The sequence below is a fragment of the Somniosus microcephalus genome, chromosome 33 (genome assembly GCF_052327205.1).
Source record: "Somniosus microcephalus isolate GS21.2 chromosome 33, FLI_Smic_1.0, whole genome shotgun sequence".
NCBI classification, from domain to species: domain Eukaryota; kingdom Metazoa; phylum Chordata; class Chondrichthyes; order Squaliformes; family Somniosidae; genus Somniosus; species Somniosus microcephalus.
In genome coordinates, this window is record NC_141019.1 from 26,004,121 (window position 1) to 26,076,061 (window position 71,941).

Below are 71,941 nucleotides of genomic sequence, written 5' to 3' on the forward strand. Positions count from 1 at the left end.
ACTCTTGCTGGAGGAGCTGACTCTTGCTGGAGGAGCTGACTCTTGCTGGAGGAGCTGACTCTTGCTGGAGGAGTCGACTCTTGCTGGAGGAGCTGAGTCTTGCTGGAGGTGCTGGTTCTTGCTGGAGGAGCTGACTCTTGCTGGAGGAGCTGACTCTTGCTGGAGGAGCTGACTCTTGCTGGAGGAGCTGGCTCCTGCTGGAGGAGTCGACTCTTGCTGGAGGTGGTGACTCTTGCTGGAGGAGCTGGCTCCTGCTGGAGGAGTCGACTCTTGCTGGAGGTGGTGACTCCTGCTGGAGGAGCTGACTCTTGCTGGAGGAGCTGGTTCTTGCTGGAGGAACTGGTTCTTGCTGGAGGAGCTGACTTGCTGGAGGTGGTGACTCTTGCTGGAGGAGCTGGTTCTTGCTGGAGGAGCTGGTTCTTGCTGGAGGAGCTGACTCTTGCTGGAGGAGCTGACTCTTGCTGGAGGTGGTGACTCTTGCTGGAGGAGCTGACTCTTGCTGGAGGAGCTGGCTCCTGCTGGAGGAGCTGACTCTTGCTGGAGGAGCTGGCTCCTGCTGGAGGAGCTGACTCTTGCTGGAGGAGCTGACTTGCTGGAGGAGCTGGTTCTTGCTGGAGGAACTGACTCTTGCTGGAGGTGCCGACTCTTGCTGGAGGAGCTGATTGCTGGAGGAGCTGGTTCTTGCTGGAGGAGCTGACTCTTGCTGGAGGAGCTGGTTCTTGCTGGAGGAGCTGGTTCTTGCTGGAGGAGCTGGTTCTTGCTGGAGGAGCTGGTTCTTGCTGGAGGAGCTGACTCTTGCTGGAGGAGCTGACTCTTGCTGGAGGTGCTGACTCTTGCTGGAGGTGCTGACTCTTGCTGGAGGTGCTGACTCTTGCTGGAGGTGGTGACTCTTGCTGGAGGAGCTGACTCTTGCTGGAGGAGCTGGTTCTTGCTGGAGGAGCTGGTTCTTGCTGGAGGAGCTGGTTCTTGCTGGAGGAGCTGGTTCTTGCTGGAGGAGCTGACTCTTGCTGGAGGAGCTGACTCTCGCTGGAGGAGCTGACTCTCGCTGGAAGAGCTGACTCTCGCTGGAGTAGCTGGTTCTTGCTGGAGGAGCTGACTCCTGCTGTGGATGGTGACTCTTGCTGGAGTACAGTTGCATGTATACTGGAAGCCCTTTGGTGCCTCACCCAAGTGGCCAATCTTGTCCTGAGCTGACGTGCAGTGGGGAGTCTCTGGATGGTGATCAGGAGTGGGAACCAGCAAGGTCTCTTGTAGCCCCCCGACTTTGACCCCATCCAGACTCGAGTCGTCGTTGGCTTGTTCTCTCTACACAGATGCGGCCGGACCTGCTGTGATTTCCAGCAAAAAAAATGTTTTTTGTCTTTTTTTGTTTTTCACACAGACCCCAGCACCTGCAACATTTGACCCCTTGTGACCCCACCTCATTGTTCTTTGATGTAATGTTTTCCTGACTAACCTGTTTGGACACCATTCACACCTTTGATTGCTGTGATTATCTCTCTGCCGAGGTGTGATAAATGGCAGTTAGAAAGATTACCTGTAAACATCTGACATTATTCTCTGACTATATAATCTGTGTCTTTATGCATCTCTCCACTTCACCTGACGAAGGAGCAGCGCTCCGAAAGCTTGTGATTTCAAATAAAGCTGTTGGACTATAACTTGGTGTTGTGTGACTTCTTACATTTGTCCACCCCAGTCCAACACCGGCATCTCCACACCACAACTAACTCAGCACAGAGCAGGAATCGAAGCTCGGACCTTACTGGTCCATATGCCTCAGTACCACACCACACAGTGCGTTCACCCACTGCCACTGAAACTATATAGAGATTAGAAAATAGAACACAGCGAATGAAACAAAAAGAGGAATTGTGAAAGAGTTCGTCCTCAATTGCACAAGGAATGTGCAAATGAGCCATCCTGATAGCTGCAGTATTATGGGATGCCCAGCTGTGATCCTGCTGCATGTCACCAAGTATTAATGTGCTGAGTCACTTCCCAAAGTAATAGTTTGATTTCCTTTTACTGCTTCTACAAAAACCCGTAGCTGCAGAAATTGAGTGAGTCAAATCCATGCTCATTCAGCATGGTAAAGTACTGGAAGAGCGCAGCAGTTTGTCACAGGTACGGAAGCCAATATACATAGAAACATAGAAGATAGGAGCAGGAGTAGGCCATTCGGCCCCTCGAGCCTGCTCCGCCATTTAATGAGATCATGGCTGATCATCCAAATTCAGTACCCGGTCCCTGCTTTCTCCCCATATCCCTTGATCCCTTTAGCCTTAAGAAATATATCTAACTCCTTCTTGAATATATTTAATGAATTGGCCTCAACTGCCTTCTGTGGTAGAGAATTCCACAGGTTCACCACTCTCTGGGTGAAGAAATTCCTCCTCATCTCTGTCCTAAATGGCCTACCCCTTATCTTTAGACTGTGACCCCTGGTTCTGGACTCCCCGACCATCGGGAACATCCTTCCTGCATCTAGTCTGTCTGGTCCTGTTAGAATTTTATAAGTTTCAATGAGATCCCCTCTCATTCTTCTAAACTCCAGCGAGTATAAGCCCAATCGACCCAATCTCTCCTCATACGTCATTTCTGCCATCCCAGGTATCAGCCTGGTGAATCTTCGCTGCACTCCCTCCATGGCAAGAACATCCTTCCTCAGATAAGGCGACCAAAACTGCACACAATACTCAAGATGTGGTCTCACCAAGGCCCTGTACAACTGCAGCAAGACATCCTTGTCCCTGTACTCAAACCCTCTCGCTACGAAGGCCAACATACCATTTGCCTTCTTAACCGCCTGCTGCACCTGCATGCTTACCTTCAGCGACTGGTGCACAAGGACACCCAGGTCTCGTTGCCCCTTCTCCCAATCTATTGCCATTCAGATAATAATCGACCTTCTTGTTTTTGACACCAAAGTGGATAACCTCGCATTTATCCACGTTATCATCACACTGCTGACAGTCTGTATGAGATTGATGTTCTGTACTCCTTCCACTCGCAGTGTTGATGGACTAAAATCAATGCAGATTTTATTGCTGATTGACAGTGGCGCTTGCTGTAAAATGGCTGCTGAAAAGATGTAACTTCACTCGGTATTTTACCACTCCTTCATTCCAATGTCCCAACAACCCAGTGCTGCTAAATTCCCAAAACTCACCTCACTGCCGACAGAGGATTTCCAACATGAAAGTTAAGCGGGTTATAATATATGCCCTCTTAACATGTTCATCGCAGTGTTGGTTGTGTATGGAATTCCTGTTCATTCAGCAGGTTAAGGATTACACACAAGGGGCGATTTTAACCCTACCCACCTCCGGAAATAGGGCAAGCGGGCTGTTAAACTTACCCACAGATACCTCGCTCTGTTCCCACTGTATTTTAACCGGCTCTTCTGAACATGCCTGATGCCGGGGTGGGTGAGGGATGGAATTCTTCTTTAAAGAAAGACTGACTTGCATTTCTATAGTGCCTTTCATGACCACCGCACGTCCCGAAGCGCTTCACAGCCAATGAAGTGTAGTCACTGTTGTAATGTAGGAAACGCAGCAGACATTGTGCCGACATCAAGCTCCCACAAACAGCAATGTGATTATGACCAGATAATCTGTTTTTAGTGATGTTGATTGAGGGATAAATATTGGCCAGGACACCGGGGAGAACTCCCCTGCTCTTTTTCGAAATAGTGCCATGGGGATCTTTCACATCCACCTGAGAGAACAGACGGGGCCTCAGTTTAACGTCTCATCCGAAAGACAACACCTCCGACAGTGCAGCACTCCCTCAGCACTGCCCTGGAGTGTCAGCCTAGATTTTTGTGCTCAAGTCTCTGGAGTGGGACTTGAACCCACAACCTTCGGACTCGGAGGCAAGGGTGCTGCCCACTGAGCCACAGCTGACACTTAAAGATGCAGATCGGGGTCCGATGATATCATGGGGCCCGATTGTAACTGGTGACCTGAGCCGGGAAGCTCTTGTGGCTTTTCTGCCAGGTGAAGATGCTGCGAAGAGAACCCAGGCCCAGAAGAGGCCCAAATAACTAAGGGGGAGAAGTTCGGTATTGCTCCATTTGGGGTGCAATTATCGGCCGACTGCAAACTTGGCTTCTATCGCCCCTAGAGGTGGTTGGAGCACTAAATCAGGCGCTACACACCTATCTTAAGGCGCTAACGCTGAGGAGCGAGGCGTTACCTCAGAGCGCCGGCGAAGCTCATGTGATGTCAGTCAGCAATGGAACACAGACACACTGGTGCTGGCCAGTTCTTAAAGGGGAGGGTCGATCTTGCTCTCCATCCACACCTTGCTCATTGCAGCCTTGAATCTCGGCCTGGAGAGACCTGTACATCAAATCTGCTGGAAAGAACAATGGAGAGACCCAGGGAAAGAGCTCAGAGTGCAGCCCCCATAGTCTCTTCTAAATCGATGCAAGGAAGGTCAAATCAAAATGAGCTTGCAAAGTGCTGCTCAGTACCCAAAACTCCTTCACACAGCGTTGAATCTCTCCAGAAGTCTCTCTCTCTCTCTCTCTCTCTCTCAGAATGCATGGTGCAAAAATGTTGCCGGCAAAAAAAGGCAGGAAGCGGCTGAATTTAAATAGCGCTCCCCCAGTCCCTTCCCGACTGCAAAGCACTCCCCTCTACCTGTCGTTACTAGCGGCAGGCGGAAAGGCAGGGGGCGCCACTGAATATCTGGTCTGGGGCGTTGCGCACTCGACTGACGTCACGATCTGCCGGCGCAGGAGATCGTGGTGGTAGTGTTTAGCGCCGCCGCAATATGTCTGGTCAATTTCGCGAGTGCCGCAAACATCGCTGCGCCCGGGCGCTAGTTGCTTTGCGCCCCATTAGCGCCCTCTTAGGGTTAGGGTTAGGCGCTAATCAACCGAATTTTCCCCCCTAATTGTTTGAAACTTTTTGTTTCACTTTCCTTGGCGGTGCTTCTCCGGGCTCCACACGGAAAGTTTAGTTTCCTCCCTACTGTCCTGGGATCGTCTCCCCCACCCCCAACCTCCCATCTTCTGGAACTCGAGACCCCCTCCCTGCGATTAACCCGAGTGCCGGCGCACGTTCCTTGGGTCCTGGCCAGCGGCTTCTTCTCACCCCACATTGCGCTCACGCCCGCCGTCCACCTGCCCGTTTTAAGCGGGCAACTGACCGGGGCAGGGGGAGGGGGGCATGTAGGCAAGGCCAAGGCATTAAAATTGCCAGAGGTCAGGGGGGGTTTGGCTCTCCCCTCGGCCCCCTCCCCCTCTCCTGAAAGTCCCGACTTGTGACCTCCAGTTATACAGCTGCTGGCAGCCCTCTTATACCGCACTCTTCACGGGGCAAACCTCAACAGTGAGTGTCAGCAGGGTATTCACCCACAGGAGGCCGGCAACTGCCCAGTCCAAATCCGTCCTCACCCAACATCCACATTCCCCAGCAGGATGCACCGGATAGCCAGGTGGCTGGGGACCCTGGCTAACCGTTTGCCCCCTCCCTAACACGGGGCTCTGAGTCCCATTGGTGTCGTCTCAGCACAGCCCCAAGCGGTGGCCTGCGTGGCTCAGCACCCCACCACAAGGTACAGTTACCCGCGGAACCAGCAGCGAACTCCACCTGTCTGCTTTGATGTAACCCAGATGCTGGCGCTAACGCCCGTAAAATTTCGCGGAATATTACGCAAGCGCAGGACAGTTCATCATTCCTAGTAAGTGTCTGAATAAAATAAAACATCTGAGCAGTTTTTATATTGGCGCGTGAAGTGACCAGCCCGTTAAAAGGGCTCCAAGTAAGACCTGTAGGATTACAGAAATGATAGCGTCCCTTTAATTGGGTGCAAGACTGTGTGGGGTACGAGAAGCTGAGTCAGACATACTCGTGCTCAGCGTCACTGACAGGCTGCTCACTGAGTGTTTATAAGGGAGGAGAACAGAAGTAGCTGAGAGCCTCCTGAAAGTTTGCTGAACTGCGGTAAAGCTTTGTGTCTGCAGCTCCTCGTGATGTTCGGTGTGAGAGCCTCTGTGCACCTCGGGATGCTCTCAGCTCTGCTGTTGCACTCTCTGTCTGCTGCCGTACTCCAGGACTCGAAGGAGCAAGAGGCGACGGTATAAGTTTGGTTGATTTTCCTGTTATTGAGATAGCTCCTCTGCAGTTTTTCCTCCTTTCCCCTCCTCACTCAGGGCCGTTTGCCCACTCGTGTCCCTTCCTTCCCCCTCCCTTCCCCGCTCTTGATTATCTTCGAGTTTGCTCTGTTCAGGTTCACCTACTGTGCGATGAGACAGCAATGAGTGAGATTCTGAAAGATCCAGCAGGAATAACTCCGATCGGAATTCTAGCCATTGAGAATGATCATTTCCCAGGAAGGTCCCAAGTTCCATCCACAGTCTGTGCTGGGGCAGCAGGTATCATAGAATCATAGAAATTTACGGCACAGAAGGAGGCCATTCGGCCCATCGTGTCTGTGCCGGAAAGGGGCTCCACAATTGGCCTTTGGACTAGAAAGAGGAAGAATTAGCCAGGACTCTGGCTCCTGCTGCAATGTATTGCACGTGTGATTGAGGACAGGACCAGGCTTACCTGGAATGCCCCCTGTGCTTGAATAGTTTGCCAACACTCACTGCCCATTCTCGCACATGAAGGATGGTCACCGGGGATGCTGCCAAAGGACAGCTGGCACCTATAGGACTGTACTCCGCCTGAGATAGGCATGAAATCTTTTCTTACAGACAAAGATGATCCAATCGTTTCCTCCTAACAGGTTTTCCACAAGAGAAACTTATAATTTATAATTTATGAAACTTATAAAATTCTGACAGGACTAGGCAGACTTGATGCAGGAAGGATGTTCCCGATGGCGGGGGAGTCCAGAATCAGGGGTCACAGTCTAAGGATAAGGGGTAAGCCATTTAGGACAGAGATGAGGAGGAATTTCTTCACCCAGAGAGTGGTGAACCTGTGGAATTCTCTACCACAGAAGGCAGTGGAGGCCAATTCATTAAATATATTCAAGAAGGAGTTAGATATATTTCTTAAGGCTAAAGGGATCAAGGGATATGGGGAGAAGGCAGGGACAGGGTACTGAATTTGGATGATCAGCCATGATCTCATTGAATGGCGGAGCAGGCTCGAGGGGCCGAATGGCCTACTCCTGCTCCTATCTTCTATGTTTCTACGTTTCTAAGAGGTAAATGTGTCTTTTGGCAATTAAATTGCAAACCATGTCGAGCGACAAAACCTCTCCAACGTTTTGTGTGTAACTTTACTTGCTTTAAATCATGGTCCAAAGCCTAAGTGGTTACAAACACTTAACAGCATGAGGTGCCATTGTGACCCGTGGCTCCGACTTCTGCTGGGCTGGGCCCTGAATCGCTCAGGTAATGGCCATTCTCAAACCCTTTTTATGTGTAGCGCAGTGGTCCAGAGGCTTGAGTGGCAGTGGGAGGACACAGTGGCAATGACCCATGTTACTGGGTTCCTTATCTTGGGCGTGCAGCTCTGGGCGGACACCAAAGAGGAAAGAATCAGAGGGAGAGTCATTCCTGGGCTAACTTTTCACATCTCCTCATGGTTCAGAGGGGCTTTGGCGGAAGACTGGTGCAGGCTGCCCACACTGTAACCAAGGGAGACTTTGGGAATGGGGAGAGAATTTGAAGGAGTGTACTTTAAGGTCCCCCCACCCCCAATTTGTATCCCTCCTCTCCTGACTCTTTCTGAGGTACAGTTGCACGGGTGCCTTCAAAGGAGGAGGTGGGAAAAAGACGGGCGGGGGAGATGGGGAGGAAAGAAAAGATTGACAGAGCAGAGCGGCTTTGAAATCAGCCTATCTCAGCTCCTGATGGTGTTACCAGAGAAATACAGGTGAAGCGTAAAATTCATTTCATTTGGCGACTGAACTATTGAACTTTTTCGCTGCAGAATTACCTGGTGACATACGGCTATATGGATAAACCAGTCGAGAAGTCAGACAAGCCAATGGAGCAGCGGGAAGAGTTCATCGAAGCACTCAGGTAATGGGCTGGTTTTCATTCTGATCGCTGTTTCACCTTCCTCTTGACTTGGTTTGGAATTCTTTCTCAGTGCCCTCTGCCGTTTGTTTTCTGTACAGACTCCCATATTTGGCTCCACAACCCGCTGGCCCTGTGAACCTGGAACCAAGCCAGCTCCGTGTGGATCAAATGGTACAGAAAACAAAAAGCAATGATAAAAGTATTTAGAGGAGTTTTTTTTTGCGCTTAGAGGTCACGGAGGCACCCTCTGCAGGGTCAGACCGACTGACCCTCAGAGAGAGGCCTCTTCACCTCGAGGAGTTCCCACTGTCTGGAATACTCTTCCCATTGAGTTCCCGCTGTCTGGAATCCTCTTCCCATTGAGTTCCCACTGTCTGGAATACTCTTCCCATTGAGTTCCCGCTGTCTGGAATCCTCTTCTCCAAGTCTGACGGCAGGGGGGCAGCACAGCCGAGTCAATTCCAGCCTCGTGTACAGTTTTGGTCTGGTTTATGATCAGATCTGGAACTCTGACCCTTGGATTTATATTTTGTTTGGGATGTTAACTCCTGCCTGTTTTACACAAACACGAATGCTTTCTTTTAGCTGTATGCTTTGTACCATGTCATTTGAGGTATGTAAATGATCTGACTGGTATATGGGCCTGTCCAATTTGCTGTGTGTTTGCTCAGTGTAATTTAGATTTTCTGTATGTAAGTAATCTAATCTGCAGCAAATTGAAATGTTCAGAATCGGTGGGTAGTACGGTAAATGTCAGATATATTTAATTAAAAAAAAATCCTGTCCTCACCCAAAGACCACACCTCCAACAGGTCACGGGACAGCGATCACGGGGCAGGAACCCTGGCTGCTTCCCCCCATTCTAGTCCAGGAGCACTGCGGTCAATGGTAGGCTGTCTGATCACAGGGAGCATCACAGTTCCTGAGACGCAGAAGTCCCTGAAAAATGGCCCAGCAGTTCTGCGACTAGTGGTGCTGTTTTATTACTATCAGAAATGACTGAGTTTTGTTGCGTATTGGAAATTCTTGTTAATTGCTGAGATTATTGCAGTTTTTGGACCAGTCATTAAAAATAATGACTGGAATTTTCTTGTCACAACTTTACTCAACAAAAACCACGTGCCCTAGGTAACGCTGAAGACATCCGTGCTGGTCATCCAGTAGTATATTTGAACTTCATGCCCTTTTACCATACCAGAGTGCCATAGACTGCAGATGCCTGGCTCTTGTGCTGTCAGTGGAGCTCCTGAACATAAAGGACTGGACCTGTGTTGAGCCGACAGCAGAGGCCACCCACTTTTGGAGTCACTCTTCCAGGAACCAAACGGTGACATTCAAAGGTCCTGAACGCCTTCAGCGTCAGATAAAATGTTGTTTTTGTGGCTTTTTAGTTGTGAAAGGTTAGCCACCCCGGACTGGAGGCTAGTGTTGAGAGTGTGATCACCTTATCACCTTATCACCTTATCAGACCACCAACCTTTCATCGTCCAGGAAGTCAACAACAACAACAACTTGTATTTATATAGCGCCTTTAATGTAGTAAAATGTCTCAAGGCGCTGCACAGGAGTACTGTAAGACAAAAAATTTGACACCGAGCCATATAAGGAGAAATTAGGGCAGGTGACCAAAAGCTTGGTCAAAGAGATTGGTTTTAAGGAGCGTCTTAAAGGAGGAAAGAGAGGTAGAGGGGCGGAGAGGTTTAGGGAGGGAATTCCAGAGCTCAGGGCCGAGGCAACAGAAGGCACGGCCACCAATGGTGGAGCGATTATAATCAGGAATGCACAGGAGGGCAGAATTAGAGGAGCGCAGATATCTCGGGGGGTTGTAGGGCTGAAGGAGATTACAGAGATAGGGAGGGGCGAGGCCATGGAGGGATTTGAAAAGAAGGATGAGAATTTTGAAATCGAGGCGTTGCTTAACCGGGAGCCAATGTAGGTCAGTGAGCACAGGGGTGATGGGTGAACGGGACTTGGTGCGAGTTAGGACACGGGCAGCCGAGTTTTGGATGACCTCAAGTTTACGTAGGGTAGAATGTGGGAGGCCAGCCAGGAGTGCGTTGGAATAGTCAAGTCTAGAGGTAACAAAGGCATGGATGAGGGTTTCAGCAGCGGATGAGCTGAGGCAAGGGCGGAGACGGGCGATGTTACGGAGGTGGAAATTGGCGGTTTTAGTTATGCTGCGGATATGTGGTCGGAAGCTCATTTCAGGGTCAAATATGACACCAAGGTTGCGGACAGCGAGGTTCAGCCTCAGACAGATGTTAGGGAGAGGGACGGAGTCAGTGGCTAGGGAACAGAGTTTGTGGCGGGGACTGAAAACAATGGCTTCGGTCTTCCCAATATTTAATGGGAGAAAATTTCTGCTCATCCAGAACTGGATGTCGGACAAGCAGTCTGACAATTTAGAGACGTGGAGGGGTCGAGAGAAGAGGTAGTGAGGTAGAGCTGGGTGTCGTCAGCGTACAGGTGGAAACTGACGCTGTGTTTTCGGATGATGTCACCAAGGGGCAGCATGTAGATGAGAAATAGGAGGGGGGCCAAGGATAGATCCTTGGGGGACACCAGAGGTAACGATTCGGGAGCGGGAAGAGAAGCCGTTGCAGGTGATTCTCTGGTTACGATTAGATAGATAAGAATGGAACCAGGCGAGTGCAGTCGCACCCAGCTGGACGGCGGTGGAGAGGCACTGGAGAAGGATGGAGTGGTCAACCGTGTCAAAGGCTGCAGACAAGTCGAGAAGGACGAGGAGGGATAGTTTACCTTCGCCACAGTCACAAAGGATGTCATTTGTGACTTTGATGAGAGCTGTTTCGATACTGCGGCAGGGGCGGAAACCTGATTGGAGGGATTCAAACATGGAATTGCGGGAAAGATGGGCACGGATTTGGGAGGCGACAACACGTTCAAGGACTTTGGAGAGGAAAGGGGGGTTGGAGATGGGGCGGTAGTTTGCAAGGACGGAGGGATCAAGGGTTGTTTTTTGAGGAGAGGGCTGATGATGGCAGATTTGAGGGAAAGGGGGACAGTACCCGAGGAGAGAGAACCGTTAACAATGTCAGCTAAAATGGGAGCCAGGCCAAAGTTTCTTCTCCAACCAGTGCATCCAAGAAACAGATTAACTGCTCATCAACCTGTTTGTGGGAAGTTGCTGGTGCAGACTGGATACAGCAGCCGCCTATGTAACAATGGTCACTCCACTTCAGAAGGATTTATGTGAAGGCCTGGTGGAGAGAAAATTATGGGGTGTGCCCGCGCGGTACTCCCAGGTGTGCTCCCAGAGGGCAAGAAACTGTCAGGAGCACAGAAGCGGAAAATGTACCCTTCTGCAAAAGCAAGTGCTGTTGCATTGTTAGCATTGTTACAGGAGAGCGAGACAGGTGTTAAAAGATATGGAAGCTATATTCAAGACTCAATGAAACTGCTATCTGCAGATCACTCCAGCATTGTGTCATTTTCTTAACGGTCACATTTTGAACAGATTCTAAAGTGCAATCTCTTGCCTATTTTTATTGAAAATAAATCTTGCTTTGAACATTCTTTTTAGCTATGTGTGATGGTCCTTAGTCCAATATCCCTGAGGCTCTACCAGCTCCTGAATTCTTAAGGAGGAAGTCCTCAATCACCCTCTCACGAGGCTGCACGAAGAGGCTGATAGCTCTCGTCTTCATTGTTGAAGCTCCAGCTGTAACACATGCAAACGATTACTGGGCTTCAGACTGTTCTTATTTCTGTTTCCCCGGGTATTGAGTAACTGTCGGACACTTCGTTTGGCAAGTATCGCAAAATATTGTTCACATTCCCAAGAGTCAACCTGACCTGTTTTGGCAAATTACAGGAAACTCTTTTTTTATCCGGGACCGGCGTGGTGCCGGTTGATCATAAAGTCCGGATTACAGAGAGGTATACTTACCAAGGTACGAGAGCCCCGGTTACACGGCACTTGTGCAGGAGTCCCGGTTACACGGCCACAGATGCAGGAACCCCGGTTACACGGCCACAGATCCAGGAACCCCGGTTACACGGCCACTAATACATAGTAAAACTTACCTGAACCTACTCCTGAATTTTGCCGGTTAAAAGAGAGTTTCCTGTATATGGAATTCCTGTTTCTTCAGGAGCGTAACGATGAAAGGGCCGGGCACGGCTTTCAGCCTGTTTGTTCAGCCAGGAGAGCTGAGGAGCTGGTCCCAGTCATTGTTCTCACTACCGTATAGGGACGTCCTGTACATTCAGCAGGGCAAGGATTAACCTTTAAACAGCATAACATGCATGTGTAAGACTTGACCACATGGGTAAAAGTAGCGTGGTGACAGGTGATAGCCAATCAGCAGCCCATTTCACACCGTGCCCGAATTTCTTTCCCCTTGGCTTTAATGCGAAACAAAATTAGGCACGTTATAAATTGAGCTGCCAGTTGGCCATGGCCCATTTCCTTCACCACTGGCAAAGACCAATTTCACCCCCATTGTCAAATATGCAAATATTTATGCACGTATGTAGGCATGCAACGAGATGTCTAAGGGAGCAGAAAAATCAGCCAGGCATCCTACTCCTGATCGCTTTCTAATAAACCCTGCTGAAAGTGCGCCTGTGTGTGGATGTCAGGACAGGATTGGATTTGAATATGATGCCTGCTGTAGTCGAATAGCCTGCTGGCGATCACTGCTTTGGCTCACACATGAAGAAGGGGGAAACAGTGCCTGTAGAACCGTAACTCAGCTTTGTGGAGGAGGCGGTGGGGGAAATGCAAGGAAATCGGTTATTTAGCAAACTGAAATGAACTTTATCCAGCGTTCCGGCACAGCTAAACACGGATCAGCCAAGATTTACTGCTTTGAAATTTTTTCCCCTTTTTTCCTGTCCTATCTCTCTTTCTCTCATCCTCCCGTGCCACAAAAATCTCGGCTGACACTCCCAGTGCAGTGCTGAGGGAGCGCTGCACTGTCGGAGGTGCCGTCTTTCGGATGAGACATTAAACCGAGGCCCCGTCTGCCCTCTCAGGTCGATGTAAAAGATCCCATGGCACTATTTCAAAGAAGATCAGGGGAGTTATCCCCGGTGTCCTGGCCAATATTTATCCCTCAATCAACATCACTAAAACAGATTATCCGGTCATTATCACATTGCTGTCTGTGGGAGCTTGCTGTGTGCAAATTGGCTGCCGCGTTTCCCACATTACAACAGTGACTACACTTCAAAAAGTACTTCATTGGCTGTAAAGCGCTTTGGGACGTCCGGTGGTCGTGAAAGGCGCTACAGAAATGCAAGTCTTTCTTTTCCTTTTTTCACATTCCCTTCCTGTGTCTCCAGGTCCTTGCAGGCGATGTTCGGCCTCCCCGTCACTGGAGCTTTGGACAGAAACACGCTGGCAATGATGAGGCAGCCCAGATGTGGAGTGAAGGACTCTGTTCATCAGAAGATTCTAAAGTTTTCCGTTTTAGGTAAATCTGCTCTTTCCCAGTGCTCTTCTTGCTGCATCCCCAAAGCACGTGTTGTCCTCATTCCAGTAAACCTCGCACAAGGATCTGTGAAATTGCTCAGTTTCCCATTATCTCGCTGATTACATAACAACTGTCACTGCACTCCCAAAGTAATTCATTGCGTGAAGTGCTTTGAGACATTGTGTTCTGATAATGTGCGATATAAATGCCAATATTCGTCTATCAGAAGAGAGGTGTTAATGAAGAAGTTTGAGCCTCTTCCTGTCACTTTTCTGCCCCACATACCCTCATATGCTTTAGCAGAAGATGTTTACAGTCACTGTAGACTGTGGCCTAGAAATTCAGTGGCCTGCGCCACCAGTTTGCGCCCAAAGAGGGTTTTTGCGCCACTGTGCAAACCTACCGCGATATTTAGCGGGGCGCTGATGGCGGTGTTAGCCAGTAGCGCTGCGCCGCCACCGATGACGTCATCGGTGTGCACAGCGCCCCGCTATCGCCCCGCTGGCCATATTTGGTCGCTGCCGCCTCCCCCGCGCCGGCCGCAAACAGCGACCGGTACACGGGGCCTACCTGTGCCGGTAGTGGGGCGAGTTAAGGTGGAGGTGCGGCCGGCCGCTTTTTCGGCGGCCACCTGCCCGCACCTCTGTCCCCGGCCTCCTTCACCACCCCCCCGCGGCATTGCCGGCTGTTTCCAGAGAGCCCGGCACTTCTCCTTGGTGCCGGGCTCATTTGCCGGCACTCGCGAGCGGGGATCGCACTGTTGCAGGCACCTCCCCCTTAAGAATGAGAGGAAGGCCTGCAGTACCGCAGGCTGCCGTGCCGCAGCGGGTGGCGCTGCGGCACTTTACACGCCGATATTCAGTTTCAGCGCCCCAAGCGGGGCGCCGAAACCCTTGTTTAGCGGCCGGCTTCCACTTGGGGCGCTGAAACTGAATATCCCGCTGGCGCAAGTGGCTCCGCGCGCAGCGGTAATTCCGGCGCCCAGGCGAGCTGGGCGCCTCTAACTGAATTTCTAGGCCAATATCCCTTCTTGACCTTAGTGGGCATTCAAAGGCAACATTTGAAAACTGATTTTAAAATTTTCCAAATCTACTTATGCCCGTATTGACTATTTTGCCTTCAAGATCCTTTTTTTTCTCGAATGAAAATATAAAATGTATTTTTAATATTGACCCACAAAGAAGTTGAGAGATTCCCCTCTGTTATCTTACCCATTTAAGGTTACTCCAGGCCTCTTTTTCTTCTTTCAACGTGCAGCTTCCGTCAGATGGGCCAGATTTGTCCACTGCCTGTGACTGCAATCATCGCTGCTCAATCTTTGGGAGTTCTGCAACTGCAGTGTCATTCTTTCAGCATGTCTCAGTTTCAGCCTTCACTACCCTCGCTTATCTTCCAGCACCTCTCTGCTGGTGTCTGTGTCTATGTGTGGCCCTTTCCTTGCCTTGCTCTTACATCCCGCAGTCTCTTTAACTTTCAGTCTCTCTCTCTTCCCCGCCCTCCTCATTTTCCTTGGTCACCACTCAATTCCGTCCTTTTGCACCACCTCCCTCTCGCTCTTAAGTTTCTCTCCCTCTGCCTCTATCGCTCTCTCTGTTTCTCCCTCTGTTTCTCTCTCTCTGCCTCTATCACTCTCTCTGTTTCTCCCTCTGCCTCTATCGCTCTCTCTGTTTCTCCCTCTGCCTCTATCGCTCTCTCTGTTTCTCTGCCTCTCCCTCTGCCTCTCCCTCTGCCTCTCCCTCTCTTTCTCCCTCTTTGCCTCTATCGCTCTCTCTGTTTCTCCTTCTGCCTCTATCGCTCCCTCTTTCTCCCTCTCTTTCTCTCTCTGTGCCTCTATCGCTCTCTCTGTTTCTCCCTCTGCCTCTATCGCTCCCTCTCTTTCTCCCTCTCTTTCTCCCTCTCTTTCACCCTCTCTTTCTCCCTCTCTTTCTCCCTCTCTTTCTCCCTCTTTGCCTCTATCGTTCTCTCTGTTTCTCCTTCTGCCTCTATCGCTCCCTCTTTCTCCCTCTCTTTCTCCCTCTCTCTCTCTGTGCCTCTATCGCTCTCTCTGTTTCTCCCTCTGCCTCTATCGCTCCCTCTCTTTCTCCCTCTCTTTCTCCCTCTCTTTCTCTCTCTGTGCCTCTATCGCTCTCTCTGTTTCTCCCTCTGCCTCTATCGCTCCCTCTCTTTCTCCCTCTCTTTCTCCCTTTCTGTGTGCCTCTATCGCTCTCTCTGTTTCTCCCTCTGCCTCTATCGCTCCCTCTCTTTCTCCCTCTCTTTCTCTCTTTCTGTGTGCCTCTATCGCTCTCTCTGTTTCTCTCCCTCTGCCTCTCTCTGTATCTCTCTCTCTCTCTCTCTGTATCTCTCTCTCTCTCTCCTTCCCCGCCCTCCTTATTTCCCTTGGTCACCACTCAGTCCCTCATTCTGCACCACCTCCCTCTCACTCTTAAGTCTCTCTCTCTCTCTTCTCTTTCTCTATATCTATCTCATCACCCCCTCATTTCCCTGACTCTTGCTCTTGTCTTCAGCAGCGTGAGTTGTCACTCTATGCATTCTTTTGCAGGACGCTGGCGGAGAAAACATTTAACTTATCGAATCTTAAACTACACGCCAGACATGACTCGTAGTGAGGTCGGAAAAGCCATACAAACAGCATTCAAGTACTGGAGTGATGTCACTCCCCTCACTTTTCAAGCCATCAAGAGTGGACAAGCTGACATTACAATCAGTTTTGCTCGGGGAAGCCATGGAGATAACGTGCAATTCGATGGGCCAGGTAGGAGAACTGCAAGGACCCTGTGGCTAACAGAGAGTAGTATAGGCCTGAGTGAGTTCTGAATGGAGTCAACCTGATAATGGGCCAACAATTTGAACCCACCTTGACCTCTGGATTAAATTAGGTTAAATTTGGATTAACTGATCAAGGATTTAGTTAAGAAAAGCACCAGAACCCAGCCTGACAAACACCGACAATGGAAAGTTGTGCAGTGCTAGCGAATCAAATCCAGGTATAAATTTGATAGGCTGGTTTGAAAGTCCAGAGGGAGGCCATTTGGGGGCTGTTACAATTCGCCTCAATTCAGTCACCACCCCACCTCCAATTACTTGAGTGGAAGAAGAACTGGACGATAGAGCTATCAATTCTCATTCAGTAGAAGTAAGAATCACTCCTTAGAGATGGAAATAGAAACTACCAATGCTGGAAATCTGAAATAAAAACAGAAAATGCTGGAAGTAAAAAGCAGCATCTGAAAAGAGAATGACAGGAATCAGTTTTAAAATGTTGCCTTTAAGTTTAGTTTAGTTGTCCACTTCTTCTTTCTTCTTTCGTCTGGTAGTAGTGAAGCAAATCAAATGTCAATATCTCAGTCAGATATCCAGGCCAAAGCTTCCAGTGTCACAGCGTGGACATCTTGTAGGCTGCCTGCGAATTTCCTCTGAGGGCAGTGCTCAATGATGTCCCCCAGGGTCTGATTAGGAGCTCCACAGTTGCATGATGGGGATGCTTTAATCTTCCATCTATGGAGAAAGTGGCAGCATTGACCATGACCGGTTCTGTGGCAGTTGATGGTTTCTACTGTTTGCGAGGAAGGTTTGATCCTTCAGGTTGTACTGTGGGGTCCTCCACAAGGATTCCATTCCGTATGTCGCAGTTCTTCCAAGCATTCTTACAAGTTGTCCACTAAGAAGGAATATAGTCGACAGTGACTGCAAACATCTTCTGCAGCAGCACGTGAGGATATGTGGGACAGGCAGCCGATGGGAAGAGGCTCGAGTTTCTTCATTAGCGCCTCTCTTCTAAAATCGCAGTAAATTTACTGCGAACCGTACACTCGATTTGAACCCTCTTTGTGTCTCACTTTGGTCTCTAGGTCGCACCCTCGCACATGCGTTCACCCCTGAGGATGGACGGGCCCATTTTGATGAAGATGAGACCTGGACAGAAGGAATGAATCGAGGGATAAATCTGAGGCTGGTTGCAGCCCATGAGATTGGACATGTCCTCGGACTTGGCCACTCCAAGGTCCACAGTGCCCTAATGGCACCATTCTACTCTGGGTATAACCCAGTTTTCAAGCTACACTCAGATGACATAAGGGGAATACAAGCTCTATATGGTAAGTAACAGCCACTTGCCTCAATTCCATTTGTTTAATCTTCCTCTCGTGAGCCCAGAGGCACTGAGGCGAATTGTAACAGCCCCCAACTGAGATCAGCAGTCTCAGCACAGTCCAGTGATTGAGGCTGGGCCCTTTCTGAGGTCTTTTCTGCTTGAGGCCCTCTCTATTCACGATAGGGTTGAATCGGTCGTCCTTGAAAGTTTCCAGGAATGTACTGAACATGTTGATCGTCTTGTTTTTGGGAACTCCTCAGGTAAACGAGAATCAGACAGCGAGGCAATCATCTTGGCGCCACGAAAAATCACCACATCAATGCCACCAACCAGCGGGCAACCAGATCCCTGCACGACAGATCTCGATGCCTTCATTCTCAGTAAGTTTCAGACTATAATGAGTGATGGGCGAAGGCGCCCCTTAATAGAATAACATCAGTTGTACCATATTCTGATCACCTGGACCCTACACTCTCAGTGAGGATATGGTGTCAGCCGTGGCTCAGTGGGCAGCACCCTCGCCTCTGAGTCAGAAGGTCGTGGGTTCAAGTCCCACTCCAGAGACTTGAGCACAAAAATCTAGGCTGACACTCCAGGGCAGTGCTGAGGGAGTGCTGCACTGTCGGAGGTGCCGTCTTTCGGATGAGATGTTAAACTGTCTGATCTCCCAGGTGGACGTAAAAGATCCCACAGCACTATTCAAAGAAGAGCAGGGGAATTATCCCCGGTGTCCTGGGCCAATATTTACTTTTCAACCAGCATCACTAAAACAGATTATCTGGACATTTATCACATTGCTGTTTGTGGGATCTTGCTGTGTGCAAATTGGCGGCCATGTTTCCCACATTACAACAGTGACTACACTTCAAAAAGTACTTCATTGGCTGTAAAGCGCTTTGGGTCGTTCTGAGGTTGTGAAAGGCGCTATAGAAATGCAAGTTCTTTCTTTTTCAACACAATTGGCCTCACACGACTGTGGGAATGAGAGCTTGCTCAATTTGATTTGTCCAGGGCGGGATCGTGGCACTGAGCATTGGAGCACGAACATCTCATGCCACAGAGTGGAAGGCGCCAACTTCATATACCACAAACACTGCCTGTACAGGGGTTGGCCGTGACCCGACTGAGCACAGGGTACCATACATGCGTGAATTATAACATCTTCCTCATCGTGGTGCTTTCCCTTTAGGTTCAAGCCAGAAGGGTTATGCTTTCAAGGGCGATTACGTTTGGATTGTTAGTGAACACTATGGCGCAGGACATCCCATAAAAATCAACCGACTGTGGAAGGAATTACCTGGAAACCTGGATGCTGCCGTTCACTCACAGTACACAGGGAGAACGTACTTCTTTAAAGGTATGGCTAGCAAAGACTTCAGTGACGGGGGAGAGGGAGACAATTGCCCATTTTGCTTTTCCTCTCAGGTTGTGCAACTGCTATTAAAAGAAAATGATGGTTCAGTGGTTAGAAGCACAGGCTGTGTAGTACTGACCAGAAGGACCCAGGTTCAGTCCTTGGTCTGCGGCTCCTGATTATCCTTGCTAAAGATTGCACATGTAGCTATTGAATGAGTTCCTCCAGTTGTCACTGATAGATACTGACCCACAGAGTCCCTCCTGTACAGTCACTGATAGATACTGACCCACAGAGTCTCTCCTGTACAGTCACTGATAGATACTGAGCAAAGAGTCTCTCCTGTACCGTCACTGATAGATACTGACCCACAGAGTCTCTCCTGTACCGTCACTGATAGATACTGACCCACAGAGTCTCTCCTGTACCGCCACTGATAGATACTGACCCACAGAGTCTCTCCTATACCGTCACTGATAGATACTGACCCACAGAGTCTCTCCTGTACCGCCACTGATAGATACTGACCCACAGAGTCTCTCCTGTACCGCCACTGATAGATACTGACCCACAGAGTCTCTCCTGTACCGTCACTGATAGATACTGACCCACAGAGTCTCTCCTATACCGTCACTGATAGATACTGACCCACAGAGTCTCTCCTTTCCGTCACTGATAGATACTGACCCACAGAGTCTCTCCTTTCCATCACTGATAGATTCTGACCCACAGAGTCCCTCCTGTACTGTCACTGATAGATACTGACCCACAGAGTCCCTCCTGTAGTGTCACCGATAGATACTGACCCACAGAGTCTCTCCTGTACCGTCACTGATAGATCCTGACCCACAGAGTCTCTCCTGTACTGTCACCGATAGATACTGACCCACAGAGTCTCTCCTGTACCGTCACTGATAGATACTGACCCACAGAGTCTCTCCTGTACAGTCACTGATAGATACTGAGCAAAGAGTCTCTCCTGTACCGTCACTGATAGATACTGACCCACAGAGTCTCTCCTGTACCGTCACTGATAGATACTGACCCACAGAGTCTCTCCTGTACCATCACTGATAGATACTGACCCACAGAGTCTCTCCTGCATAGTCACTGATAGATACTGACCCACAGAGTCTCTCCTGTACCGTCACTGATAGATACTGACCCACAGAGTCTCTCCTGTACCGTCACTGATAGATACTGACCCACAGCGTCTCTCCTGTACCGTCACTGATAGATACTGACCCACAGAGTCTCTCCTGTACCGTCACTGATAGATACTGACCCACAGAGTCCCTCCTGTACCGTCACTGATAGATACTGACCCACAGAGTCTTCCCTGTACCGTCACTGATAGATACTGACCCACAGAGTCTCTCCTGTACAGTCACTGATAGATACTGACCCACAGAGTCTCTCCTGTACCGTCACTGATAGATACTGACCCACAGAGTCTCTCCTGTACCGTCACTGATAGATACTGACCCACAGAGTCTCTCCTGTACAGTCACTGATAAATACTGACCCACAGAGTCTCTCCTGTACCGTCACTGATAGATACTGACCCACAGAGCCTCTCCTGTACAGTCACTGATAGATACTGACCCACAGAGTCTCTCCTATACCGTCAATGATAGATACTGACCCACAGAGTCTCTCCTGCACCGTCACTGATAGATACTGACCCACAGAGTCTCTCCTGTACCGTCACTGATAGATACTGACCCACAGAGTCTCTGCTGTACAGTCACTGATAGATACTGACCCACAGAGTCTCTCCTGTACCGTCACTGATGGATACTGACCCACAGAGTCTCTCCTGTACAGTCACTGATAGATACTGACGCACATAATGTAAATTGAGGCTCAGGGCTGCCGTACCTGTAAGTGCCTTGTGGTGATGCTGCTGAGAATAGGGAGTTTGACATGTGTAGCAGCACGGTATTAGTGCTGCAGCTGTTTGTAAAATGCAGGTTAAAATAAACTGATGACACTTAACAGCTGTTCAGTGTTGATTTCAAAAATAATAATTTTAATGGATGCAAAGATACATTTTGGTTCTGTCCCTTCCCCTCCTCTCCTGAAGGCACTGGCACCCTGTTGAGGCGAGCACCAGACACCCTCCAATATTCCTCCCTGTGATAACGATTCACATACGAGCCTCGTCAATGAGTGTCGGCAGGCAATTCGAGCAAGTGGGGGAAGGGGAAATCACAGCCAAGCCCAATACTGTCATTCCCCAATATCCACAGGCACAATCCCAGCAGGGGCAACCTGATCGCGACCGGGAGCTGGAACCGTGGGCGAGTTACCCCTCCCTACACCAGCACATCAGGGCTGCTACAACGGGAATTATGGCCAATTGTTGCATCCCTAGCACCGCCCCCCATTCAGATCAGCTGACTCACTCAGGGATTGAAGCTGGGCTCTTTTTAGCCTGTACTGGGTAAATTCATCGAGTGTAAGTTCATGTTATTCCAATTCTGTTACAGGTGATAAAATGTGGCGTTACAGAAACTTTGTTCTGCAAAAAAGATTTCCAAGGTCGGTGAAGCTTTATGATCTGCCTCCTAACCCACAGGCTGCCTTCCAGTGGAAGGGCAACCGAAAGATTTTCATTTTTAAGGTATGGGCCTAGAAATTGAGTGCCCTTAGCGCCGATTTTGCGGCGCTAGAGGGCCTAGCGCTGCATTTGGCGCCGGCGCCGAAATTGCCTGGGGCCCTTCCGCCGCGGTAGACCGGTAGCGCTGCGCCGGCACCGATGACGTCATCGGTGTGCGCAGCGTCCCGGTTGCCATGCCGACGGGCCCCAGCGCCCGTGACAGCCGCAACTAAGACTCTGGCAACAGAGTCTTACAAGTCTTTGCACCGGCGCATTAAAGGCCCCGCGGCGGCCGGCCGCTTTCCCGCCGGCCGCCTGGCCGCAGCTCCCTCCCCGGACTTCCCCCCCCCCCCCCCCCCCCCCCCCGGAACAGAAGCAAGCCCGGCACTTGTCCGAGGTGCCGGGCTCATTTTTAAAAAGATTTTCGCGGGCCGCGGCCGGGTGCAGGCAGCTCCTCCTTAAGGGAAGGAGGAGGCCTGCACTTCCCGAGCCTGCCGCACCGCATCGGGTGCCGCAGCGCCGGAATTGCGGCGCGAAACGGCAGTTAGTGCCGATTTACCGCCGCAAAGACCCTTCAGTAGCGCCGGCAGCCGTTTGGGCGCGGCCCTGCTGAATTTTTGGCGCGCGCAGGGGGACTTAGCGCCGGCACTAACTTCCGGCGCTAAAGCCCTGGCTAAGCCAAAACTCAATTTCTAGGCCATGATCTTTCCACAGTTCCAGCACAGATACAGTCCAGTCCAGTCCCAATCATTCCAGCACAGATACTGACCTTCTGCATAGCGATACAAGTGATTGCTTCATAATCGTGCTCCATGAATTGTAGGTTGTTGTCCCAGAGCAGCCCGACAGTAGAGTCTGCCAGTTTCAGGTCCCACAGTTGTGTGACACCCCTCCATCTCACGCCAGCTTCCTCGATCTATCTGGCAATCTGATGCCCCATTCTGCAACTCTCAGGAGCTCTCCGCGCAGCGTGACACCCTGATCTGCCATCTACCTGACCGCCCCATGCCTGAGTAACAAAGCACCACAGGCATCAGGACAGGCATTATAATAATGGCAGAAGTAAAGCTTGCCCTCACATAAGCAGAGTGTAGTGGTCTACTTGCATATTTTAGATTGAGTTCAGTGATGCATTTTGGAAGGAAGAATGAGGAGCGGCAATGGTCCAATTTTAAAGAGTGTGCAGGAATAGTGAGACCTGGGGGTTTACACACAGAAATCTTTGAAGATGGCAGGACAAGTTGAGGAGATTGTTAAAATGCATACGGGATCCCTTGGATTTATAATTAGAGGCAAAGAGTATAAAAGCAAGGAAATTAAGCTAAACCTTTATAAAACACTGATTAGGCCTCAGCTGGAGTAGTGTGTCCAATTCTGGGCACCGCACTTTAGGAAGGATGTCAAGGCCTTAGAGAGGGTGCAGAGGAGATTTACTAAACATAGAAGATAGGAGCAGGAGTAGGCCATTCGGCCCCTCGAGCCTGTTCCGCCATTTAATGAGATCATGGCTGATCATTCAAACTCAGTACCCTGTCCCTGCTTTCTCCCCATATCCCTTGATCCCTTTAACCTTAAGAAATATAGCTAACTCCTTCTTGAATATATTTAATAAGTTGGCATCAACTGCCTTCTGTGGTAGAGAATTCCACAGGTTCACCACTCTCTGGGTGAAGAAATTCCTCCTCATTTCTGTCCTAAATGGCCTACCCCTTATCCTTAGACCGTGAGCCCTGGTTCTGGACTCCCCCGCCATCGGGAACATCCTTTCTGCATCTAGTCTGTCTCGTCCTGTTAGAATTTTATAAGTTTCAATGAGATCCCCTCTCATTCTTCTAAACTCTAGCGAATATAAGCCCAATCGACCCAATCTCTCCTCATACGTCATTCCTGCCATCCCAGGTATCAGTCTGGTGAATCTTCGCTGCACTCCCTCCATGGCAAGAACATCCTTCCTCAGATAAGGCGACCAAAACTGCACACAATACTCAAGGTGTGGTCTCACCAAGGCCCTGTACAACTGCAGCAAGACATCCTTGTTCCTGTACTCGAATCCTCTCACTATGAAGGCCAACATACCATAACATACCGCCTGCTGCACCTGCATGCTTACCTTCAGCGACTGGTGCACAAGGACACCCAGAATGGTACTGAGGATGAGGACTTCAGTCATGTGGAGAGACTGGAGAAGCTGGGATTGTTCTCCATAGAGCAGAGAAGGTTAAGGGGAGATTGACCAGAATGGTACCAGGGATGAGGGACTTCAGTGATGTGGAGAGACTGGAGAAGCTGGGATTGTTCTCCTTAGAGCAGAGAAGGTTAAGGGGAGATTGACCAGAATGGTACCAGGGATGAGGGACTTCAGTGATGTGGAGAGACTGGAGAAGCTGGGATTGTTCTCCTTAGAGCAGAGAAGGTTAAGGGGATACTTAATAGAGGTGTTCAAAATCATGAGGGGTTTTGATAGAGTAAATAAGGCGAAACTGTTTCCACCGGCAGGAGGGTCGGTAACCAAAGGACACAGATTTAAGCTCATTGGCAAAAGAGCCAGAGGCGCGATGAGGACAATGTTTTTTACATAGTGAGTTATTATGATCTGGAACGCGCTGCCTGAAAGGGCGCTGGAAGCTGATTCAATAGTAACTTTCAAAAGGGAATTTGATAAATGCTTGAAGGGGACATTTATTTTGCTGTAGGGCGATCGCTACTGGCAGTGGGACGAAAACAGCTGCAACGACCTCAGCCGTTCTCCAAAAAACATTGGGAACCTGCTCACCAGAACCCTATCAAACCTCGATGCCGCAATCACTTGGAAAAATGGCGCGATTTACTTGTTCCGGGGCGATCAATACTGGCGTGTCAACAATCAGTTAATGACAGAAGCAGGATATCCAAAGAGCAAATCCAAGGTTTGGATGCAGTGTTTGTAATAGGGCGACGTGTGCACATTGATTGGTTAAAATGTTGAATACCTGTCAGTCAACTGGGGGGAAACACAAAGGGGCCACTGCTGGATGTGGTTTCTGGGATGGATACCTTTCCGGGGTTCGTACAGTGGATAGTTTTATACCGTGGAGAAGACCACAGCTGAGAATTTCGCAACACATTCCATCTCTGATTCTTAACGGCCATCAGCAGGAGACGACTTTCATCACGTATTCCGAGGATGGATTCAGTGCCGGTACTCCAGAGGGAAGAGGCCCAGTCAACAGGCTTCATCATTAATGTAGAAAAGGAATTAATTTCTCCCCGATATGTAAAGTCATCTTTTTGTTGGACCGTTAAAGAAGAAAGCTGGTAAGTGGTAAGCGTTATTTTGAGAGAGCCCCTAACTGGATGCCATCTGTATTTGAGACAGGCCTTAACCCCAACCCAGTGCAGAGAACTGGGACTCGACTGGCTCACCCTTGGGTAACGTCAGTCTCCCTTCATCACACTTGCCTACTTGACATCCCATGACGTAAACACATCTTTGATAGACAGTGATATAGTCTGATCACCAACAGCTTTTCAGTTCATTAATGCTATTGGTTCCCAACTCCCATCATTTACAGCTATATTATATGTGTGAACCGTGGCTAATTTGGTATCGCACTTACTTCTGAATCAGGGGTCATGGGTTTAAGCCCCACTCCAGCACTTGAGCACATATTCTAGGCTGACACTTCAGTGCGGCAGTGAGGGAGCCTCGAACTGTCACAGGGTGCCGTCTTTCAGGTGAGATGTAAAAACAAATCTGTGTAAGCTCAAGTGGATGTAAAAGATCCCATGGCAATATTTGAAGAGGAGCAGGGAGTTATCGCAATGTCCTGGCTAACATCCCTCCCTTAACTACCACCATCAAAGCAGATTATCCGGACACTTATCTCATTGCTGTTTGTGGGAACTTGCTGTGCACAATGTTGCTGCCGTGGCTGCCAATGTATCATTGACTACACTTTAAAAGTACTTAATTGGCTGTGAAGAGCTTTGGGACGTCCTGAGGATGTGATGCGACACCATGTCAATGCAAGTTCTTTCATTGTACGAAAGGAAAGGTTTTCCATCAGACCAGCGTTGTTTGTGGGTTTCTATCCTGGGACCCAAATACATGCTCTCAAGCTCCATTCCACCTGTGTCATCATCTTCTTCCAAAAAAAGATGCTTTGTCTTCATATCGTGTTATTAAAGTGGTCTTCACATTCCGCAATGTGCCTCTTAAGTTTCATTGATCAATGTTTCTCAAGTAAACTTACAAATACTTTATTTGAATGTATAAAAAAAAGTGTACGAAGAGAAATGAGAAAGATGTCACACGACATGAGTTTTACTAAGGGGAAGATTCCCCATTCAGCCAGAGAGAGAGAGAGAACACACCCTCATTTAACCAGAGAGAGAGAGAGAACATTTCCCCATTCACCCAGAGAGAGAGAACATTTCCCCATTCACCCAGAGAGAGAACATTTCCCCATTCACCCAGAGAGAGAACATTTCCCCATTCACCCAGAGAGAGAACATTTCCCCATTCACCCAGAGAGAGAACATTTCCCCATTCACCCAGAGAGAGAACATTTCCCCATTCACCCAGAGAGAGAGAACATTTCCCCATTCACCCAGAGAGAGAGAACATTTCCCCATTCACCCAGAGAGAGTGAACATTTCCCCATTCACCCAGAGAGAGAGAACATTTCCCCATTCACCCAGAGAGAGAACATTTCCCCATTCACCCAGAGAGAGAACATTTCCCCATTCACCCAGAGAGAGAACATTTCCCCATTCACCCAGAGAGAGAACATTTCCCCATTCACCCAGAGAGAGAGAACATTTCCCCATTCACCCAGAGAGAGAACATTTCCCCATTCACCCAGAGAGAGAGAACATTTCCCCATTCACCCAGAGAGAGAACATTTCCCCATTCACCCAGAGAGAGAGAACATTTCCCCATTCACCCAGAGAGAGAACATTTCCCCATTCACCCAGAGAGAGAACATTTCCCCATTCACCCAGAGAGAGAACATTTCCCCATTCACCCAGAGAGAGAGAACATTTCCCCATTCACCCAGAGAGAGAACATTTCCCCATTCACCCAGAGAGAGAGAACATTTCCCCATTCACCCAGAGAGAGAGAACATTTCCCCATTCACCCAGAGAGAGAACATTTCCCCATTCACCCAGAGAGAGAGAACATTTCCCCATTCACCCAGAGAGAGAACATTTCCCCATTCACCCAGAGAGAGAGAACATTTCCCCATTCACCCAGAGAGAGAGAACATTTCCCCATTCACCCAGAGAGAGAACATTTCCCCATTCACCCAGAGAGAGAACATTTCCCCATTCACCCAGAGAGAGAGAACATTTCCCCATTCACCCAGAGAGAGAACATTTCCCCATTCACCCAGAGAGAGAGAACATTTCCCCATTCACCCAGAGAGAGAACATTTCCCCATTCACCCAGAGAGAGAGAACATTTCCCCATTCACCCAGAGAGAGAGAACATTTCCCCATTCACCCAGAGAGAGAACATTTCCCCATTCACCCAGAGAGAGAACATTTCCCCATTCACCCAGAGAGAGAACATTTCCCCATTCACCCAGAGAGAGAGAACATTTCCCCATTCACCCAGAGAGAGAGAACATTTCCCCATTCACCCAGAGAGAGAGAACATTTCCCCATTCACCCAGAGAGAGAACATTTCCCCATTCACCCAGAGAGAGAACATTTCCCCATTCACCCAGAGAGAGAACATTTCCCCATTCACCCAGAGAGAGAGAACATTTCCCCATTCACCCAGAGAGAGAACATTTCCCCATTCACCCAGAGAGAGAGAACATTTCCCCATTCACCCAGAGAGAGAGAACATTTCCCCATTCACCCAGAGAGAGAACATTTCCCCATTCACCCAGAGAGAGAGAACATTTCCCCATTCACCCAGAGAGAGAACATTTCCCCATTCACCCAGAGAGAGAGAACATTTCCCCATTCACCCAGAGAGAGAACATTTCCCCATTCACCCAGAGAGAGAGAACATTTCCCCATTCACCCAGAGAGAGAACATTTCCCCATTCACCCAGAGAGAGAACATTTCCCCATTCACCCAGAGAGAGAGAACATTTCCCCATTCACCCAGAGAGAGAGAACATTTCCCCATTCACCCAGAGAGAGAACATTTCCCCATTCACCCAGAGAGAGAGAACATTTCCCCATTCACCCAGAGAGAGAGAACATTTCCCCATTCACCCAGAGAGAAAACATTTCCCCATTCACCCAGAGAGAGAGAACATTTCCCCATTCACCCAGCGAGAGAACATTTCTCCATTCACCCAGAGAGAGAACATTTCCCCATTCACCCAGAGAGAGTGAACATTTCCCCATTCACCCAGAGAGAGAGAACATTTCCCCATTCACCCAGAGAGAGAGAACATTTCCCCATTCACCCAGAGAGAGAGAACATTTCCCCATTCACCCAGAGAGAGAGCATTTCCCCATTCACCCAGAGAGAGAACATTTCCCCATTCACCCAGAGAGAGTGAACATTTCCCCATTCACCCAGAGAGAGAGAACATTTCCCCATTCACCCAGAGAGAGAGAACATTTCCCCATTCACCCAGAGAGAGAACATTTCCCCATTCACCCAGAGAGAGAACATTTCCCCATTCACCCAGAGAGAGAACATTTCCCCATTCACCCAGAGAGAGAACATTTCCCCATTCACCCAGAGAGAGAGAACATTTCCCCATTCACCCAGAGAGAGAACATTTCCCCATTCACCCAGAGAGAGAGAACATTTCCCCATTCACCCAGAGAGAGAGAACATTTCCCCATTCACCCAGAGAGAGAACATTTCCCCATTCACCCAGAGAGAGAACATTTCCCCATTCACCCAGAGAGAGAACATTTCCCCATTCACCCAGAGAGAGAGAACATTTCCCCATTCACCCGGAGAGTGAACATTTCCCCATTCACCCAGAGAGAGAGAACATTTCCCCATTCACACAGAGAGAGAACATTTCCCCATTCACCCAGAGAGAGAACATTTCCCCATTCACCCAGAGAGAGAGAACATTTCCCCATTCACCCAGAGAGAGAACATTTCCCCATTCACCCAGAGAGAGAACATTTCCCCATTCACCCGGAGAGAGAACATTTCCCCATTCACCCAGAGAGAGAAAACATTTCCCCATTCACCCAGAGAGAGAACATTTCCCCATTCACCCAGAGAGAGAACATTTCCCCATTCACCCAGAGAGAGAGAACATTTCCCCATTCACCCAGAGAGAGAACATTTCCCCATTCACCCAGAGAGAGAACATTTCCCCATTCACCCAGAGAGAGAACATTTCCCCATTCACCCAGAGAGAGAACATTTCCCCATTCACCCAGAGAGAGAGAACATTTCCCCATTCACCCAGAGAGAGAACATTTCCCCATTCACCCAGAGAGAGAACATTTCCCCATTCACCCAGAGAGAGAGAACATTTCCCCATTCACCCAGAGAGAGAACATTTCCCCATTCACCCAGAGAGAACATTTCCCCATTCACCCAGAGAGAGAACATTTCCCCATTCACCCAGAGAGAGAACATTTCCCCATTCACCCAGAGAGAGAACATTTCCCCATTCACCCAGAGAGAGAACATTTCCCCATTCACCCAGAGAGAGAGAACATTTCCCCATTCACCCAGAGAGAGAACATTTCCCCATTCACCCAGAGAGAGAACATTTCCCCATTCACCCAGAGAGAGAACATTTCCCCATTCACCCAGAGAGAGAACATTTCCCCATTCACCCAGAGAGAGAACATTTCCCCATTCACCCAGAGAGAGAGAACATTTCCCCATTCACCCAGAGAGAGAACATTTCCCCGTTCACCCAGAGAGAGAGAACATTTCCCCATTCACCCAGAGAGAGAACATTTCCCCATTCACCCAGAGAGAGAACATTTCCCCATTCACCCAGAGAGAGAACATTTCCCCATTCACCCAGAGAGAGAGAACATTTCCCCATTCACCCAGAGAGAGAACATTTCCCCATTCACCCAGAGAGAGAACATTTCCCCATTCACCCAGAGAGAGAGAACATTTCCCCATTCACCCAGAGAGGGAGAACATTTCCCCATTCACCCAGAGAGAGAACATTTCCCCATTCACCCAGAGAGAGAACATTTCCCCATTCACCCAGAGAGAGAACATTTCCCCATTCACCCAGAGAGAGAACATTTCCCCATTCAACCAGAGAGAGAACATTTCCCCATTCACCCAGAGAGAGAACATTTCCCCATTCACCCAGAGAGAGAGAACATTTCCCCATTCACCCAGAGAGAGAGAACATTTCCCCATTCACCCAGAGAGAGAGAACATTTCCCCATTCACCCAGAGAGAGAACATTTCCCCATTCACCCAGAGAGAGAGAACATTTCCCCATTCACCCAGAGAGAGAACATTTCCCCATTCACCCTGAGAGAACATTTCCCCATTCACCCAGAGAGAGAGAACATTTCCCCATTCACCCAGAGAGAGAGAACATTTCCCCATTCACCCAGAGAGAACATTTCCCCATTCACCCAGAGAGAGAGAACATTTCCCCATTCACCCAGAGAGAGAACATTTCCCCATTCACCCAGAGAGAGAACATTTCCCCATTCACCCAGAGAGAGAACATTTCCCCATTCACCCAGAGAGAGAACATTTCCCCATTCACCCAGAGAGAGAACATTTCCCCATTCACCCAGAGAGAGAACATTTCCCCATTCACCCAGAGAGAGAGAACATTTCCCCATTCACCCAGAGAGAGAGAACATTTCCCCATTCACCCAGAGAGAGAGAACATTTCCCCATTCACCCAGAGAGAGAGAACATTTCCCCATTCACCCAGAGAGAGTGAACATTTCCCCATTCACCCAGAGAGAGAACATTTCCCCATTCACCCAGAGAGAGAGAACATTTCCCCATTCACCCAGAGAGAGAGAACATTTCCCCATTCACCCAGAGAGAGTGAACATTTCCCCATTCACCCAGAGAGAGAACATTTCCCCATTCACCCAGAGAGAGAGAACATTTCCCCATTCACCCAGAGAGAGTGAACATTTCCCCATTCAACCAGAGAGAGAACATTTCCCCATTCACCCAGAGAGAGAGAACATTTCCCCATTCACCCAGAGAGAGAGAACATTTCCCCATTCACCCAGAGAGAGAGAACATTTCCCCATTCACCCAGAGAGAGAGAACATTTCCCCATTCACCCAGAGAGAGAGAACATTTCCCCATTCACCCAGAGAGAGTGAACATTTCCCCATTCACCCAGAGAGAGTGAACATTTCCCCATTCACCCAGAGAGAGAACATTTCCCCATTCACCCAGAGAGAGAGAACATTTCCCCATTCACCCAGAGAGAGAGAACATTTCCCCATTCACCCAGAGAGAGAGAACATTTCCCCATTCACCCAGAGAGAGAGAACATTTCCCCATTCACCCAGAGAGAGAGAACATTTCCCCATTCACCCAGAGAGAGAAACATTTCCCCATTCACCCAGAGAGAGAGAACATTTCCCCATTCACCCAGAGAGAGAGAACATTTCCCCATTCACCCAGAGAGAGAGAACATTTCCCCATTCACCCAGAGAGAGAACATTTCCCCATTCACCCAGAGAGAGAACATTTCCCCATTCACCCAGAGAGAGAACATTTCCCCATTCACCCAGAGAGAGAGAACATTTCCCCATTCACCCAGAGAGAGAACATTTCCCCATTCACCCAGAGAGAGAACATTTCCCCATTCACCCAGAGAGAGAACATTTCCCCATTCACCCAGAGAGAGAACATTTCCCCATTCACCCAGAGAGAGAGAACATTTCCCCATTCACCCAGAGAGAGAGAACATTTCCCCATTCACCCAGAGAGAGAGAACATTTCCCCATTCACCCAGAGAGAGAACATTTCCCCATTCACCCAGAGAGAGAACATTTCCCCATTCACCCAGAGAGAGAGAACATTTCCCCATTCACCCAGAGAGAGAACATTTCCCCATTCACCCAGAGAGAGAACATTTCCCCATTCACCCAGAGAGAGAACATTTCCCCATTCACCCAGAGAGAGAACATTTCCCCATTCACCCAGAGAGAGAACATTTCCCCATTCACCCAGAGAGAGAACATTTCCCCATTCACCCAGAGAGAGAACATTTCCCCATTCACCCAGAGAGAGAACATTTCCCCATTCACCCAGAGAGAGAACATTTCCCCATTCACCCAGAGAGAGAACATTTCCCCATTCACCCAGAGAGAGAACATTTCCCCATTCACCCAGAGAGAGAACATTTCCCCATTCACCCAGAGAGAGAGAACATTTCCCCATTCACCCAGAGAGAGAACATTTCCCCATTCACCCAGAGAGAGAACATTTCCCCATTCACCCAGAGAGAGAACATTTCCCCATTCACCCAGAGAGAGAACATTTCCCCATTCACCCAGAGAGAGAACATTTCCCCATTCACCCAGAGAGAGAGAACATTTCCCCATTCACCCAGAGAGAGAACATTTCCCCATTCACCCAGAGAGAGAACATTTCCCCTTTCACCCAGAGAGAGAACATTTCCCCATTCACCCAGAGAGAGAACATTTCCCCATTCACCCAGAGAGAGAGAACATTTCCCCATTCACCCAGAGAGAGAGAACATTTCCCCTTTCACCCAGAGAGAGAACATTTCCCCATTCACCCAGAGAGAGAACATTTCCCCATTCACCCAGAGAGAGAGAACATTTCCCCATTCACCCAGAGAGAGAACATTTCCCCATTCACCCAGAGAGAGAGAACATTTCCCCATTCACCCAGAGAGAGAACATTTCCCCATTCACCCAGAGAGAAAACATTTCCCCATTCACCCAGAGAGAGAGAACATTTCCCCATTCACCCAGAGAGAGAACATTTCCCCATTCACCCAGAGAGAAAACATTTCCCCATTCACCCAGAGAGAGAGAACATTTCCCCATTCACCCAGAGAGAACATTTCCCCATTCACCCAGAGAGAGAACATTTCCCCATTCACCCAGAGAGAGAACATTTCCCCATTCACCCAGAGAGAACATTTCCCCATTCACCCAGAGAGAGAACATTTCCCCATTCACCCAGAGAGAGAACATTTCCCCATTCACCCAGAGAGAGAACATTTCCCCATTCACCCAGAGAGAGAACATTTCCCCATTCACCCAGAGAGAGAGAACATTTCCCCATTCACCCAGAGAGAGAGAACATTTCCCCATTCACCCAGAGAGAGAACATTTCCCCATTCACCCAGAGAGAGAACATTTCCCCATTCACCCAGAGAGAGAACATTTCCCCATTCACCCAGAGAGAGAGAACATTTCCCCATTCACCCAGAGAGAGAACATTTCCCCATTCACCCAGAGAGAGAACATTTCCCCATTCACCCAGAGAGAGAACATTTCCCCATTCACCCAGAGAGAGAACATTTCCCCATTCACCCAGAGAGAGAGAACATTTCCCCATTCACCCAGAGAGAGAGAACATTTCCCCATTCACCCAGAGAGAGAGAACATTTCCCCATTCACCCAGAGAGAGAACATTTCCCCATTCACCCAGAGAGAGAACATTTCCCCATTCACCCAGAGAGAGAGAACATTTCCCCATTCACCCAGAGAGAGAACATTTCCCCATTCACCCAGAGAGAGAGAACATTTCCCCATTCACCCAGAGAGAGAACATTTCCCCATTCACCCAGAGAGAGAGAACATTTCCCCATTCACCCAGAGAGAGAGAACATTTCCCCATTCACCCAGAGAGAGAGAACATTTCCCCATTCACCCAGAGAGAGAGAACATTTCCCCATTCACCCAGAGAGAGAACATTTCCCCATTCACCCAGAGAGAGAGAACATTTCCCCATTCACCCAGAGAGAGAGAACATTTCCCCATTCACCCAGAGAGAGAACATTTCCCCATTCACCCAGAGAGAGAGAACATTTCCCCATTCACCCAGAGAGAGAGAACATTTCCCCATTCACCCAGAGAGAGAACATTTCCCCATTCACCCAGAGAGAGAACATTTCCCCATTCACCCAGAGAGAGAGAACATTTCCCCATTCACCCAGAGAGAGAACATTTCCCCATTCACCCAGAGAGAGAGAACATTTCCCCATTCACCCAGAGAGAGAACATTTCCCCATTCACCCAGAGAGAGAGAACATTTCCCCATTCACCCGGAGAGAGAACATTTCCCCATTCACCCAGAGAGAGAGAACATTTCCCCATTCACCCAGAGAGAGAACATTTCCCCATTCACCCAGAGAGAGAGAACATTTCCCCATTCACCCAGAGAGAGAACATTTCCCCATTCACCCAGAGAGAGAGAACATTTCCCCATTCACCCGGAGAGAGAACATTTCCCCATTCACCCAGAGAGCGAACATTTCCCCATTCACCCAGAGAGAGAGAACATTTCCCCATTCACCCAGAGAGCGAACATTTCCCCATTCACCCAGAGAGAGAGAACATTTCCCCATTCACCCAGAGAGAGAGAACATTTCCCCATTCACCCAGAGAGAGAGAACATTTCCCCATTCACCCAGAGAGAACATTTCCCCATTCACCCAGAGAGAGAGAACATTTCCCCATTCACCCAGAGAGAGAGAACATTTCCCCATTCACCCAGAGAGAGAACATTTCCCCATTCACCCAGAGAGGGAACATTTCCCCATTCACCGAGAGAGAGAACATTTCCCCATTCACCCAGATTACACACAATTGGGAAGTGTCCATTATTTCTTTGTGAATGTTTGTGTTTGGTTCGACCAAGGTTGAATCGACAAGATTCAGTGGAATTAGATTGAAATACAGGAAACTCTTTATTATCCGGCACCAACGGGACCGGCGTGGTGCCGGTTTATCAAAATGCCCGGATTACAGAGAGGTATAGTTTAAAAGGTACGAGAGCTCCGTGCACAGCAACAAATCCAGGCTTCCCTGTTGCTTCGCAACATGTGCAGGAACTCCGGCCACAGACCAAGCGTCCCTGTTGCTTAGCAACAAGTGCACGAACCCCGGTTACACAGCCACAGATCCAGGAACTGCCACTAATATGAAGTAGAACTTACCTGAACCTACGCCTGAATTTTGCCGGTTAACAGAGATTTCCGGTTATTTAGGTGCCGGTAAATCGAGAGTTTCCTGTAGAAGCATTTTCCTATCCAATGCTCTCCTGCAAGTGCTGATCTTACTGGGGCAGGACCCTTGGCTTCCTGCTGTGCCTGTTCTTCCCCTCAGCTGAAGTCCACACGTGAGCACCTTCCAGCAGGAGTCAGCCAGTAGTGAGCCAGTGCAGGAACCCAGCCCAGTGTCACTGAGCCCAATTATAGGGTTCCTGCCTCTGATCACTCCACACAGTGCAGGAAATGTTGACATTGTCTTTTTCTCTTGCTGTAGGGCGATGGCTGCTGGCAGTGGGATGAAAACAGCTGGAACAACCTCAGCCGTTCGCCAAGGAACATTGGGAACCTGTTCACCAGAATCCCATCAAACCTCGATGCCGCAATCACTTGGAAAAATGGCACGATTTACTTGTTCCGGGGCGATCAATACTGGCGTGTCAACAATCAGTTAATGACAGAAGCAGGATTAACAAAGAGCAAATCCAAGGTCTGGATGCAGTGTTTGTAACAGGACGACGTGTGCACATTGATTGGTTAAAATATTGAATACCTGTCAGTCAACTGGGGGGAAACACAAAGGGGCCACTGCTGGATGTCATTTCTGGGATGGATACCTTTCCGGGGTTCGTACAGTGGATAGTTTTATACCGTGGAGAAGATCACAACTGAGAATTTCACAACACATTTGATCTCTGATTCTTAACGGCCATCAGCAGGAGACAGCTTTGATCCCGTATTCCGAGGATGGATTCTGTGCCGGTACTCCAGAGGGAAGAGGCCCAGTCAACAGGCTTCAACATTATTGTAGAAAAGGAATGAATTTTAATGAAGAAAGCTGGTAAGAAGCATGATTTTGTGAGAACTCCTATCTGGATGTCACTGAACTGTATTTGGGACAGGACTCAGCCTGAGCCTCAACCCCATCCCAGTGTTCAGTGCTGGGACCGACTGGCTCACCCTCAGGCTCCGGGAAACACCATTCGGTCACAAAGAACATAGTCTCCGACATGGACGCCGATTCCTATTCCTGCTTTCCTGGTACTATGTCCCATTCATTAATTTGAAACTTGATGCCGTGTACATGTGGAGAGGAGATGGGTCAGTGCCTGGGCTCAGCATGATCGTGAACTGAGACACAACATGAGACAAGTGTCAGTTCATTGTGGAAAATACTCACTTTCTTACAGAGCATGGATATGGTATGGGTGCGGTCGCATAGTGGTTATGTTACTGGACTAGTAATCCCGCAGCCTGGTTAATGATCTGGAGACACAAGTTCAAATCCCACCATGGCAGCTGAGGAATTTAAAATCAGTTAATTAATATAAGTCTGGAATGGGAAGCCTCATAACGGTGACCAGAAAGCTGCCATTTTGTCGTTAAAAACCCATCTGGTTCATTAATGTCCTTTAGGGAAGGAAATCTACCATCCTCGCCCGGTCTGGCCTATATGTGACTCCAGACCCACAACAATGTGGTTGACTCTTAACTGCCCTCTGAAATGGCCTAGCAAGTCAATCAGTGTAATCAAGAAGGCGGCTCCCCACCACCTTCTCGAGGGCAATTAGGAAGGGCAATAAATGCTGGCCTTAAGGCGACGCCCACATCCCAGGAATGAATAATTAAAAAAGAACAAACACAGGCTGGTTTGGAGAACTCTGCCGTTCTTGAACATGGACAAATTTGAGAATTGGAGAGGAACAGTATTTGCTTGACTTGGACGGGGGAGGGAGAGCAGCTTCCAAAGGCGCCTGCAACATTCCTCAGCATGATGTGGTCACTGCAGCTGGGAGTCTCGCCTGGAAATCAATTGGAAATGCCATTGTCTCATTCAGGCCTCAGGGTTCCTGGTAGGAATAGTTGTTAACTGTTTTGAGGAGACAAGTGCCTAGAAATTGGTCCCGGGCGGTGGCGCAAAGCGGGCAGTATCGGATTGGCCGCCCGTTATGCACAGCGCCGGATATTCAGTTCCATTGCAGCCAATGCACCTGAATATCGGGCGCTGTGTATAACGGGCGGCCAATCCGATACTGCCCGCTTTGCGCCACCGCCCGGGACCAATTTCCAGGCCAAGGTGTCTTCTAAAAATCAGCCAGTGCTCCTGGTCCTGATCACTATACAGTGACCCCTGCTGGAAAGTTCATAGGTGTATGAACACAATTCGGCTCGATTGGGACAGCCCGCACAGTTGAACAGCTTTTCGACACACGAGGTTGACGCCTGAAAGTTGACAATTAGCGTGAGGTAGGGGGGATGGGGATGCTGGTGTCCCTGGAACTGTACCCCGACAAAACTCAAAGCTGAGGGGAGGGGAATGAGGAAAATCTGGGTGAGCAGCGATTGATTTTTTTTGTTCTGAATGGCTCTCAGTGACTCCATTTTCTTCTCTTTTCCCCGTTACTGAGGAGATTTCACAGCAACAACTGTTAAAGTTTCACACTGACTGTCTTTGCCAAATGTGCATTGTATTAGAACTGGATTTCTAACTTGCAAACGTGTCATTTTTCTTGCAGGTCACAGAGTGTGGATGTGTTGGTGCAGAATGACCACCCGGGCAGTTCATGCATGGAGCACTGGAGATAGAGGGACACACACGACACTGGAGCAGAGTAACACCTAAGCAGTGTGCTGGGCCTGAATGATCTAATGTGATCTAACAGAAGTCCATGTGATTGTAAACAATATGGAAAAAGTACATCCAGACAAGTTTAAATTAAATTGCGAGTGTCGGCCAAGCAGGTTCACAGGCTTAAACTAGTAAAAGGGAAATGTAGGACTGACATCAGAATGGTTTTCTTCACACAGAGAGCGATCGACACTTGGACTGAAGTCCCAAATCGAGTGGTGGAGGAAAGAATCATTTAAGAAACAATTCGATGCTGCGCTGTGGGGACTGTAGAGTCTTTCTGTGTGGAAGGACGAAGGTGGGGCAATTGGCCTTCCTCATCTGTAATTATCTTGAGAGATCAAATTGCTTCTTTGCGGTGTGTGATGTACATTGTGTCCTGTGAGTGAGTGGCTCATGAGTTTAATGGGAATGAATTGCAGTCAGGCCAGGCCAGTATTTATTGCCCATCCCTGGGTGTCCAATGAAGCTGGTGGTGGGCCTACTTGAACTGCTGCAGACTTTGTGGTGATGGTTCTCCCACGGTGGTGGTAGGTGATTAAACAGATGGTCACAATGAGATACCCCAAGTCAATTCTAACCTTCTGCATAACGATATGAGTGATTGCTTCAGAATCGTGCTCCATGAATTGTAGGTTGTTGTCCCAGAGCAGCCTGCCAGTAGAGTCTGCCAGTTTCAGCTCCCACAGTGGTGTGACACCCCTCCATCTCACGCCAGCTTCCTCGATCGATCTGCCAATCTGATGCCCCATTCTGCAACTCTCGGGAGCTCTCCGCGCAGCGTGACACCCTGATCTGCCATCTACCTGACCGCCCCACACCTGAGTAGCAAAGCACCACAGGCATCAGGACAGGCATTCATTGCGGAACTAAAGCTTGCCCTCACACAAGCAGAGTGCCATGTTTTATTTGCATAGTTTCGATTGAGTTCGGGATGAAAAGCAAGGTGGCATTCCAGGTGGTGAAATTCTAACTCGGGAATAGGTTGAGGTTCATGTGGAAATGGAGTGTCCATTTGTGTCTGCGAGTTTAGATAAAAGGACAATGCAATAGGGATCTGATCAGGGCTTAAATAAAAACTGATTCGAATTTCAGAAGTAGAGACAGATGCCAGGAGCCAGCTGTTTCAAGTGTTTTAAACAAAAGTCGTAAAGCTTCCATGGAAATTAATTTGGGAAAACTATAGCCTTCAAAAGCATCTGTGTACTTAGATTGAAATAGAAGCATTTTTCTATCCAATGCTCTGCCTTGCTCTCCTGCAGGTGCTGATCTTACTGGGGCAGGACACTTGGCTTCCTGCTGTGCCTGTTCTTGCCCCGGACTAAAATCCACACGTGAGCACCTTCCAGCAGGAGTCAGCCAGTAGTGAACCAGTGCAGGAACCCAGCCCAGTGTCACTGAGCCCAATTATAGGGTTCCTGCCTCTGATCACTCCACACAGTGCAGGAAATGTTGACATTGTCTTTTTGTTTTGCTGTAGGGCGATGGCTACTGGCAGTGGGATGAAAACAGCTGGAACGACCTCAGCCGTTCGCCAAAGAACTTTGGGAACCTGTTCACCAGAACCCCATCAAACCTCGATGCCGCAATCACTTGGAAAAATGGCACGATTTACTTGTTCCGGGGCGATCAATACTGGTGTGTCAACAATCAGTTAATGACAGAAGCAGGATATCCAAAGAGCAAATCCAAGGTTTGGATGCAGTGTTTGTAACAGGACGACGTGTGCACATTGATTGGTTAAAATGTTGAATACCTGTCAGTCAACTGGGGGGAAACACAAAGGGGCCACTGCTGGATGTCATTTCTGGGATGGATACCTTTCCGGGGTTCGTACAGTGGATGGTTTTATACCGTGGAGAAGATCACAGCTGAGAATTTCGCAACACATTCCATCTCTGATTCTTAACGACCATCAGCAGGAGACAACTTTGATCCCGTATTCCGAGGATGGATTCAGTGCCGGTACTCCAGAGGGAAGAGGCCCAGTCAACAGGCTTCAACATTAATGTAGAAAAGGAATGAATTTCTTCCTGATATGTAAAGTCATCTTTTTGTTGGACCATTAAAAAAGAAAGGTGGTATGTGGTAAGAAGCGTGATTTTGAGAGAGCCCCTAACTGGATGACACTGCTCTGTATTTGAGACAGGCCTTAACCCCAACCCAGTGTATAGTACTGGGACTCGACTGGCTCACCCTCGGGTAACGTCAGTCTCCTTTCATTATAACAGTGACTACACTTCAAAAAGCACTTCATTGGCTGTGAAGCACTTGGGGACGTCCAGTGTCATGAAAGGCGCTATATAAATGCAAGTCTTTCTTGTTTTCACACTTGCTTACTTTACGTGCTGTGATGTAAACACATCTTTGATAGACAGCGCTACAGTCCAGTCACCAGAAGCTGTTTTTTTTACATATCATGATTTTGTTAGCTTGAAGTATTTTTTGAATCGACCAGGGTTCCACAGTCCTTCACATAAGCAGTAGCTGAAAACGAAAGAGAAGCATTTTTCTAACCAATGCTCTCCTGCAGGTGCTGATCTTACTGGGGCAGGACCCTTGGCTTCCTGCTGTGCCTGTTCTTCCCCTCAGCTGAAGTCCACACGTGAGCACCTTCCAGCAGGAGTCAGCCAGTAGTGAGCCAGTGCAGGAACCCAGCCCAGTGTCACTGAGCCCAATTATAGGGTTCCTGCCTCTGATCACTCCACACAGTGCAGGAAATGTTGACATTGTCTTTTTGTTTTGCTGTAGGGCGATGGCTGCTGGCAGTGGGATGAAAACAGCTGGAACAACCTCAGCAGTTCTCCAAGGAACATTGGGAACCTGTTCACCAGAATCCCATCAAACCTCAATGTCGCAATCTCTCGGAAAAATCGCGTGATTTACTTCTGACGAAAAGTCATCGACTTGAAACGTTAACTCTGTTTCTCTCTCCACAGATGCTGCCTGACCTGCTGAGTGCTTCCAGAATTTTCTGTTTTTATTAAGCAAGATTCAAGATTTACTTTTTCCGGGGCGATCAATACTGGCGTGTCAACAATCAGTTAATGACAGAAGCAGGATATCCAAAGAGCAAATCCAAGGTTTGGATGCAGTGTTTGTAACAGGGCGACGTGTGCACATTGATTGGTTAAAATGTTGAATACCTGTCAGTCAACTGGGGGGAAACACAAAGGGGCCACTGCTGGATGTCATTTCTGGGATGGATACCTTTCCGGGGTTCGTACAGTGGATGGTTTTATACCGTGGAGAAGATCACAGCTGAGAATTTCGCAACACATTCCATCTCTGATTCTTAACGACCATCAGCAGGAGACAACTTTGATCCCGTATTCCGAGGATGGATTCAGTGCCGGTACTCCAGAGGGAAGAGGCCCAGTCAACAGGCTTCATCATTAATGTAGAAAAGGAATGAATTTCTCCCCGATATGTAAAGTCATCTTTTTGTTGGACCATTAAAAAAGAAAGGTGGTAAGTGGTAAGAAGCGTGGTTTTGAGAGAGCCCCTAACTGGATGTCACTGCTCCGTATTTGAGACAGGCCTTAACCCCAACCCAGTGTATAGTACTGGGACTCGACTGGCTCACCCTCGGGTAACGTCAGTCTCCTTTCATTATAACAGTGACTACACTTCAAAAAGCACTTCATTGGCTGTAAAGCACTTGGGGACGTCCAGTGTCATGAAAGGTGCTATATAAATGCAAGTCTTTCTTGTTTTCACACTTGCTTACTTTACGTGCTGTGATGTAAACACATCTTTGATAGACAGCGCTACAGTCCAGTCACCAGAAGCTGTTTTTTTACACATCATGATTTTGTTAGCTTGAAGTATTTTTTGAATCGACCAGGGTTCCACATTCCTTCACATAAGCAGTAGCTGAAAACGAAAGAGAAGCATTTTTCTAACCAATGCTCTCCTGCAGGTGCTGATCTTACTGGGGCAGGACCCTTGGCTTCCTGCTGTGCCTGTTCTTCCCCTCAGCTGAAGTCCACACGTGAGCACCTTCCAGCAGGAGTCAGCCAGTAGTGAGCCAGTGCAGGAACCCAGCCCAGTGTCACTGAGCCCAATTATAGGGTTCCTGCCTCTGATCACTCCACACAGTGCAGGAAATGTTGACATTGTCTTTTTGTTTTGCTGTAGGGCGATGGCTGCTGGCAGTGGGATGAAAACAGCTGGAACAACCTCAGCAGTTCTCCAAGGAACATTGGGAACCTGTTCACCAGAATCCCATCAAACCTCAGTGTCGCAATCTCTCGGAAAAATCGCGTGATTTACTTCTGACGAAAAGTCATCGACTTGAAACGTTAACTCTGTTTCTCTCTCCACAGATGCTGCCTGACCTGCTGAGTGCTTCCAGAATTTTCTGTTTTTATTAAGCAAGATTCAAGATTTACTTGTTCCGGGGCGATCAATACTGGCGTGTCAACAATCAGTTAATGACAGAAGCAGGATATCCAAAGAGCAAATCCAAGGTTTGGATGCAGTGTTTGTAACAGGGCGACGTGTGCACATTGATTGGTTAAAATGTTGAATACCTGTCAGTCAACTGGGGGGAAACACAAAGGGGCCACTGCTGGATGTCATTTCTGGGATGGATACCTTTCCGGGGTTCGTACAGTGGATGGTTTTATACCGTGGAGAAGATCACAGCTGAGAATTTCGCAACACATTCCATCTCTGATTCTTAACGACCATCAGCAGGAGACAACTTTGATCCCGTATTCCGAGGATGGATTCAGTGCCGGTACTCCAGAGGGAAGAGGCCCAGTCAACAGGCTTCATCATTAATGTAGAAAAGGAATGAATTTCTCCCCGATATGTAAAGTCATCTTTTTGTTGGACCATTAAAAAAGAAAGGTGGTAAGTGGTAAGAAGCGTGGTTTTGAGAGAGCCCCTAACTGGATGTCACTGCTCCGTATTTGAGACAGGCCTTAACCCCAACCCAGTGTATAGTACTGGGACTCGACTGGCTCACCCTCGGGTAACGTCAGTCTCCTTTCATTATAACAGTGACTACACTTCAAAAAGCACTTCATTGGCTGTAAAGCACTTGGGGACGTCCAGTGTCATGAAAGGTGCTATATAAATGCAAGTCTTTCTTGTTTTCACACTTGCTTACTTTACGTGCTGTGATGTAAACACATCTTTGATAGACAGCGCTACAGTCCAGTCACCAGAAGCTGTTTTTTTACACATCATGATTTTGTTAGCTTGAAGTATTTTTTGAATCGACCAGGGTTCCACATTCCTTCACATAAGCAGTAGCTGAAAACGAAAGAGAAGCATTTTTCTAACCAGTGCTGTCCTGCAGGTGCTGATCTTACTGGGGCAGGAAACTTGGCTTCCTGCTGTGCCTGTTCTTCCCCTCAGCTGAAGTCCACACGTGAGCACCTTCCAGCAGGAGTCAGCCAGTAGTGAGCCAGTGCAGGAACCCAGCCCAGTGTCACTGAGCCCAATTATAGGGTTCCTGCCTCTGATCACTCCACACAGTGCAGGAAATGTTGACATTGTCTTTTTGTTTTGCTGTAGGGCGATCGCTGCTGGCAGTGGGATGAAAACAGCTGGAACAACCTCAGCAGTTCTCCAAAGAACATTGGGAACCTGTTCACCAGAACCCCATCAAACCTCAGTGCCGCAGTCTCTCGGAAAAATCGCATGATTTACTTCTGACGAAAAGTCATCGACTTGAAACGTTAACTCTGTTTCTCTCTCCACAGATGCTGCCTGACCTGCTGAGTGCTTCCAGAATTTTCTGTTTTTATTAAGCAAGATTTACTTGTTCCGGGGCGATCAATACTGGCGTGTCAACAATCAGTTAATGACAGAAGCAGGATATCCAAAGAGCAAATCCAAGGTTTGGATGCAGTGTTTGTAACAGGACGACGGGTGAACATTGATTGGTTAAAATGTTGAATACCTGTCAGTCAACTGGGGGGAAACACAAAGGGGCCACTGCTGGATGTCATTTCTGGGATGGATACCTTTCCGGGGTTCATACAGTGGATGGTTTTATACCGTGGAGAAGATCACAACTGAGAATTTCGCAACACATTTGATCTCTGATTCTTAACGGCCATCAGCAGGAGACAACTTTGATCCCGTATTCCGAGGATGGATTCAGTGCCGGTACTCCAGAGGGAAGAGGCCCAGTCAACAGGCTTCATCATTAATGTAGAAAAGGAATGAATTTCTCCCCGATATGTAAAGTCATCTTTTTGTTGGACCATTAAAAAAGAAAGGTGGTAAGTGGTAAGAAGAGTGATTTTGAGAGAGCCCCTAACTGGATGTCACTGCTCTGTATTTCAGACAGGCCTTAACCCCAACCCAGTGTATAGTACTGGGAGTCGACTGGCTGACCCTCGGGTAACGTCAGTCTCCCTTCATTATAACAGTGACTACACTTCAAAAAGCACTTCATTGGTTGTAAAGCACTTAGGGACATCCAGTGTCATGAAAGGCGCTATATAAATGCAAGTCTTTCTTGTTTTCACACTTGCTTACTTTACGTGCTGTGATGTAAACACATCTTTGATAGACAGCGCTACAGTCCAGTCACCAGAAGCTGTTTTTTTACAAATCATGATTTTGTGTGCTTGAAGTATTTTTTGAATCGACCAGGGTTCCACAGTCCTTCACATAAGCAGTAGCTGAAAACGAAAGAGAAGCATTTTTCTATCCAATGCTCTCCTGCAGGTGCTGATCTTACTGGGGAAGGACCCTTGGCTTCCTGCTGTGCCTGTTCTTCCCCTCAGCTGAAGTCCACACGTGAGCACCTTCCAGCAGGAGTCAGCCAGTAGTGAGCCAGTGCAGGAACCCAGCCCAGTGTCACTGAGCCCAATTATAGGGTTCCTGCCTCTGATCACTCCACACAGTGCAGGAAATGTTGACATTGTCTTTTTGTTTTGCTGTAGGGCGATCGCTACTGGCAGTGGGATGAAAACAGCTGGAACAACCTCAGCAGTTCTCCAAGGAACATTGGGAACCTGTTCAACAGAATCCCATCAAACCTCGATGCCGCAATCTCTCGGAAAAATCGCGTGATTTACTTCTGATGAAAAGTCATCAACTTGAAACGTTAACTCTGTTTCTCTCTCCACAGATGCTGCCTGACCTGCTGAGTGCTTCCAGAATTTTCTGTTTTTATTAAGCAAGATTTACTTGTTCCGGGGCGATCAATACTGGCGTGTCAACAATCAGTTAATGACAGAAGCAGGATATCCAAAGAGCAAATCCAAGGTTTGGATGCAGTGTTTGTAACAGAGTGACGGGTGAACATTGATTGGTTAAAATGTTGAATACCTGTCAGTCAACTGGGGGGAAACACAAAGGGGCCACTGCTCGATGTCATTTCTGGGATGGATACCTTTCTGGGGTTCGTACAGTGGATAGTTTTATACCACAGCTGAGAATTTCACAACACATTCGATCTCTGATTCTTAACGGCCATCAGCAGGAGACAACTTTGATCCCGTATTCCGAGGATGGATTCAGTGCCGGTACTCCAGAGGGAAGAGGCCCAGTCAACAGGCTTCAACATTAATGTAGAAAAGGAATGAATTTCTCCCGATATGTAAAGTCATCTTTTTGTTGGACCATTAAAGAAGAAAGGTGGTAAGTGGTAAGAAGCGTGGAAGGTAAGAGAGATTAAATGACAAATGCGATGATGGTCCAAGGCAAACGGCGATGGTACTGGGAACCTCCTTTGTTTGGTAAAATGGTAGCACACCTCAAAAAGTACTTCATTCTGTGAAGCACTTTGGGACATCCTGAGGTGGTTAAGGGTGCTATAGAAATGCAAGTTCGTCCTTTTTGGTGAAATAAACCAACAGCTTTTCAGTTCATTAATGCTATTGGCTCCCATCCCCCGGCATTACTTACAGTTTTATTACCTGTGTCAGCCTTGGTATCGCTCTTACTTGAGTCAGAGGTCGTGGGTTCAAGCCCAAGTCCAGCACTTGAGCACATATTCTAGGCTGACACTCCAGTGCAATACTGAGGAAACGCTGCACTGTCGGAGGGGGCAGTACTGAGGAAACGCTGCACTGTCGGAGGGGGCAGTACTGAGGAAACGCTGCACTGTCGGAGGGGGCAGTACTGAGAAAACGCTGCACTGTCGGAGGGGGCAGTACTGAGGAAAGGCTGCACTGTCGGAGGGGGCAGTACTGAGGAAACGCTGCACTGTCGGAGGGGGCAGTACTGAGGAAACGCTGCACTGTCGGAGGGGGCAGTACTGAGGAAAGGCTGCACTGTCGGAGGGGGCAGTACTGAGAAAACGCTGCACTGTCGGAGGGGGCAGTACTGAGGAAAGGCTGCACTGTCGGAGGGGGCAGTACTGAGGAAACGCTGCACTGTCGGAGGGGGCAGTACTGAGGAAACGCTGCACTGTCGGAGGGGGCAGTACTGAGGAAAGGCTGCACTGTCGGAGGGGGCAGTACTGAGGAAACGCTGCACTGTCGCAGGGGGCAGTACTGAGGAAACGCTGCACTGTCGGAGTGGGCAGTACTGAGGAAAGGCTGTGTCTTGTTTTGCACACTTTGTACAAAAATAATAAATTGCAGGACAACGGAGTATTACAGTTTAAACTCTTTTAATGAAGCATCAGGTCTGTAAGCTTTCTCAATCATCCAGCACCGTGTGGACAAGATGGACTCCGGACCCTAGGTCTTCCAAAACAATAGCAGTCCTTACAGATGCCTGCAGGCCAATGACAACTCAGCATGTGATCACATGTGAATATAATAGATATTCCTTACAGATGCCTGCGGGCCAATGATAATTCAGTATGCAAATGTCACATCCCCTTTCTTTTAAAAGAAAAATGTTATGCATTACTTTTAAACCTTTCTTCTACCAATGTTCTCAGTAGCATCAACATATAAGTAAACTCAACATTTAACTAGCACTGAAAACATCTCAACGTTTCAATAACGTTGTACAGTTATTTTTTTTAGGGCAGCGATCCGCCTACACCCTTTGACAGTTCACAAGTCAAGGATAACTCTAGGCTTGACCTCTCATCCCGACCTTGTGTGGTATGGAATTGAGCATGCTCCTGAATCGGTCAACAAATCAGGTTCAGGTAAGTATGATGTGTTTTGTGTATTGCTCTGTTCCTCACACTCTGTTGAACTGATCCTCTCGTCGGAATGACAGTGTTGTTCCTTGGTGTTCAGGAGGTGCCTGCGATTGCGGCGGTACACCTGTCCTTCTGGGGTGCGGACGTGATACGATCGCTCAGTGTCAGCTGGCTGGATGACGAATGCTGGCTTCCAGTAGTCATGCTCCTGGATCCTGACGGATTCTCCATTGTGCAGCGGCGGCAGTAGTCTAGCTGACCTGTCATAGTATCTCTCTTGGTGCTGCTGTCTCTGTACACATTTTGCATGCACTTGCTTGCAGCCGACGACCTGCCAGGGCCTGTCTGGGATACGGTGAGGTATCACGCGCACTTTGACATTTGATGGGCGGCGTTCTAGACAAATGGAACATTTTCCGACAATGTCCTCAATGTGTTTGCACATTCCGGGCCAAAACATAATGTCACGTGCTCTTTGTTTGCATTTTTCCATGCCCATATGTCCAGCATGAATTTTTGTCAACATCTCTTCTCTGAGACTGGTAGGAATGATGATTTTCTCCCCTTTGAAGACGATCCCGTTGATTTGTGACAGTTTGTCTCTGTGGTTCCAGAATTCAGATATGCTCTGAGGGCATTTCCTCCTTTCCTCAGGCCATCCTTCATGTATGACTTTGCTCAGCAGTGTGAGTTGTGCATCTTTCTCTGTTGCTGCTCGGATCTCCTTCAGTTTTGAGTCACTCACAGGTAAGCTGTTGTACACCATGTGCACCTGCACATCCATGCCTTCACTGAGGCTGCTGTCCTGGTAGCTAAGAGACTTTCTGGAGAGCGTGTCTGTGACAGGAATGTCTTTGCCTGGACGGTGAATGATTGTGAAGTCGTACTTCTGTAGCTGAAGGATCATTCTCTGTAGCCTTGGTGGGGCTGCGGCTAGTGGTTTCCTCATGATTGACTCGAGGGGCTTGTGGTCGGATTCCACAATGACTTGTCGGCCATAGACGTACTGGTGGAAACGCTTACATCCGAACAGAATTGCATATAGCTCTTTCTCGATTTGAGCATAGTTGATTTCACTGTCTGTGAGAGATCTGGAAGCGTAGCCGATGGGCTTTCCTTCTTGCAGTAATACTGCGCCTAGTCCGTACTTTGATGCGTCCACTTGTAGTCTGAGCTCTTTGTTGGGGTCGAAGTAGGCAAGAACTGGTCCTGGTTCTCTGGTGATTAGGTCTTTCATTTTCTGAAATGCTGTGTCATGTTGTTTGTCCCACAGGAACTCATTGGATTGTTTGAGCAACTGACGCATGGGTGCGTTGATTTCGGAGAGGCTCGGGGCAAACTTGGCTAAGTAGTTAACCATGCCTAGTACTGTCTCTAGTTCTGCGCGGTTCTTCGGCGGCTCCATCTTCTTGATGACGGAGATTTTCTCTGGATCCGGCTTAATGCCATCAGTTGAGAGGCGATGCCCGAAATAACTGATCTCGGTGGATCCGATTATGCTTTTCTCGGGGTTGAGCCGGATACCTTTCTCCCGTGATCTTTGTAGCATCGCATGGAGGTTCCTGTCATGTTCCTCTCTATTCCTGCCATAGATGAGGATGTCGTCTACGATTGTGACTACTCCGTCGAGGCCTTCATAGGTTTCGTCGATCTTCCGCTGGAATTCATCCTGAGCTGAGATAAGACCAAATGGTAAACGCAGAAATCGGTAGCGTCCAAATGGTGTGTTGAACGTTGTTAGCTTAGATGACTCTTCCGTGAGCTTGATAGTCCAGTATCCTGATCGTGCGTCCATTACACTGAAGTAACGTGCTCCTACTAGCTTGGGTGTGATGTCATCTAGCGTTGGTAGAGGGTAGTGAGGGCGTTTGATAGCCTTGTTCAAATCTCTGGGGTCGAGACAGACTCTGAGCTTGCCTGTACGTGGTTTCTCAACCACTACTAACGCGTTGACCCACTCTGTCGGTTCTGTTTCCCGGACAATGATTTCTGTATTCTCCATGCTCTGTAGCTCCTCCTTCAGGCGACTACGTAGAGCAAGGGGTATCCTTCTCGGTGGGCAAACCACAGGGGTTGCTGCTGGGTCAAGGTGAATAGTGCATTCGCCTGGGAATAGTCCGATTCCTTTGAAAACATCAGCAAACTCCTCCATGACTGTCTGCTTCTCAACTGGTGCTGTCAATGATAGCACTAGCTTGATGAGGTCCATGTCTAAACATGCCTTTAGGCCTACCACTGGAGGTGCTTGAGTGTCAACAATGTAAAAGTCCAGCATCATGTCGCTTTCTTTGTACTTGCATTTCATCACGCATGTGCCTTTTACAATGAGCTGCTCACCCCCACAGCCGGTCAGTCTGCGTGAGGTGGGCTGTAGCTCACACTCATCGTTCAAGCTGTGATACTCACTCAGAGGAATTACATTAACCTGAGATCCAGTGTCCAGTTTAAACTTAAGCTCTTTGCCCTGTTTTCCTATCTCAATATCGGCATAGGCTTGCTCAGTCCCTGAAATCTGTTTCTTCTGTGACACAGAATCAATAAACAGTTCCTCTGCATTTGGCTCTCTATCTGGCATTTGGCTGTCACTCACTGTGTGTACTGTTTTTCCAAAAACAGTCTTGCAAACTTTAGCAAAGTGGTTCCGTTTATCACATGTAGCACATTGCCTTCCTTTGGCGGGGCATTGCACCTTTTCCCCGTGCATCTTGTTTCCACAATATCCACAGTTTTTGAAGCGTGTTATGTCTGTGTCGCCCATTTTTAGAACTCTGAAACATGCTCTCTGGGCGGTGTTCTTTGGTGTGTGTCTATTAACTGCGTGCACTGTCTGTTCATGTGAGCTGCTCGTGGCGCCGGTTATGGTTTTCAACTGTGCTTGGGCTATCTCATGCGATCTAGCTATGTCCATAGCTTTGTCCAGCGTTAGCCCGGACCCAACATTCAAAAGTTTCTCTCTCAGTTTAGCTGAATGTATTCCAAACACGATGCGGTCTCTGACCATCTCATCTTTATCTGCATATTCACAGACTTTTACCAGCAGTTTTAACTCAGTCATGAACTGTTCAAACGACTCACTAGCTCCTTGTACTTTCTCCTGAAACTTGTACCTAGCGAATATCGTATTTGTCTTGGGCATCACATATGCTTCAAAACTGTCAAAATAACTTTTCAGTACCTTTGCTTCATCCGCGGTGAGAGACCATGTCTTAAAAATGTCTCTCCCTTTTTCTCCGATCCACAGGAGTAGATAGCTGCATCTTTCTTCCTCTCCTTTGCTTTTCAGTGGACCCGAGAACATCAATTCCACGTGTTGCTTGAACTTGCACCATTCTCTATGTAAGTTCAAAGATTCCCAATTCATTCGAGGTAAGGGAGCTCCAACGATGTGCATTTCAAATCCCTGTTCTGACACCATGTCTTGTTTTGCACACTTTGTACAAAAATAATAAATTGCAGGACAACGGAGTATTACAGTTTAAACTCTTTTAATGAAGCATCAGGTCTGTAAGCTTTCTCAATCAATACAGCACCATGTGGACAAGATGGAGTCCAGACCCTGGGTCTTCCAAAACAATAGCAGTCCTTACAGATGCCTGCAGGCCAATGACAACTCAGCATGTGATCACATGTGAATATAATAGGTATTCCTTACAGACGCCTGCGGGCCAATGATAATTCAGTATGCAAATGTTACAGGCTGCACTGTCGGAGGGGGCAGTACTGAGGAAACGCTGCACTGTCGGAGGGGGCAGTACTGAGGAAACGCTGCACTGTCGGAGGGGGCAGTACTGAGGAAAGGCTGCACTGTCGGAGGGGGCAGTACTGAGAAAAGGCTGCACTGTCGGAGGGAGCAGTACTGAGGAAACGCTGCACTGTCAGAGGTACCATCTTTCAGATGAGATGTTAAACGGAATCTCCGCAGGCTCTGCGATGTAAAAGACCCCACGGCACTATTTGAAGAAGAGCAGGGAGTTTTCCCAGTGTCCCAGCCAACATTGCTCCCTTAACTACCAACACCAAAGCAGGTTATCTGGCAATTCATCTAATTTAACTTTGTGGGATCTTGCTGTGCGCCCCTTTGGTAATCAGATCACTCCGCACAGAGCAGGAAATGTTGACGTTGTCTTTTTCTCTTGCTGTAGGGTGATGGCTGCTGGCAGTGGGATGAAAACAGCTGGCACAACCTCAGCCGTTCTCCAAAGAACTTTGGGAACCTGTTCACCAGAACCCCATCAAACCTCGATGCCGCAATCACTTGGAAAAATGTCGCGATTTACTTGTTCCGGGGCAATCAATACTGGCGTGTCAACAATCAGTTAATGACAGAAGCAGGATATCCAAAGAGCAAACCCAGGGCGACGTGTGCACATTGATCGGTTAAAATGTTGAATACCTGTCAGTCAACTGGGGGGAAACACAAAGGGGCCACTGCTGGATGTGATTTCTGGGATGGATACCTTTCCGGGGTTCGTACAGTGGATAGTTTTATACCGTGGAGAAGATCACAACTGAGAATTTCGCAACACATTCGATCTCTGATTCTTAACGGCCATCAGCAGGAGACAACTTTGATCCCGTATTCCGAGGATGGATTCAGTGCCGGTACTCCAGAGGGAAGAGGCCCAGTCAACAGGCTTCATCATTAATGTAGAAAAGGAATGAATTTCTCCCTGAGATGTAAAGTCATCTTTTTGTTGGACCGTTAAAGAAGAAAGGTGGTAAGTGGTAAGAAGAGTGATTTTGAGAGAGCCCCTAACTGAATGTCACCAATCTAAATTTGGGACAGGCCTTAACCCTGGGCCTCAACCCCAGCCCAGTGTACGGTGCTGGGACTCGACGGGCTCAACCTCGGGTAACACTCAGAGAACACTTCTCCATTCACCCAGAGTTGCTCTTTTCCCTGCTTCTGAGGAGATTTCACAGCAACAAATGTTAAAGTTTCACACTGACTGTCTTTGCCAAATGTGCATTGTATTAGAAATGGATTTCTAACTTGCAAAAGTGTCATTTTTCTTGCAGGGCACAGAGTGTGGATGTGTTGGTGCAGAATGACCACCCGGGCAGTTCGTGCATGGAGCACTGGAGATAGAGGGACACACACGACGCTGGAGCAGAGTAACACCTAAGCACTGTGCTGGGTCTGAATGATCTAGTGTGATCTAACAGAAGTCCATGTGATTGTAAACAATATGGAAAAAGTACATCCAGACAAGTTTAAATTAAATTGAGAGCGTAGGCCAAGCAGGTTCACAGGCTTAAACTAGTAAAAGGGAAATGTAGGACTGTCATCAGAATGGTTTTCTTCACACAGAGAGCGATCGACACTTGAACTGAAGTCCCAAATCGAGTGGTGGAGGGAAGAATCATTTAAGAAACAATTCGATGCTGCGATGCGGGGACTGTAGAGTCTTTCTGTGTGGATGGACGAAGGTGGGGCAATTGGCCTTCCTCATCTGTAATTATCTTGTCAACTCAAGACCACACAAACATGATAAAAGATAGATGGAACACTACAAGGTAGACAACCTTTTCTCCAATGCTCTGGATGTTAAAGATAAATAATTCTATCACGTAAGCATAGTAAGACCAACAGCACGTCTTTGAGGTGTGTGATTTACATTGTGTCCCCTGAGTGAGAGGTTCATGAGTTTAATGGGGGCCACCATTGACCAGAAACTTAACTGGACCAGCCACATAAATACTATGACTACAAGAGCAGGTCAGAGATTGGTATTCTGCAGTGAGCGACTCACCTCCTGACTCCCCAAAGCCTTTCCACCATCTACAAGGAGTGTGGTGGAATACTCTCCACTTGCCTGGATGAGTGCAACTCCAACAACACTCAAGAAGCTCAACCCCATCCAGGACAAAGCAGCCCGCTTGATTGGCACCCCATCCACCACCTTAAACATTCACTCCCTCCACCACCGGCGCACCGTGGCTGCAGTGTGTACCATCTACAATATGCATTGCAGCAACTCACCAAGGCTTCTTCAGCAGCACCTCCCAAACCCGCGACCTCTTCCACCTAGAAGGACAGGGGCAGCAGGCGCATGGGAACACCACCACCTCCAAGTTCCCCTCCAAGTCACACACCATCCTGACTTAGGAATATATCGCTGATCCTTCATCGTCGCTGGGTCAAAATCCTGGAACTCCCTCCCTAACAGCACTGTGGGAGCACCTTCACCACACGGACTGCAGCGGTTCTCAAGCGCAATTAGGGATGGGCAATAAATGCCGGCCTTGCCAGCGACGCCCACATCCCGTGAATGAATTAAAATGAAAGTCTGTTTTCAAAATAGAACTTCCATTATCGCCCCCCAGCGTTGCCAACTTTCCAAGAATATCCTGGGTTCTCCAGGGATTAAAAATTAATCTCCTGGACACTGCTGCAAACAACTTGGGAGCAAAATCATCGGAGCATTAAAAAAATATTGTGTTTTTTTCATTTTCTTTCAACGCTTATGTTCATTAGTTATCCAAAAAATTCGGGCTTGGAGGTCATGTGATTAAACCTCCAGGACTGCGTACAACCAGGATTGCAAACCTCCCCCTTTCATTCTGTGTCCCATGACACGAAGGCATCAACTCTTAAAGTAGTCAATGAACTTGCTCATTCGCAGAAAATCAAACAACTGCAAACTTGAGCTCTAACCTGCTGTCCCCCCCCATTCCACCATCTCGTTTCAGACGGTCCTTAAACCCAGCCTAGTACTGGTTCAGGTTCTCTGGCAAGACACAAATATAACGCTCGCAGACATGTTTTCATGTAAAAAAAATCTTTATAAGTCACAAAGAAACATTACAGAAAGAATCTTCACATTCAATAAATGGAACGATCATTCAGACACAGGATACAAACAAAATTAACTTCTATGAATAGAGGGAAATAGTGCGGAAGGAGTAAAGTTAGTTCGTCATCAGCTTCAACACTGGCACAATCTTAAAATAGAACCACAGACAGCAAGGAGTTGTTCATGATAGGAGCGTCTGATAGGAGCACAGGCAGGTCAGGTTTCCTGATGGCTCATTGCAGTACTGAGCCACAAAGAGAAGGAGGGTCCCAGGAGGAGTGCTCTGATTAGCCTCAATGGCTCTGCACCAGGGAGGGGAAAGCAAAGATCAACCAGGGTGCCCGCTCCTCAGCACTGCTCAGTAACCCCTGCGTGAGCATGTGTACATAAGGTGAGGACAGGACTGGGCTCAGATGAGAAGTTCCCACAGTTTGCTCGATGTGTGGGCTCAGAAAGGACGGCCTCTCAGGCAAGGCACCAGAGGGCAGCCAGCACCCAACAAACAAGAGTGTGCACCTTCGGGAGAAAGCCCTCGGCTGGGCAGGAGGAGGAGACTGCACATCAATCAACAGTGGACAATTTAAAGCTGGGCATTTAACTAGGTTTGACAGCGCCAGATATTGAGTCATCCTCGCCTGTTAAATCCTGGTGTAAAATTACAACGTTAGAACAGCTGACCGACCGACTTGAAGCAACCTTAGGAGGGTGAAGACCTGACCAAGTGCCAAGGGCATACAATGTAGCCAAATTCACCGTAAGTTCGGAGGCTTCTTTAGGTCCCCAGATGCTTCAGGTTGTTAGAAACCATGGTGAAATTTGAGGGCGGAAATTAAAAAAAAAAAACAAATGCTTTTAAATTCTGCCCCTTCTTCCTTGTGGAAGTTGACAGATTCAACGCCTGAGAAATGTTTCACCCTCTCTGACGGGGCTGGTTACACGGGCTGAAGACCCAAAATCTTCAGGGGCTGCGATGGTGACGACTGGAACCCAACCGTCGCAAGAAGTCTCCAGAGGGATCTACAGTCTGCTCTGTGATGCATTCCTACACTTGATTGTCACCAGAAAGCTACGGTGATGCTCAAGTGCTTCCCGGAGGCAGAAACAGGGCACAATATTACACTGCACAGTACTTTCCACCAGTGCAGAGCCTGACCTTACATTTCATGCTGCTCAAACATTTCAAACTGTTTCATTATCCTGATCTTTTGACCCAATATCATTTCTCTGTATTACAGTGATTCCTTCCTTTATTAACATAGCCACCCCACCTCCCCTTCCTTCCTGCCTGTCCTTCCTGATCGTTAAATAACCTGGTATGTTTAATTCCCAGGCATTGTCACCCTGCAGCCATGTTTCTGTAATGGCCACAAAATCATACCCATATGTAGTTATTTGTGCCATTAACTCGTCTATTTTGTTACGAATGCTACGTGCATTCAGATAGAGAACTTTCAAATATGTTTTGTGACACTTAGTTCCTGCTTTTGCCCTTTTTATTACTTTACCTTTTACTCCATACCTTCTGCCCCTTCCTGACACGCTCTGGTTTTTAATTTCCCCACTGCTACCTAAGTCTATGACCTTCTCTGTTGTCATTTTTATTATTTGCTCTCTAGGAACCTCCCCCCCACTAGTTAGTTTAAAGCCCTCTCTACAGCCCTAGTTATATGATCCGCCAGGACTCTAGTCCCAGCACTGGCCAAGTGAAGCCCGTCCCAACGGAACAGCTCCCTCCTGCCCCAGTACTGGTGCCAGTGTCCCAGGAAGCAAAACCTATTTCTCCCACACCAGTCTTTGAGCCACGCATTTAACTCTCTAATTTTATTTGTCCTAGCCAAATTCGCTCGTGGCTCAGGTAATAATCCAGAGATTATTACCCTTGTGGTTCTGCTTTTTAATTTGGCCCCTAGCTGCTCAAACTCCCTCAGCAGAACCTCCTTCCTTGTCCTATCTATGTCGTTGGTACCAACATGGACCACGACAACTGGATCCTCCCCCTCCCACTCCAAGTTTCTCTCCAGTCCAGAGGAGATGTCCTTAACCCTGGCACCAGGCAGGCAACACAGCCTTCGGGACTCTCGCTCTCGGCTGCAAAGAACTCTATCTATCCCCCTAACGATACTATCCCCTACCACGACAACATTTCTTTTAACTCCCCCCACTTGAATGGCCCCCCGCTCCACGGTGCAGTGGCCAGGTTGCTCATCCTCCCCGCAGTCCCTGTTCCCATCCTCACAGGGAGTAAGAGCCTCGAACCTGTTGGACAAGTGCAAGGGCTGCGGCTCCTCCAACACTACCTCCTGGATCCCTGTACCTGCCTCACTTCTAGTCACACCATCCTGACCCTGGCCACGGACTACATCTGAATTAATTAATCTAATTGCTGTGAATACCTCGTGATACACAGAGTCCAGGTAACTCTCCCCCTCCCTGATGTGTCTCAGTGTTTGAAGCTCGGACTCCAGCTCTTCAACATGGAGCCGGAATTCCTCGAGCAGCCAACACTTACTGCAAATGTGATCACCGTGAGCATCAATGGTGTCCACCAGCTCCCACATATTGCAGCAGCAACACATCACCTGATCTCCCATTCTATGTAATTAATTAAATTTATTAATATTATTCTTAAATACCCTCTGCCCCGATTCTAGATGGTGAATATCACACCTTAGAAACTATAAACCAAAGAGATTTAAGCTTAAAAAGGGAGAAATACTTACCAACCAATCACTTACCCGCTTTCTGGTGACATCACACTTGGATTACTTTTTACCTCTCTCCTTCCCTCCGAGTTCCCAGACTGGAGACTGGTAAACCTTACCTGGTCTTTGGGGCTTTTTATAGCCCCGCTCTGCCGCTCGAGATTCCCGCCGACGCTGTGAGGCCTTACCTGGTCTCTGGGGCGTTTTATAGCCCCGCTCTGCCGCTCGAGATTCCCGCCGATGCTGTGAGGCCTTACCTGGTCTCTGGGGATTTTATAGCCCCGCTCTGCCGCTCAAGATTCCCGCCGACGCTGTGAGGCCTTACCTGGTCTCTGGGGCCTTTTATAGCCCCGCTCTGCCGCTCGAGATTCCCGCCGACGCTGTGAGGTAAGGAATAATAAGGGGAAAAAAACACTAGTGGGCGTAGTCTATAGGCCTCCGAACAGTGGCAACTCTGTTGGACGGAGTATCAATCAAGAAATAGTTGAGGCTTGTAATAAGGGAACAGCTATAATTATGGGGGATTTTAACTATCATATTAATTGGACAAATCAAATTGGGCAGGGCTGCCTTGAGGATGAGTTCATTGAGTGTATTAGGGATGGGTTTCTTGAGCAGTATGTAACTGAACCGACCAGGGGGCAAGCAACCTTAGATCTGGTCCTGTGTAACGAGACAGGATTAATTAAAAATGTCCTAGTAAAGGATCCCCTTGGAATGAGTGACCATAACATGGTTGAATTCCATATTCAATTAGAGGGTGAAAAGGTTGGATCTCAAACAAGTGTGCTAAGCTTGAATAAAGGAGACTATGAAGGTATGAGAGCGGAATTGAGTAGAGTGGATTGGGAAAATAGATTAAAGGGTAAGACGATACATGATCAGTGGTGTACATTTAAGGAGTTATTTTACAACTTCCAAAAAAATATATATTCCACTGAGAAGAAAAGGGTGTAAAAGAAAAGACAGCCATCCGTGGCTAAGTAAAGAAATTAAGGATAGTATTCGACTAAAAACAAGGGCATATAAGGTAGCCAAATCTAGTGGGAGGATAGAGGATTGGGAAAACTTTAAAAGACAGCAAAAAATAACAAAAAGATTGATTAAGAAAGGGAAGATAGATTATGAAAGTAAATTAGCAAAAAATATAAAAACAGATAGTAAGAGTTTTTATAGTTATATAAAAAGAAAAAGGGTGGCTAAAGTAAATGTTGGTCCCTTAGAGGATGAGACCGGGAAACTAATGGTGGGAAATATGGAGATGGCAAAAACACTGAATGAATATTTTATATCAGTCTTTACAGTAGAAGACACTAAGAATATCCCAACACTGGACAAACAGGGGGCTAAAGGGGGGAGGAGCTAAACACGATCAAAATCACTAAGGAAGTGGTACTCGGTAAAATAATGGGACTCAAGGCGGATAAATCACCTCGACCTGATGGCTTACATCCTAGGGTCTTGAGGGAATTGGCGGTAGGGATTGTGGATGCATTGGTAATAATTTTCCAAAACTCCCTGGACTCGGCAAAGGTCCCGGCAGACTGGAAAACTGCTAATGTAACACCCTTATTTAAAAAGGGCAGTAGACAGAAGGCTGGAAACTATAGACCGGTTAGCCTAACATCTGTGGTAGGTAAAATTTTGGAGTCCATTATTAAGGAGACAGTAACAGGACATTTGGATAAACATAATTTAATAGGACAGAGTCAGCATGGTTTTATGAAGGGGAAGTCATGTTTGACAAATTTGCTGGAGTTCTTTGAGGAAGTAACATATAGGGTGGATAAAGGGGAACCAGTGGACGTAGTGTATTTAGACTTCCAAAAGGCATTTGACAAGGTGCCACACAAAAGATTATTGCTTAAGATAAAAAATCACGGGATTGGGGGTAATATTCTGGCATGGATAGAGGATTGGCTATCTAACAGAAGGCAGAGAGTTGGGAAAAATGGTTCATTCTCAGACTGGCAATCAGTAACTAGTGGTGTTCCGCAGGGGTCAGTGCTGGGTCCCCAACTCTTTACAATCTATATTAACGATTTGGAGGAGGGGACCGCGTGTAACATATCAAAGTTTGCAGATGATACTAAGATGGGAGGGAAAGTAGTGAGTGAGGAGGACATAAAAAACCTGCAAGGGGACATAGACAGGCTAAGTAAGTGGGCAGAGATTTGGCAGATGGAATACAATACTGGAAAGTGTGAGGTTATGCACTTTGGCAGGAAAAATCGTAGAGCAAGTTATTATCTTAATGGCAAGAAACTGGAAAGTACTGAAATACAAAGGGATCTGGGGGTCCTGGTGCACGAAACTCAAAAGGTTAGTATGCAGGTGCAGCAAGTGATTAAGAAGGCCAATGGAATGTTGGCTTTCATTGCTAGGGGGATAGAATATAAAAATAGGGAGGTATTGCTTCAGTTGTACAAGGTATTGGTGAGACCGCACCTGGAATACTGCGTACAGTTTTGGTGTCCATACTTAAGAAAGGACATACTTGCTCTCGAGTCAGTACAAAGAAGGTTCACTCAGTTAATCCCGGGGATGAGGGGATGGACATATGAGGAGAGGTTGAGTAGATTGGGACTCTACTCATTGGAGTTCAGAAGAATGAGAGGCGATCTTATTGAAACATATAAGATTGTGAAGGGGTTGGATCGGGTGGATGCGGGGAGGATGTTCCCGATGATGGGTGAAACTAGAACTAGGGGGCATAGTCTTAGAATAAGGGGCTGCTCTTTCAAAACTGAGATGAGGAGGAACTACTTCACTCAGAGGGTGGTAGGTCCATGGAATATGCTGCCCCAAAAAGCTGTAGAAGCTACATCATTACATAAATTTAAAACAGAAATAGACAGTTTCCTAGATGTAAAGGGAATTAAGGGTTACGGGGAGCGGGCAGGAATTTGGACATGAGTCTAGGTTCGGATCGGTCATGGCCCTGTGGGTAGCGGAGCGGGCCCAGGGGCCGTGTAGCCTGACCCTGCTCCTATTTCGTGTGTCTAATTCTGTTAGATTCAGGAGATGGTTCTGTGATAGTGGATTGGCGGTTAGGATCAGATCAGCCATGATCTTATTGAATGGCGGAGCAGGCTCGAGGGGCCGATTGTCCTACTCCTGCTCCTATTTCTTATGTTCTTATGTTCCAATAACTTCACCGAGATCGACCCAAGGAATCATTGAATGTTCCAGCACAGAAGCACCGTCAGGTCAGCACTGGTCTTTTTCTATACATGAGCCACCTAGTCTGATCCCACTCTCCTGCTCACTCCTCATCCCCTTTCACACACCTCTTTTCTTTCAAGCAACAACTGAAATGTTTCAAGACGCTTTCCTAACCTTGCCTTTCATTTAACATATCTTTACTGCCATTAAAAACTGAATTTTACAAAGAACAAAAACAGAAAATGCTGCAAATACTCAGCAGGTCAGGCAGCATCTGTGGAGAGAAAAACAGTTAACGTTTCAGGTCGGTGACCTTTCATCAGAACGAAAGGCCATCTGTTAAGTCCGTGAATGATTGAGACACGGACCAGCAGGAGTGAAAACAAACAAGTCTTTACTGGTGGAAGTCAATAGCGAAACTAACAAACAGAGGCTCTCTAGCGCCTTTTATACAGGGGTGGTCACTGCCGGTACTGCAGTCTGAGACCAGTTATTCTCTTAAAGGTACATACACAACAATTCCTCCCCTTTTAGATAAACAGTGCATAACATTCATTTAACAACTAAATGATAACGAATTACAATCACAATTACTGTTGCTAGATACATTGGTTAAGTTTAAGCAATTATAAGTTCAGTCTTTGTGGAGGCTTCCTGATTCTGTCTGGATAATGCCTCTTTGGGGTATCAGGTTCTTCTGGCAATGTTGCGTCGGGATCAATGTCTTTGGTTCATCTGCTTCCAATATTACTGGTTCTGCGGTAGCTGCAATTGGAACATCAAGTTCATTACCAGGTGTATCAGATCGTGGTGTGGAGTTGACGTTTTCCAGTGACTCTAGAATCTGGTCAGCATGGCGTCTTACAATGCTCTCCCCAACGTCCACGGTATACGTGAGAGGTCCTTGTCGTGTACAAATCATTCCTGGCTGCCATTTCTCAGTGCGGTAGTCCCGGGCCAAAACTGGTTGACCTATCTTAAAACTCCTGGTCGGCCTTCCATTCATATTCTGAAACTGCCTGTTCTCCACATCTCTTCGGACGTTTGGCTTAACCAAATCCAAGCGGCATCGTAGTCTTCGATTGAAGAACATCATGGGTGGAGTTTAGTTGGTAACCGCATGTGTCGCATTCCGGTAGGCAAACAAGAAGTTGTCCACCTTGTGTTGTAGGGGTATATCTTCATTACACATTGCCTTGATAAGCCTTCTTGAATGTTTGGACAAACCTCTTGGCCAATCCATTAGTGGCTGGATGATATGGGGCAGATGTGTAATGCTTAACACCATTGTTCTTTAAGAACCTCCGGAACTCTTCAGACACAAACTGTGGTCCATTGTCAGAGCAAATCTGTTCAGGCAGCCCATTCCTGGCGAATATGGTTCGCAAAACTGTGATAGTTTTTTCCGTGGTGGTTGAGGACATTTTTATTACCTCTGGCCACTTTGAATGTGCATCCACCGCAATTAAAAACATCGAGTCCATGAAGGGACCAGCAAAATCAATGTGCACCCATTGCCATGGAGATGAGGGCCACTCCCATGGATGCAGAGAAGCTTGTGGTGGGGCGTTTTGGACCTTCTGGCATCCTGCATAGCTCTTGGTCATCTCTTCGATTTCTCTATCGATTCCCGGCCACCACACAAACGCTCTGGCTAAGTTCTTCATTTTTACCCCACCCAGATGACCCTCATGAAGCTCATTGAGCACTCTATCCGTCAACTTAGGTGGAATTACTACTCTGGATCCACACATCAAGGTTCCTCTGCACACTGACAACTGTTCTCTTCTCGGCGAGAATGCTGGCAGCAGTGGTTCGCCATGTGCTGGCCATCCCTTCACCGTTAAATCATAGACCCGTGATAGTGTCGGGTCATTCCGTGTTTCCTTTTCTATGTTTGCATTTGTCACAGGGAGACATTCGACTATGGTCGAGTGGAATAACTCCATTGGATCCACTGCAAGGTCTTCTTCTTCCACCGTCGGCAACGGTAGGCGTGACAATCCATCAGCATTTCCATGCTGTTTAGTTCCTTTGTACTCGATGTCATATTGGTGTGCCCCTAGGAAAAGGGACCATCTCTGCAGCCGTTGTGCCGTCATTATCGGCACGCCCTTCTGAGGGTTGAAAATGGAGACAAGAGGTTGATGATCGGTTAGTAGAGTAAATTTTTGACCGTGCAGGTAGTGATTGAACTTCTTCACCCCCCACACTAGGCTGAGGGCCTCTGTCAATCTGAGCGTAGTTACGCTCGGCAGAAGTTAACGAGCATGACGCAAAAGCTATCGGCCTCGCTAACCCATCAAGGAACTTATGTGACAGTACCGCCCCAATGCCGTAGGGAGACGCATCACACGCCAGTCTGATCGGCAGTGCTGGGTTGTAGTGAGCCAATACTTCCCTTGAAGTGATTAAGTCCTTACTCTTCTGAAAAGCACGCTTACAATCATCGCTCCATTTCCATGCTACCCCCGTTCGTAGCAGGGCGTTCAGTGGGTGCAAAATTGTCGACAAATTCGGCAAAAACTTATGATAGTAATTCACCAATCCGAGGAATGACCTCAGTTGCGACACATTTTCAGGCGCTGGGGCCTTAACAACCGCTTCAATTTTGTCAGGGGACTTATGTAACCCCTCTTCATCAATCACGTGGCCACAATACGATATCTGTTTCTTAAAAAATTCGCACTTGGGGCGGTTGGCTCGCAGCCCATGTTCCCATAGTCTAGTGAGCACCTGTTCTAGGTTGTTAAGGTGTTCACTGTCATCTTCACCTGTTACAAGGATGTCGTCCAAGTAACACTGAGTCCTCAGAATCCCTTGCAGGACTTGTTCCATCGCTCTTTGCCATATCGCCGGAGCCGATGCTACTCCGAATACCAATCGATGATACTGGTAAAGACCTTTGTGAGTGTTTATCGTGAGATACTTCCTAGAGGACTCTTCAACCTCCATCTGCAAATATGCTTGTGCTAGGTCAATTTTTGTAAAACGCTTCCCTCCAGACAGTGAGGCGAAGATGTCTTCTATCCTTGGAAGAGGATATTGTACTGTGTGAAGGACAGGGTTCACCGTCACCTTGAAATCCCCACAGATGCGAATCTTCCTTGGCTCTCCGGACTTATTGCTTAACGTTTTCTTCATGACAGGAACGATGGGTGTCGCCCACTCGCTCCAGTCGACCTTAGACAACACGCCCGCCTTCTCCAGATTCTCCAGCTCTGCCTCGACGGCTGGGCGAATTGCATATGAAAAACTTGGGAACTGCATTCTCTTCTATTTTTATCGAGGCGGTTACGCCTTTAAGCGTGCCCAGTTCTTGTTGAAATACCTCTTTCGCGTTAGCTAAAATTGTTGACAATCGTCCAGGAGTGACGTCTTCATCTTTTTTACCGTCCACCGTCATTGCATGAATGGAATGCCAATCTAAGTTTATCTTCCTGATCCATTCCCGTCCCAATAACGGTGGTCCACCATTTGGCAGTATGTAGAGATACAATTTCCGTATTTTCTTGCCATTGTATTCGACAGGCACCCTTATTTTTCCTCTGGGGTATACTTTTTGCCCCGTATACGTCGTCAAGACGATGGATGTCTCTCTCAAGGGTATGTGTGAAAATAGCCGCTCGTAGTCTCGTCGATTCATGACGGTTAGCGCTGATCCTGTATCCAATTCCATTTTAACTTGGGACCCTGCTATCGTGAGGGTGACCCAAATGGTTCGGTGATCCTCTTTTGCGATTACATTGTGAAGTTTGAGACAGCTTAGTCTCCTGTTCTCGGATTCACTATCGCTCATCTGGTCTTCAGAACTACTGTCCGTCATCTTTTGTACTTTCTTGTACGGTTCCTTAGTAGCCTTTTTGTTGTCGCTGGTCTTCTTCCCAGACCTGCAAACTCGTGCAATGTGTCCAATCTTCCCGCATTGTCTGCATATTTTGTCTTTGGACCAGCAGTCCTTCTGGTCATGGTTAGTTCTGCCGCAGCGATAACATTTTGCAAATCCCCGTGTCATTTCGTGGGTGCCGTATTCCTGTGGTTTTTGTTGAATTTCTGCAGCTCCCCTGGCTGCTGCTTCATACGATACTGCCACGCTGAAAGCCTTATCTAGCGTCAGCTCTTTTTCTGCGAGTAACTTCTTCTGTGTTCCTTCACTCAGGAGTCCACAGACAAATTTGTCCCGTAGGGTATCTGCCAGTCCTGCTCCGAACTGGCAGTGCTTGGATAGCTTGCGTAGTTCCGTAAGATACTCAGCATTGCTCTCATCTTTGTGCTGAGTTCTCCTGTGGAATTTAAATCTTTCTGCTATCAACAGCGGTGCAGGGTTTAAGTGCTCCTGTAGGACAGCAACAATTTCGTTAAAACTCTTCGCCTTCGGTTTGGCTGGAGTAATCAGATCCCACAATAGGCCGTACGTTCTAGCGCCCATTAAGTTTAGCAATATCGATGCCTTTTTCCCCTCCGCTATTTCGTTTGCCTCGAAATATACCTCGACTCTTTCCACATACGTGGTCCAGTCCTCTAATGTATTATCAAAAGCAGTGATACAGCCAGTCTTCGGCATCTTGCAAATCTAAAATGGCGCCTCCCGCGCTTTGCCTTCTTCCCCGATTTAACAAAATGGCGCCTCCCGCGCTTTGCCTTCTTCCCCGCTGTTGTTAGCGCTGCTTTCCACGGTTTCTTGCGCGTTAAATATTGATTCTTTTTCTTTTATTATTTTCCCGTCGTGGAGCGGACCCTCTGGGACACTTCCCTCCCTCTTCTTAGGTCCGAACGCTGCCCGGCTTCGAAGCACCGGCCGCGCCCTGTGTGCTCCACCCTCTCTCTCTCTCTTTGCTTCCCGACTCGCTGCCCGGCCCCGTTGAAAAGCCACCCGATCGAGCTTCAGCCCGCCGCAGCCCAGGAAGGATCAGAGCACTACCTGCCACCAGCCTGATTAGCTGGGAAACCACAGACCGAGGAACCCAGCCTGGCTCTGGACAGTCCTGCAAGTTTTCAAACCGATGATTGACGGTCGACGCCCGTTTCCCGAGTTTCTTTGGACTCTATTTTTTTTTCTTTCTTCTTGCTCCGACCTTCAACAACGTCGTCTGAGGTGCTGCCGAGTTGCAGGTAAGTTCGTTTCTTACTCGTCGCCAGTGTTAAGTCTGTGAATGATTGAGACACGGACCAGCAGGAGTGAAAACAAACAAGTCTTTACTGGTGGAAGTCAATAGTGAAAACTAACAAACAGAGGCTCTCTAGCGCCTTTTATACAGGGGTGGTCACTGCCGGTACTGCAGTCTGAGACCAGTTATTCTCTTAAAGGTACATACACAACAATCGACCTGAAACGTTAACTCGGTTTCTCTCTCCACACATGCTGCCTGACCTGAGTATTAACAGCATTTTTGTTTTTCTCTCAAGTTTCCAACATCTGCAGTATTTTGCTTTAAAAAGAACATTGTCGGAGTCGCTGGAAATCAACAGACTGCGAGACTTTCATAGCAGCAAAGAAAAATGCGTGTTAGCTTTATTAACTCTCCGCATGGACTGAGGGACTCGGCCTCGTCGCAGGGCTATGACGTCATCACACAATCGACGACTCTTAAAGGGACCCTGCCCCGATAACCCAACCAAGTTCTGTACATAACGTAGAGCGATAACAACATTGGCTATACATAGTGAATTGTGTTACTGTCCCTATGTGGTGTCCGCCACATACGTCCCCCCAGAATTCACTAGAACTGGCAATGTCAGTCGTTGAGGGGCCCAGATCACACGGCCAAAACGGCTCCTTAAGTCCAGGGCGGGGACCGGGGGTGTCGCAGGAGGGTCCCCGGGCGCTCGGTGGTGGACTGAGGGTGCAGAAGCCGGAGGTCGGCCCCGCCGCGGGGGCTGAGCCAACCCAACGGGTCGGTCCAGATCCAGGTGGGCCGACTTAAGACGGTCCACGGAAATGTAGTCCGGCTTACCGCCGACATCCACCACGAAGGCCTTGTCCCCGGCTTCCAGGACACAGAATGGTCCGTCGAAGGGTGGGTGAAGAGGTCCCCGGTGGGTGTCGTGGTGGACGAAAACGTACTCCGCCGCACGAAGGTCGGGCGGAACATGGGACTGAGGGAGAACGTGCTGCAACGTGGGCACCGGCGCGAAAACCTTGGCGTTGTCCAGGAGGGCGGACCGCTGACGGGCTGCGGACCAAGGGTCCGTGGCGTTGGGGACGAAATCCCTGGGAACCCGCAGCGGCTGCCCGTAGATGAGCTTGGCGGACGAGGACTGGAGGTCCTCTTTGGGGGCGGTCCTGAGTCCCAGCATGACCCACGGGAGTCTGTCGATCCAACTGTCGTCCTGGAGGCTGGCCCGGAGCGCGGCCTTCATGGAGCGATGAAACCGTTTGCACAGCCCGTTAGCCTGAGGGTGATATGCGGTGGTGCGGTGGAGTCTCAACCCGAGGCCTTAGACGACAGCGTTCCAGAGCTCCGACGTGAACTGGGGCCCCCGGTCGGAGGAGACGTCAGATGGGGCGCCGAACCGGGCGACCCAAGTGTTGATGAACGCCCGAGCCACATCGGCGGACGTTGTTGACGACTGCAGGACAGCTTCCGGCCATCGGGTGGTTCTGTTGACCATCGTGAGGAGGTGAGTGAACCCGCGGGAGGGCGGCAGGGGCCCCACCAGGTCCACGTTAACATGGTCAAACCGCCTCTCGGGGCCTTAGTATGGCGATGCACTTTCGAGCGCTGGCATACCACGCAGGTATTGGCCCAGTCGCGAACGTCCTTCTTGAGCCCATGCCAGACGAACTTAGCCGCCACCAGCTTCTGTGACGGCTTCCTGCCCGGGTGGGAAAGGCTATGGATGGCGTCGAAAACCTGCCGTCTCCACCCGTTGGGCACGACGGGGCGTGGCTGCCCAGCGGAGACGTCGCACAGGCGCGTGGTGCCGGCATCGTCAAGCGCGACGTCTGCTAACTGAAGGCCCGTGACAGCCGTCCTGTAGGCCTGGACATCCGGGGCGGAGGCCTGCTCGGCTACCATGCGGGTGTAGTCGATGCCAAGGTGTACGGCGCTGGCGACGGCCCGGGAGAGACAGTCGGCGACAGGGTTGTTTTTCCCAGCCACACGCTGGATGTCCGTCGTGAACTCGGAGACGAAGGAAAGCTGGCGCTGCTGACGGGCCGACCACGGCTCGGAAACTTTGGCCATGGTGAAGGTCAACGGCTTGTGGTCCACGAACGCCGTGAACGGGCGGGCCTCCAGCAGGAAACGGAAGTGTCGGACGGCGAGGTAGAGGCCGAGAAGCTCGCGATCGAAGGTGCTGTACTTCCGCTCGTTGGGGCGGAGCTGTCGGCTGAAGAAGGCGAGCGGCTGCCAGGTGCCGTTGACCCACTGTTTGTGGACGGCGCCGACAGCATAGTCCGAAGCGTCAGTGGTGAGAGTGATCGGCGCATCGGGCAACGGATGCGCCAGCATGGTCGCGTTAGCCAGGGCCCTTTTCGTGTCCGTGAAAGAATTGGCCATCTCCTCGGACCAGTCGACGGCAAGCTTGGTGGGCTTGCCATTGAGGGCCTTGTAAAGGGGCTGCATAAGCTGGGCTGCCCGGGGAACTAAGCAATGATAAAAGTTCACCATGCCCAAAAACTCCTGCAGGGCCTTCACGGTGAGGGGTCGCAGAAAATCCTTCACGGCCTCCACTTTCGACGGCAGTGGCACCGCCCCGTCCTTCGTGATGCGGTGCCCGAAAAAGTCGATTGAGGACAGCCCGAACTGGCACTTGGCCGGATTGACGATTAGGCCATGCTGGCTGAGGCGTTCAAAGAGAGTCCGGAGGTGGGACACATGTTCCGTCCTGGAGGTGCTGGCGATGTCGTGAGGATGTCGACATGAGGATGTCGTCCAGGTAGACGAACAGGAATGTCAGGTCCCGTAACACGGTGTCCATTAGGCGTTGAAAAACCTGAGCGGCGTTTTTGAGACCGAATGGCATGCGGAGGAATTCGAACAGCCCGAACGGGGTGATCACCGCGGTTTTCGGGAGGTCCTGCGGCCGGACGGGGACATGGTGGTCACCCCGAATGAGGTACACTTTAGAGAAAACAACTTTCCCGGCCAGGCGGGCGGAAAAGTCCTGGATGTGTGCAATCGGGTAGCGGTCGGGGGTCGTAGCGTCGTTGAGGCGCCGGTAATCGCTGAACGGGCGCCAACCGCCGCCTGGTTTCGGTGCGATGTGGAGGGGCGAGGCCCATGGACTGTTCGACCGGTGAATGATGCCAAGGCGCTCCATCGTGTCGCACTCGGCTTTAGCGATGGCGAGTTTCCCCGGGTCGAGGCGCCGAGCGCGGGCGTAGACAGGCGGACCGGTGGTCGGGATGTGGTGTTCTACCCTGTGCTTGGTGGCGGCGGACGAGAAAGTGGGCTTCGTGAGGTCCGGGAACCCGGCGATGAGGCGGGAAAACTCGTTGGAGGCCGAGAGTGCGCTGTATAACTTCGTCGTGCCGGAACTACTGAGCGAACACGGGAGCGGCAACATCCTAATTCATGTTCCTGTACATGCAGTCTAAGGATGGAGCCCTGCTATAGTGTACAGAACATGGACAGGGGACATGCAGTCTAAGGGTGGAGCCCTGCTATAGTGGACAGAACATGGACAGGGTACATGCAGTCTAAGGATGGAGCCCTGCTCTAGTGCACAGAACATGGACAGGGTACATGCAGTCCAAGGATGGAGCCCTGCTATAGTGTACAGAACATGGACAGGGTACATGCAGTCTAAGGACGGAGCCCTGCTATAGTGTACAGAATATGGACAGGGTACATGGAGTCTAAGGGTGGAGCCCTGCTATAGTGTACAGAACATGGACAGGGTACATGCAGCCTAAGGATGGAGCCCTGCTCGAGTGTACAGAACATGGACAGGGTACATGCAGTCGAAGGATGGAGACCTGCTATAGTGTACAGAACATGGACAGGGTACATGCAGCCTAAGGATGGAGCCCTGCTCGAGTGTACAGAACATGGACAGGGTACATGCAGTCTAAGGATGGAGACCTGCTATAGTGTACAGAACATGGACAGGGTACATGGAGTCTAAGGTTGGAGCCCTGCTATAGGGTACAGAACATGAACAGGGTACATGCAGTCTAAGGATGGAGACCTGCTATAGTGTACAGAACATGGACAGGGTACATGCAGTCTAAGGACGGCACCCTGCTATAGTGTACAGAACACGGACAGGGTACATGCAGTCTAAGGATGCAGCCCAGGTATAGTGTACAGAACATGGACAGGGTACATGCAGTCCAAGGAGGGAGCCCTGCTATAGTATACAGAGCACGGACAGGGTACATGCAGGCTAAGGATGGAGCCCTGCTCTAGTGTACAGAACATGGACAGGGTACATGCAGTCTAAGGATGGAGCCCTGCTATAGTGTGCAGAACATGGACAGGGTACATGCAGTCTAAGGACGGAGACCTGCTCTAGTGTACAGAACATGGACAGGGTACATGCAGTCCAAGGATGGAGCCGTGCAATAGTGCACAGAACATGGACAGGGTACATGCAGTCGAAGGATGGAGCCCTGCAACAGTATACAGAACATGGACAGGGTGCATGGAGTCTAAGGATGGAGCTCTGCTATAATGTACAGAACATGGACAGGGTACATGCAGTCTAAGGATGGAGCCCTGCTATAGTGTACAGAACATGGACAGGGTACATGCAGTCTAAGGATAGAGCCCTGCTCTAGTGCACAGAACATGGACAGGGTACATGCAGCCTAAGGATGGACCTCTGCTATAGTGTACAGAACATGGACAGGGTACATGCAGTCTAAGGATGGAGCCCTGCTATAGTGTATAGAACATGGACAGGGTACATGCAGTCTAAGGATGGAGACCTGCAATAGTGTACAGAACATGGACAGGGTACATGCAGTCTAATGACGGAGCCCTGCTATACTGTACAGAACATGGACAGGGTACATGCAGTCTAAGGACGGAGCACTGCTATAGTGTACAGAACATTGACAGGGTACATGCAGTCTAATGACGGAGCCCTGCTATAGTGTACAGAACATGGACAGGGTACATGCAGTCTAAGGATGGAGCCCTGCTATAGTGTACAGAACATGGACAGGGTACATGCAGTCTAATGACGGATTCCTGCGATAGTGTACAGTACATGGACAGGGTACATGCAGTCTAAGGATGGAGCCCTGCTATAGTGTATAGAACATGGACAGGGTACCTGCAGTCTAAGGGTGGAGCCCTGCTATAGTGTACAGAACATGGACAGGGTACATGCAGTCTAAGGATGGAGCCCTGCTATAGTGTACAGAACATCGACAGGGTACATGGAGTCTAAGGATGGAGCCCTGCTCTAGTGTACAGAACATGGACAGGGTACATGCAGTCTAAGAATAGAGCCCTGCGATAGTGTACAGAACATTGACAGCGTACATGCAGTCTAAGGATGGAGACCTGCTATAGTGTACAGAACATGGACAGGGTACATGCAGTCTAAGGATGGAGCCCTGCTGTAGTGTACAGAACATGGACAGGGTACATGGAGTCTAAGGTTGGAGCCCTGCTATAGAGTACAGAACATGAACAGGGTACATGCAGTCTAAGGATGCAGCCCAGGTATAGTGTACAGAACATGGACAGGGTACATGCAGTCTAAGGAGGGAGCCCTGCTATAGTATACAGAACACGGACAGGCTACATGCAGTCTAAGGATGGAGCCCTGCTCTAGTGTACAGAACATGGACAGGGTACATGCAGTCTAAGGATGGAGCCCTGCTATAGTGTGCAGAACATGGACAGGGTACATGCAGCCTAAGGACGGAGACCTGCTCTAGTGTACAGAACATGGACAGGGTACATGCAGTCTAAGGATGGCGCCCTGAAATAGTGTACAGAACATGGACAGGGTACATGCAGTCTAAGGATGGAGCCCTGCTACAGTATACAGAACATGGACAGGGTGCATGGAGTCTAAGGATGGAGCTCTGCTCTATTGTACAGAACATGGACAGGGTACATGCAGTCTAAGGATGGACCTCTGCTATAGTGTACAGAACATGGACAGGGTACATGCAGTCTAAGGATAGAGCCCTGCTCTAGTGTACAGAACATGGACAGGGTACATGCAGTCTAAGGATGGACCTCTGCTATAGTGTACAGAACATGGACAGGGTACATGCAGTCTAAGGATGGAGCCCTGCTATAGTGTATAGAACATGGACAGGGTACATGCAGTCTAAGGATGGAGACCTGCTATAGTGTACAGAACATGGACAGGGTACATGCAGTCCAATGACGGAGCCCTGCTATAGTGTACAGCACATGGACAGGGTACATGCAGTCTAAGGACGGAGCACTGCCATAGTGTACAGAACATTGACAGGGTACATGCAGTCTAATTACGGAGCCCTGCTATAGTGTACAGAACATGGACAGGGTACATGCAGTCTAAGGATGGAACCCTGCTATAGTGTACAGAACGTGGACAGGGTACATGCAGTCTAATGACGGAGTCCTGCGATAGTGTACAGAACATGGACAGGGTACATGCAGTCTAAGGACGGAGCCCTGCTATAGTGTACAGAACATGGAAAGGGTACATGCAGTCTAATAACGGAGCCCTGCTATAATGTACAGAAGATGGACAGGGTACATGCAGTCTAAGGATGGAGCCCTGCTATAGTGTACAGAACATGGACAGGGTACATGCAGTCTAAGGATGGAGCCGTGCTATAGTGTACAGAACATGGACAGGGTACATGCAGTCTAAGGATGGAGTCCTGCTATAGTGTACAGAACATGGACAGGGTACATGCAGTCTAAGGATCGAGTCCTGCTATAGTGTACAGAACATGGACAGGGTACATGCAGTCTAATGATGGAGCCGTGCTAGTGTACAGAACATGGACAGGGTCCATGCAGTCTAAGGATGGAGCCCTGCTATAGTGTACAGAACATGGACAGGGTACATGCAGTCTAAGGACGGAGCCCTGCTACAGTGTACAGAACATGGACAGGGTACATGCAGTCTAAGGACGGAGACCTGCTCGTGTGCAGAACATGTACAGGGTACTTGCAGTCTAAGGATGGAGACCTGCTATAGTGTACAGAACATGGACAGGGTACATGCAGTCCAAGGATGGAGCCGTGCTATAGTGTACAGAACATGGACAGGGTACATGCAGTCTAAGAATGGAGTCCTGCTATTGTGTACAGAACATGGACAGGGTACATGCAGTCTAAGGATGGAGACCTGCTATAGTGTACAGAACATGGACAAGGTACATGCAGTCTAAGGATGGAGCCCTGCTATAGTGTACAGAACATGGAAAGGGTACATGCAGTCTAATAACGGAGCCCTGCTATAATGTGCAGAAGATGGACAGGGTACATGCAGTCTAAGGATGGAGCCCTGCTATAGTGTACAGAACATGGACAGGGTACATGCAGTCTAAGGATGGAGCCGTGCTATAGTGTACAGAACATGGACAGGGTACATGCAGTCTAAGGATGGAGTCCTGCTACAGTGTACAGAACATGGACAGGGTACATGCAGTCTAAGGACGGAGACCTGCTCGTGTGCAAAACATGTACAGGGTACTTGCAGTCTAAGGATGGAGACCTGCTATAGTGTACAGAACATGGACAGGGTACATGCAGTCTAAGGATGGAGACCTGCTATAGTGTACAGAACATGGACAAGGTACATGCAGTCTAAGGATGGAGCCCTGCTATAGTGTACAGAACATGGACAGGGTACATGCAGTCTAAGGATGGAGACCTGCTATAGTGTACAGAACATGGACAGGGTACATGGAGTCTAAGGTTGGAGCCCTGCTATAGTGTACAGAACATGAACAGGGTACATGCAGTCTAAGGATGGAGACCTGCTATAGTGTACAGAACATGGACAGGGTACATGCAGTCTAAGGACGGCGCCCTGCTATAGTGTAC

At 48.7% G+C, this 71,941-nt stretch overlaps 1 protein-coding gene and 1 long non-coding RNA gene across 8 annotated transcripts; both read left to right on the forward strand.

Moving 5' to 3' along the window:
- Positions 1-5,989: 5,989 nt before the first annotated feature.
- On the forward strand, positions 5,990-25,719 carry mmp19 (matrix metallopeptidase 19). The gene is made up of 9 exons (XM_085972764.1): positions 5,990-6,094; positions 7,905-7,996; positions 13,307-13,437; positions 15,977-16,189; positions 17,286-17,531; positions 17,788-17,907; positions 18,717-18,884; positions 21,374-21,507; positions 24,177-25,719. Exons 1-9 carry the CDS (start codon positions 5,990-5,992, stop codon positions 24,408-24,410), a joined length of 1,443 nt encoding a protein of 480 aa, XP_085828890.1. The 3' UTR covers positions 24,411-25,719.
- An 11,000-nt stretch (positions 25,720-36,719) lies between these two features.
- Positions 36,720-52,769, forward strand: LOC147097027 (uncharacterized). Of its 7 annotated transcripts, none has more exons than XR_015074467.1 (5): positions 36,721-37,540; positions 38,723-42,109; positions 42,772-43,484; positions 44,154-44,853; positions 50,461-52,769. It is a non-coding gene; the product is annotated as an uncharacterized LOC147097027 (long non-coding RNA). The 7 variants fall into 7 exon arrangements; XR_015074468.1 differs by having other exon boundaries at positions 38,723-40,713; positions 41,571-42,109; positions 42,772-44,853; XR_015074469.1 differs by having other exon boundaries at positions 36,724-37,540; positions 42,772-44,853; positions 50,461-51,036; positions 51,338-52,769.
- The last annotated feature ends 19,172 nt before the right edge of the window (positions 52,770-71,941 follow it).

What these genes read in the sequence shown, in the direction of transcription:
- mmp19 (XM_085972764.1), top strand. Translation starts at nt 5,990, where the DNA reads ATGTTCGGTGTGAGAGCCTCTGTGCACCTCGGGATGCTCTCAGCTCTG. An exon ending in CGAAGGAGCAAGAGGCGACG is followed by an intron (nt 6,095 to 7,904) that starts GTATAAGTTTGG and finishes TTTTCGCTGCAG; the next exon opens with AATTACCTGGTGACATACGG. An exon ending in GAGTTCATCGAAGCACTCAG is followed by an intron (nt 7,997 to 13,306) that starts GTAATGGGCTGG and finishes CTGTGTCTCCAG; the next exon opens with GTCCTTGCAGGCGATGTTCG.